We start from the raw sequence: 72,089 nt of genomic DNA, 5'->3' as shown, positions 1-72,089 counted from the left end.
TTCTCGACTTCCACACATTCTTCAAGGCCCCCAGGATTTTCGCCCCCTCCCCCACCCTATGATCCACTTCCGCTTCCATGGTTCCATCCGTTGCCAGATCCACTCCCAGATATCTAAAACACTTCACTTCCTCCATTTTTTCTCCATTCAAACTCACCTCCCAATTGACTTGACCCTCAACCCTACTGTACCTAATAACCTTGCTCTTATTCACATTTACTCTTAACTTTCTTCTTCCACACACTTTTCCAAACTCAGTCACCAGCTTCTGCAGTTTCTCACATGAATCAGCCACCAGCGCTGTATCATCAGCGAACAACAACTGACTCACTTCCCAAGCTCTCTCATCCCCAACAGACTTCATACTTGCCCCTCTTTCCAAAACTCTTGCATTTACCTCCCTAACAACCCCATCCATAAACAAATTAAACAACCATGGAGACATCACACACCCCTGCCGCAAACCTACATTCACTGAGAACCAATCACTTTCCTCTCTTCCTACACGTACACATGCCTTACATCCTCGATAAAAACTTTTCACTGCTTCTAACAACTTGCCTCCCACACCATATATTCTTAATACCTTCCACAGAGCATCTCTATCAACTCTATCATATGCCTTCTCCAGATCCATAAATGCTACATACAAATCCATTTGCTTTTCTAAGTATTTCTCACATACATTCTTCAAAGCAAACACCTGATCCACAAATCCTCTACCACTTCTGAAACCACACTGCTCTTCCCCAATCTGATGCTCTGTACATGCCTTCACCCTCTCAATCAATACCCTCCCATATAATTTACCAGGAATACTCAACAAACTTATACCTCTGTAATTTGAGCACTCACTCTTATCCCCTTTGCCTTTGTACAATGGCACTATGCACGCATTCCGCCAATCCTCAGGCACCTCACCATGAGTCATACATACATTAAATAACCTTACCAACCAGTCAACAATACAGTCACCCCCTTTTTTAATATATTCCACTGCAATACCATCCAAACCTGCTGCCTTGCCGTCTTTCATCTTCCGCAAAGCTTTCACTACCTCTTCTCTGTTTACCAAATCATTTTCCCTAACCCTCTCACTTTGCACCACCAATATATATATATATATATATATATATATATATATATATATATATATATATATATATCCTTTTTTTTTTTTTCCTTTTTCGCTGACTCCCGCGCTTGCGAAGTAGCGCAAGTAAACAGACGAAAGAAATGGCCCAAACAACCTCCATACACATGTATATACATACGTCCACACACGCAAATATACATACCTACACAGCTTTCCATGGTTTACCCCAGACGCTTCATATGCCTTGATTCAATCCACTGACAGCACGTCAACCCCGGTACACCACATCGCTCCAATTCACTCTATTCCTTGCCCTCCTTTCACCCTCCTGCATGTTCAGGCCCCGATCACACAAAATCTTCTTCACTCCATCTTTCCACCTCCAATTTGGTCTCCCTCTTCTCCTCGTTTCCTCCACCTCCGACACATATATCCTCTTGGTCAATCTTTCCTCACTCATTCTCTCCATGTGCCCAAACCATTTCAGAACACCCTCTTCTGCTATCTCAACCACGCTCTTTTTATTTCCACACATCTCTCTTACCCTTACGTTACTTACTCGATCAAACCACCTCACACCACACATTGTCCTCAAACATCTCATTTCCAGCACATCCATCCTTCTGCGCACCACTCTATCCATAGCCCACGCCTCGCAACCATACAACATTGTTGGAACCACTATTCCTTCAAACATACCCATTTTTGCTTTCCGAGATAATGTTCTCGAATTCCACACATTCTTCAAGGCCCCCAGGATTTTCGCCCCCTCCCCCACCCTATGATCCACCTCCGCTTCCATGGTTCCATCCGCTGCCAGATCCACTCCCAGATATCTAAAACACTTCACTTCCTCCAGTTTTTCTCCATTCAAACTCACCTCCCAATTGACTTGACCCTCAACCCTACTGTACCTAATAACCTTGCTCTTATTCACATTTACTCTTAACTTTCTTCTTTCACACACTTTACCAAACTCAGTCACCAGCTTCTGCAGTTTCTCACATGAATCAGCCACCAGCGCTGTATCATCAGCGAACATAAACTGACTCACTTCCCAAGCTCTCTCATCCCCAAAAGACTTCATACTCACCCCTCTTTCCAAAACTCTTCCATTCACCTCCCTAACAACCCCATCCATAAACAAATTAAACAACCATGGAGACATCACACACCCCTGCCGCAAACCTACATTCACTGAAAACCAATCACTTTCCTCTCTTCCTACACGTACACATACCTTACATCCTCCATATATATATATATATATATATATATATATATATATATATATATATATATATATATATATATATATATATATATATATATATATATATATATATATATATATATATATATATATATATATATATATATATATATATATATATATATATATATATATATATATATATATATATATATATATATATATATATAAATATAAATATATATATATATATATATATTCTTTCTTTTTTTTCATACTATTCGCCATTTCCCGCATCAGCGAGGTAGCGTTGAGAACAGAGGACTGGGCCCTTGAGGGAATATCCTCACCTGGGCCCCTTCTCTGTTCCCTCTTTTGGAAAATTAAAAAAAAAAAAAAAAGTGAGAGGGGAGGATTTCCAGCCCCCCGCTCCCTCCCCTTTTAGTCGCCTTCTACGACACGCAGGGAATACGTGGGAAGTATTCTTTCTCCCCTATCCCCAGGGATATATATATATATATATATATATATATATATATATATATATATATATATATATATATATATATATATATATATATATATATATATATATATATATATATATATATATATATATATATATATATATATATATATATATATATATATATAAATATATATATATATATTTATATATATATATATATATATATATATATATATATATATATATATATATATATATATATATATATATATATAATATCATCTGGATCGGCAAAAAATTGCATGTTTAAGAGTATAATAGTATTTACATTATTTTATGGATGCGAGGCATTAGCTATAGAAATAGCTGTGTGGAGGAGGGTGGATGTGTTGGAGATAAAATGTTTGAGGATAACATGTGCGAGGTGGCTTGATCGGGTAAGTAATGAAATGATAAGAGAGAAAGGGTGGTAATACAATGAGGATAGCTTAGAGAGCTGAAGAGGGTATCGTGAAATAGTTTGGCCATATGGAGAGAATGAGTGAGGAAATGTTGGCACACTGGATATATATGTTAGAAGTAGAGGGAACAAGGAGAATGGGGAGACCAAAATGGACATGGAAGGATGGAGTGAAAAGATTTTGATCGAATGGGGAATGAACATGCAATAGGGTCAAAGGCATACACGGGATGAAACGACTTGGAACGTCGACATGCTGTCAAAAGACTGAAGTAGGGTATGTGAATCGTCTGGGGTAATCCCTGGAATAATCTTTTGGGCCTGGGTGTAGATAGAGAGCTGCGGTTTCAGTGCATTATACGGGCCACCTATGAAATGAATGGGAGTGAATGTGGCCATCTTGCGTTTGTTTCTGACGCTATTTCGCTAACATGGAAAATGGCGATCAAGTATGAAATATGTTTTGTCAGATATCTGGACGTTGAAATGGTAGCGAATAGAACCATGGAAATGGAAGTGAGTCACAGGATGGGGAAGGGGCGATGGTTCTAGGGGCACTGAAGAATGTTTGGAAAGAGAGAACATTTGTGTGTGTGTGTGTGTGTGTGTGTGTGTGTGTGTGTGTGTGTGTGTGTGTGTGTGTGTGTGTGTGTGTGTGTGTGTGTCTTACTGAACTCCACTGCAAGTGAAACAATCACCTTTTGCGACGCTGTATCACCACGAGGACATTCTCGGCTGAGAACTCCTTACCTAAAGGAGTCCATATTTCCCCTAAGACGCGGTAACGACGATGTTATGTAAACAGTACGTGATAGATTGGCACTACTGCTCAGATAATGTCGTTCTTATTGCTACTCTGAGGCACGTTTGGCCAACCAACCCGGCTGATTACCGTGTTTGATTATATAAGAATAAAGACATCAAGAGACCATTTGGTTCTGTGTTTGTGATATTGGAATATAAGAGAAACTCCCACATTAGAATATTAAGAGCAGAAAGGCATACGGACGATTCAAAGAGAAAAATCTCGAAACTCTTCACGTGACGAAAGATGTACAAACAATGTTAGTCGTGGACATGAGGGAAACCATTTTTGCAATATGTTCTAAAACGTATCTATAGAACTGTTGTCAACCATTCTAAATGGAAAATCGTTCCATAGGTTAACAAGTCCGTTCGAGGTAAAACGTTAGGAATAAGGACGATTTTCCTGAACTTCAGTAATGTCTTATAGGTTCATACAAGCGATAACTACACACTCTGAGGTGTAGAGTGTACAGTATTGCTGGCCACACAATGTAACATTCAGAGTGGAGAGTGTACCTGGCCACACAACGTGAGGTACAGAGTGGACAGTGCTTCTGGCCACACAACGTGAGGTGCAGAGTGGACAGTGTTCCTGGCCACACAACGTGAGGTGCAGAGTGGACAGTGCTTCTGGCCACACAACGTGAGGTACAGAGTGGACAGTGTTCCTGGCCACACAATGTGAGGTACAGAGTGGACAGTGTTCCTGGCCACACAACGTGAGGTGTAGAGTGGACAGTGCTTCTGGCCACACAACGTGAGGTGCAGAGTGGAGAGTGTTCCTGGCCACACAACGTGAGGTGCAGAGTGGACAGTGCTTCTGGCCATACAACGTGAGGTGCAGAGTGGACAGTGTTCCTGGCCATACAACGTGAGTTACAGAGTGGATAGTGTTCCTGGCCACACAACGTGAGGTGCAGAGTGGACAGTGCTTCTGGCCACACAACGTGAGGAACAGAGTGGACAGTGTTCCTGGCCACACAATGTGAGGTACAGAGTGGACAGTGTTCCTGGCCACACAACGTGAGGTGCAGAGTGGACAGTGCTTCTGGCCACACAACGTGAGGTGCAGAGTGGACAGTGCTTCTGGCCACACAACGTGAGGTGCAGAGTGGACAGTGCTTCTGGCCACACAACACGTAGAGTATGTTTTCGTGGTGGCATAATTGCTGTCGTTATGGATACATGTTATGGGGATATATTACCACGATAGCTATAGTTTCAAGGTGACTATATCATTATGACACTAAGGCGATTCGTTCATTTTCCTGAACAATTTTGTAAGAAGAATAATCAATTCTGTTTGATCAAATTTCTGACTGTTTTTTAATCTAACTGCGAAGTTATCACTTTACTCAGTCTTCAGGTACTACGATCAAGTTTTACGATGCTTCACGTTACACATACATGCAACAAGCAAGCTTGTCTCTTGATGACCGCAATGCCGTTGAGTATTTATGGTCTGAGAATTATCTTCAACACAGGGACGTACAACCAGTGAAGGTGTTTATGGTCTTGGAATTATCTTGGCCACCTGAAGAAGGTGTGATACCTTTTTGATTTGGTTATAACTTGGCATCGACGCCCATAATGTCCCTGACAGTTGATAGGCTAAAAATCAAGCTATAGAACCAATAAACCTAAGCATATTTTTCTCTTGTATTATTGATATACGTTACAGGATACGATCTAGCGGATTTAGCTGTTGATAACCGCTATATGCCGTATCATATCTATAAATATTTCAAAATGGCCCATCGTTAGCCATTCATCCCTGCTAGACTTTAGTCTGGCAGGGATGAATTACCAAAAACAATTACAACAACAATATAATGTTTGAAAAGGAGAAGGTGCTGTCATATGACAAGGGCCATTGCCAAAAGTGAGTCTGGCATATGGCAAAGATCATAGTCAGGAGGTGGGTTGGCATGTGAAATGGGCTATTGCCAGCGTTAGGGTTGTGATATCAGATGAGTTTCTTAACAGCGCCACACATGATCAGTAATTGGACAGTCACTCCTGGTAGGGATGGTAACGCCACTCATGAACTGTTGCACGACGTCAGTTGAGAGAGTGTTGTACTGGGGCAGTCATGAGGAGTTGCTTGACCACGTCACTTGCAGAGGAAGATCAGAGTGATCAGACTAGGTCACTCTTGAGGAGGTTGTTGTACTGGACAAGTCTTACTTCTCCTGCTACTTCCTGACTGACTGCTGGTGTTATTGCAGCTGATGACAGATAAATCCTCCTGTGCTCGTGTGTGTTTCGTGAACTAAGTTGCCATTATTCCAGACCTCTCTTGTCAGCTCTCGTAGTGTAGATGGTTAAGCTTATAAACGTGCCATCTTCTTAAGATAAACCTTTTGCCAAAGATGAAAGCTTTCTAACGTCCCCGAGAACCTGAGAAGAATTGGTTTCCCACAACTCACAACTACGTTTGGAAAGTTTGATTGTTTATATATAAGCACATCGAAGTATGGGATTTCATTATCATTTTTTTGTTCCTGATGGTTGAATAGAGAACTTTACGTATATGTTGAATTTTTGTTCCATATGAATAGTTCTCATTCTTGATGCGAAAATATATTCTAAAATCCTTTCACATATATCATTCACTGCATTAGTATTTGTATTTTTTTCCAGGCATGTATTACATAAACACTTCAAGAGAATAATGAAACAGTCGTCTTTTTTATTATAACATTCAACAATTATATTCAAGGTCACTTCGTCAACCACCAGAGATGAGAGGTATATAAGGGAGGTGAGGCGAGCAGAGGATCAGTAGGAGAGTGAGTCTCAGGAGCAACGGTCCAAGCTAGACACATCAGGAACAAGTAAGTCAAGCACACGACTGGCCTTCATATGACAACCACTTAACTTTACTCAGTATGACAAAATTGATGAATTTGGAAATGCATTGTTGGAGAGCTGTTGAGAGGTGTGGTGAGGAGCCAGGGTTGGGCACGGACATGGTACACCAACACACACACACACACACACACACACACACACACACACACACATACACATGCATCTATGATGTATAGGTTAGGTTGACTGATCATGAATCAGTAGAGGGTAACCCGGGATCGGACCCGCACGGGTTGGAATCCTAGGCGGCAACTGGCCCACCCAGGTGCTCATCCTTCCCCTCGGGGATGGTTGATGAGTACTTGCTTGGCTTCGACTGCGGTGTGAGGCTACGTGCTTATATACATGGGAGCAGACCTGGTGTACATATATGGGACCAGACTTGGTGTACATATATAGGAGCAGACCTGGTGTACATATATGGGAGCAGACCCGGTGTACATATATATAGTAACAGACATGGTGTACATATATATAGTAGCAGAACTGAAGTACATTTATAAGAGCAGAACAGATGTATATATATATATATATATATAGGGGCAGACCTGTTGTACATATAAACAAGGTTGAGAAGACAGAGGAACTTGATTGTAAAACTTGCTCCCTGACTCACACAAACAGTAAAGACAGCATGACACACACATACAAATCATTTGAACTCTTTCTTAAATATATGTTATATTGTTATTCATTGACTTGAATGGTTTTTCTTACAGTAATCGTTACTTATTAGTCACACAAAGTATACTTTAGCTGTTCTGAATTTATGAAAATAAGGTTAATGAATTATATGTGGGAAATGTAACATTCTGATATTTCCATAACATTCATATAAAGTAACGTTCCATATCTTTTGTATTTGTTACTTGATTTCCTGAATAGCAAGAACTAAAGGCTTTTTGGCCAAGAAACGTAACACACAAGACAGGTTGGCTGGTTGGATATGTATCCTTCAACCTAACAACTAACTGCCAGGGTCGTTTAGACCATCATCATCAAGTTAGAACCACCAACCAAATATATATCTAACTACTTACATTCTCTTTCTTAACGGAGAACTTTATCAATTATTCACTGAAGTATGTCATGTAAGTACAAAATATTTTTTGGCACATAAGCACATCTAACAATATGTCTGACCTTTAACATTAAACTTGATAATAACCAATAATTGTATTGTGATCTTATTCAATATACAAATTAGGCAATCAATGCTTTAAACTTAGGGCCTGAAGGAACAGATCTGAGAAGTAACGGAATAAGAAAATGATTTACGAAAAGTGTTATTTCACTTAGCAATATTTGTATGCATACAATATATCATACATCTTAAATGTTCATTAGATATCTTGTATTAATGACGTATGATAAGAAAGAGTCATTAAGTTTATTAGAATGTATATTTACCTTGTACGAGTTCAGTAAGATGAGTTGGTTTTTCCTGGTACAGTGAGGGTGTTGCTGCTGCTGGTACTGATTGGGGTGTTGGTGACTGAGTACGCTGGCAGGACTGAGGCTAACCCATTTCTAGGTTATCCCTACCACAGTCTCTCCCATTATCCCTACCAGAATGTCTACCAGTATCCCAATTATAATCTCAACCACAATCTGTACCATCCTCACTACGGCAATCCACTCCTGTGAGTTACGTTCAAGTATTGTTGCATTATTGAAGACACAAAATCAACCGCTGTTTATATTCGACTCTCTCGCTTTATATGTTACTTTCTTTTCCGTCTTATTTCATAGTTGTCGACCGTTCCTTGTCATCTGTTGGAAGGTATCTTACGCCAACTTGTTTACAATGTTAACACTCAAGTGGCGGTGATGAACCAGTAATGTGAAGGTAGAATTAAGGAAGACGTACTTATATATAGACGTAGATTTTCTACCATATATTCTCTCTCTCTCTCTCTCTCTCTCTCTCTCTCTCTCTCTCTCTCTCTCTCTCTCTCTCTCTCTCTCTCTCTCTCTCTCTCTCTCTCTCTCTCTCTCTCTCTCTCTCTCTCTCTCTCTCTCTCTCTCTCTCTCTCTCTCTCTCTCTCTCTCTCTCTCTCTCTCTCTCTCTCTCTCTCTCTCTCTCTCTCTCTCTCTCTCTCTTTCTCTCTCTCTCTCTCTCTCTCTCTCTCTCTCTCTCTCTCTCTCTCTCTCTCTCTCTCTCTCTCTCTCTCTCTCTCTCTCTCTCTCTCTCTCTATATATATATATATATATATATATATATATATATATATATATATATATATATATGCATGTGTAAAGATAAGTACTAATTATTATTTTCACTTTCACACGGTATCACAGAGGGCTTCGAGGACCTCAAAGCAAGCCATCGTAAACTCCTGCTGTGAACCGTTTCTTCCGTCATCCTCCTCATCATCCACACATGTTCTTCCTGTGGAAAGTGTCACCACAGGGATTAGATGATGGCCTTATCTACAGAAAATGGAAGCTGGGATATTGTCATATGTGGAACACGTGGAGAACCGTGGTACTGATGTTGACAACCGAGAATGGAAGAAACTCACAGTCCCACATCACATGAAAGACCAGCATCATCACACACAACAAACAATCAGGATGACCACAGAAAACGTGTGACTGGGACCACTAAACAGAAAAGACTGAGACACAATAAACATTGACCTGTGTCTGCTGATAGTGACGTAAGGTCACTAACACTTCACGTTACAAAGGCTGGGAGAGTAGGCAAGAACTTGTTGTATTCAGTCATGTTATTTGCATATTACAAAAAACGTATTGTATAAAAAGTGATTTAGTTCTCCATATTGGTAATGTTAAAATTTAAGAAATATATTAAGCAATCATCCCAGTTTAGTTTTCCTACGGCTTCCTTGCTGCCATAGAGCAAATTTTATATCAGATATGAAGGCTGAAATGTTGAAATACATTTGATAATCGAAATGAGCTCAATGTATACATTATGATGCAAATGTTAAGCTAATGTAACACATAGATTGATCGCTGAAGTCTTTTCCCTTCTTATTTCTTTTCTTTTCTTATTTTCGTATTCGTCAATAATGTTTTAAGAAGCAAAATGTAATAAAAAGTGTAAAATAATATATTTATATGTTTATATATATATATATATATATATATATATATATATATATATATATATATATATATATATATATATATATATATATATGTTGCGAAAAAGATGCTTCTGGCATGAGAAGAGTGGGAGGTGGGTTGATTAGAAAGGGTAGTGAGTGGTGGGATGAAGAAGTAAGATTATTAGTGAAAGAGAAGAGAGAGGCATTTGGACGATTTTTCCAGGCAAAAAAGGCAATTGAGTGGGAGATGAATAAAAGAAAGAGACAGGAGGTCAAGAGAAAGGTGCAAGAGGTGAAAAAGAGGGCAAATGAGAGTTGGGGTGAGAGAGTATCTTTAAATTTTAGGGAGAATAAAAAGATGTTCTGGAAGGAGGTAAATAAAGTGCGTAAGACAAGGGTGCAAATAGGAACTTCAGTGAAGGACGCAAATGGGGAGGTGATAACAAGTAGTGGTGATGTGAGAAGGAGGAGTGAGTATTTGGAAGGTTTGTTGAATGTGTTTGATGATAGAGTGATAGATATAGGGTGTTTTGGTCGAGGTGGTGTGCAAAGTGAGAGGGTTAGGGAAAATGATTTGGTAAACAGAGAAGAGGTAGTAAAAGCTTTGCGGAAGATGAAAGCCGGCAAGGCAGCAGGTTTAGATGGTATTGCAGTGGAATTTATTTAAAAAGGGGGTGACTGTATTATTGACTGGTTGGTAAGGTTATTTAATGTATGTATGTCTCATGGTGAGGTGCCTAAGGATTGGCGGAATCCGTGCATAGTGCTATTGTACAAAGGCAAAGGGGATAAAAGTGAGTGCTCAAATTACAGAGGTATAAGTTTGTTGAGTATTCCTGGTAAATTATATGGGAGGGTATTGATTGAGAGGGTGAAGGCATGTACTGAGCATCAGATTGGGGAAGAGCAGTGTGGTTTCAGAAGTGGTAGAGGATGTGTGGATCAGGTGTTTGCTTTGAAGAATGTATGTGAGAAATACTTAGAAAAGCAAATGGATTTGTATGTAGCATTTATGGATCTGGAGAAGGCATATGATAGAGTGGATAGAGATGCTCTGTGGAAGGTATTAAGAATATATGGTGTGGGAGGCAAGTTCTTAGAAACAGTGAAAAGTTTTTATCGAGGATGTAAGGCATGTGTACGTGTAGGAAGAGAGGAAAGTGATTGGTTCTCAGTGAATGTAGGTTTGCGGCAGGGGTGTGTGATGTCTCCATGGTTGTTTAATTTGTTTATGGATTGGGTTATTGGGGAGGTGAATGCAAGAGTTTTGGAAAGAGGGGCAAGTATGAAGTCTGTTGTGGATGAAAGAGCTTAGGAAGTGAGTCAGTTGTTGTTCGCTCATGATACACCGCTGGTGGCTCATTCATGTGAGAAACTGCAGAAGCTGGTGACTGCGTTTGGTAAAGAGTTTGAAAGAAGAAAGTTAAGAGTAAATGTGAATAAGAGCAAGGTTATTAGGTACAGTAGGGTTGAGGATCAAGTCAATTGGGAGGTAAGTTTGAATGGAGAAAAACTGGAGGAAGTAAAGTGTTTTAGATATCTGGGAGTGGATCTAGCAGCGGATGGAAGCATGGAAGCGGAATTGCATCATAGGGTGGGGGAGGGGGCGAAAATCCTGGGAGCCTTGAAGAATGTTTGGAAGTCGAGAACATTATCTCGGAAAGCAAAAATGGGTATGTTTGAAGGAATAGTGGTTCCAACAATGTTGTATGGTTGCGAGGCGTGGGCTATGGATAGAGTTGTGCGCAGGAGGATGGATGTGCTGGAAATGAGATGTTTGAGGACAATGTGTGGTGTGAGGTGGTTTGATCGAGTAAGTAACGTAAGGGTAAGAGAGATGTGTGGAAATAAAAAGAGCGTGGTTGAGAGAGCAGAAGAGGGTGTTTTGAAATGGTTTGGGCACATGGAGAGAATGAGTGAGAAAAGATTGACCAAGAGGATATATGTGTCGGAGGTGGAGGGAACGAGGAGAAGAGGGAGACCAAATTGGAGGTGGAAAGATGGAGTGAAAAAGATTTTGTGTGATCGGGGCCTGAACATGCAGGAGGGTGAAAGGAAGGAAAGGAATAGAGTGAATTGGATCGATGTGGTATACCGGGGTTGACGTGCTGTCAGTAGATTAAAACAGGGCATGTGAAGCGTCTGGGGTAAACCATGGAAAGCTGTGTAGGTATGTATATTTGCGTGTGTGGACGTATGTATATACATGTGTATGGTGGTGGATTGGTCCATTTCTTTCGTTTGTTTCCTTGCGCTACCTCGCAAATGCGGGAGACAGCGACAAAGCAAAAAAAAATAAAAATATATATACATATATATATATATATATATATATATATATATATATATATATATATATATATATATATATATATATATATATATATATATCATCTGGATCGGCAAAAAATTGCATGTTTAAGAGTATAATTGTATTTACATTATTTTACGGATGCGAGGCATTAGCTATAGAAATAGCTGTGTGGAGGAGGGTGGATGTGTTGGAGATAAAATGTTTGAGGATAACATGTGCGAGGTGGCTTGATCGGGTAAGTAATGAAATGGTAAGAGAGAAAGGGTGGTAATACAATGAGGATAGCTGAGAGAGCTGAAGAGGGTATCCTGAAATAGTTTGGCCATATGGAGAGAATGAGTGAGGAAATGTTGGCACACTGGATATATATGTTAGAAGTAGAGGGAACAAGGAGAATGGGGAGACCAAAATGGACATGGAAGGATGGAGTGAAAAGATTTTGATCGAATGGGGCCTGAACATGCAATAGGGTGAAAGGCATACACGGGATGAAACGACTTGGAACGTCGACATGCTGTCAATAGACTGAAGTAGGGTATGTGAAGCGTCTGGGGTAGTCCCTGGAATAATCTTTTGGGCCTGGGTGTAGATAGAGAGCTGTGGTTTCAGTGCATTATACGGGCCACCTATGAAATTAATAGGAGTGAATGTGGCCATCTTGCGTTTGTTTCTGACGCTATTTCGCTAACATGGAAAATGGCGATCAAGTATGAAATATGTTTTGTCAGATATCTGGACGTTGAAATGGTAGCGAATAGAACCATGGAAATGGAAGTGAGTCACAGGATGGGGAAGGGGCGATGGTTCTAGGGGCACTGAAGAATGTTTGGAAAGAGAGAACATTTGTGTGTGTGTGTGTGTGTGTGTGTGTGTGTGTGTGTGTGTGTGTGTGTGTGTGTGTGTGTGTGTGTGTGTGTGTGTGTGTGTGTGTGTGTGTCTTACTGAACTCCACTGCAAGTGAAACAATCACCTTTTGCGACGCTGTATCACCACGAGGACATTCTCGGCTGAGAACTCCTTACCTAAAGGAGTCCATATTTCCCCTAAGACGCGGTAACGACGATGTTATGTAAACAGTACGTGATAGATTGGCACTACTGCTCAGATAATGTCGTTCTTATTGCTACTCTGAGGCACGTTTGGCCAACCAACCCGGCTGATTACCGTGTTTGATTATATAAGAATAAAGACATCAAGAGACCATTTGGTTCTGTGTTTGTGATATTGGAATATAAGAGAAACTCCCACATTAGAATATTAAGAGCAGAAAGGCATACGGACGATTCAAAGAGAAAAATCTCGAAACTCTTCACGTGACGAAAGATGTGCAAACAATGTTAGTCGTGGACATGAGGGAAACCATTTTTGCAATATGTTCTAAAACGTATCTATAGAACTGTTGTCAACCATTCTAAATGGAAAATCGTTCCATAGGTTAACAAGTCCGTTCGAGGTAAAACGTTAGGAATAAGGACGATTTTCCTGAACTTCAGTAATGTCTTATAGGTTCATACAAGCGATAACTACACACTCTGAGGTGTAGAGTGTACAGTATTGCTGGCCACACAATGTAACATTCAGAGTGGAGAGTGTACCTGGCCACACAAAGTGAGGTGTAATGTGGACAGTCTTCCTGGCCACACAATGTGAGCTCCATAGTGGACAGTGTTCCTGGCCACACAACGTGAGGTACAGAGTGGACAGTGTTCCTGGCCACACAACGTGAGGTACAGAGTGGATAGTGCTTCTGGCCACACAACGTGAGGTGCAGAGTGGACAGTGCTTCTGGCCACACAACGTGAGGTGCAGAGTGGACAGTGCTTCTGGCCACACAACACGTAGAGTATGTTTTCGTGGTGGCATAATTGCTGTCGTTATGGATACATGTTATGGGGATATATTACCACGATAGCTATAGTTTCAAGGTGACTATATCATTATGACACTAAGGCGATTCGTTCATTTTCCTGAACAATTTTGTAAGAAGAATAATCAATTCTGTTTGATCAAATTTCTGACTGTTTTTTAATCTAACTGCGAAGTTATCACTTTACTCAGTCTTCAGATACTACTATCAGATTTTACGATGCTTCACGTTACACATACATGCAACAAGCAAGCTTGTCTCTTGATGACCGCAATGCCGTTGAGTATTTATGGTCTGAGAATTATCTTCAACACAGGGACGTACAACCAGTGAAGGTGTTTATGGTCTTCGAATTATCTTGGCCACCTGAAGAAGGTGTGATACCTTTTTGATTTGGTTATATCTTGACATCGACGCCCATAATGTCCTTGACAGTTGATAGGCTAAAAATCAAGCTATAGTACCAATAAACCTAAGCATATTTTTCTCTTGTATTATTGATATACGTTACAGGATACGATCTAGCGGATTTAGCTGTTGATAACCGCTATATCCAGTATCATATCTATAAATATTTGAAAATGGCCCATCGTTAGCCATTCATCCCTGCTAGACTTTAGTCTGGCAGGGATGAATTACCAAAAACAATTACAACAACAATATAATGTTTGAAAAGGAGAAGGTGCTGTCATATGACAAGGGCCATTGCCAAAAGTGAGTCTGGCATATGGCAAAGATCATAGTCAGGAGGTGGGTTGTCATATGAAATGGGCTATTGCCAGCGTTAGGGTTGTGATATCAGATGAGTTTCTTAACAGCGCCACACATGATCAGTAATTGGACAGTCACTCCTGGTAGGGATGGTAACGCCACTCATGAACTGTTGCACGACGTCAGTTGAGAGAGTGTTGTACTGGGGCAGTCATGAGGAGTTGCTTGACCACGTCACTTGCAGAGGAAGATCAGAGTGATCAGACTAGGTCACTCTTGAGGAGGTTGTTGTACTGGACAAGTCTTACTTCTCCTGCTACTTCCTGACTGACTGCTGGTGTTATTGCAGCTGATGACAGATAAATCCTCCTGTGCTCGTGTGTGTTTCTTGAACTAAGTTGCCATTATTCCAGACCTCTCTTGTCAGCTCTCGTAGTGTAGATGGTTAAGCTTATAAACGTGCCATCTTCTTAAGATAAACCTTTTGCCAAAGATGAAAGCTTTCTAACGTCCCCGAGAACCTGAGAAGAATTGGTTTCCCACAACTCACAACTACGTTTGGAAAGTTTGATTGTTTATATATAAGCACATCGAAGTATGGGATTTCATTATCATTTTTTTGTTCCTGATGGTTGAATAGAGAACTTTACGTATATGTTGAATTTTTGTTCCATATGAATAGTTCTCATTCTTGATGCGAAAATATATTCTAAAATCCTTTCACATATATCATTCACTGCATTAGTATTTGTATTTTTTTCCAGGCATGTATTACATAAACACTTCAAGAGAATAATTAAACAGTCGTTTTTTTATTATAACATTCAACAATTATATTCAAGGTCACTTCGTCAACCACCAGAGATGAGAGGTATATAAGGGAGGTGAGGCGAGCAGAGGATCAGTAGGAGAGTGAGTCTCAGGAGCAACGGTCCAAGCTAGACACATCAGGAACAAGTAAGTCAAGCACACGACTGGCCTTCATATGACAACCACTTAACTTTACTCAGTATGACAAAATTGATGAATTTGGAAATGCATTGTTGGAGAGCTGTTGAGAGGTGTGGTGAGGAGCCAGGGTTGGGCACGGACATGGTACACCAACACACACACACACACACACACACACACACACACACACACACACACACACACACATGCATCTATGATGTATAGGTTAGGTTGACTGATCATGAATCAGTAGAGGGTAACCCGGGATCGGACCCGCACGGGTTGGAATCCTAGGCGGCAACTGGCCCACCCAGGTGCTCATCCTTCCCCTCGGGGATGGTTGATGAGTACTTGCTTGGCTTCGACTGCGGTGTGAGGCTACGTGCTTATATACATGGGAGCAGACCTGGTGTACATATATGGGACCAGACTTGGTGTACATATATAGGAGCAGACCTGGTGTACATATATGGGACCAGACTTGGTGTACATATATAGGAGCAGACCTGGTGTACATATATGGGAGCAGACCCGGTGTACATATATATAGTAACAGACATGGTGTACATATATATAGTAGCAGAACTGAAGTACATTTATAAGAGCAGAACAGATGTATATATATATATAGGGGCAGACCTGTTGTACATATAAACAAGGTTGAGAAGACAGAGGAACTTGATTGTAAAACTTGCTCCCTGACTCACACAAACAGTAAAGACAGCATGACACACACATACAAATCATTTGAACTCTTTCTTAAATATATGTTATATTGTTATTCATTGACTTGAATGGTTTTTCTTACAGTAATCGATACTTATTAGTCACACAAAGTATACTTTAGCTGTTCTGAATTTATGAAAATAAGGTTAATGAATTATATGTGGGAAATGTAACATTCTGATATTTCCATAACATTCATATAAAGTAACGTTCCATATCTTTTGTATTTGTTACTTGATTTCCTGAATAGCAAGAACTAAAGGCTTTTTGGCCAAGAAACGTAACACACAAGACAGGTTGGCTGGTTGGATATGTATCCTTCAACCTAACAACTAACTGCCAGGGTCGTTTAGACCATCATCATCAAGTTAGAACCACCAACCAAATATATATCTAACTACTTACATTCTCTTTCTTAACGGAGAACTTTATCAATTATTCACTGAAGTATGTCATGTAAGTACAAAATATTTTTTGGCACATAAGCACATCTAACAATATGTCTGACCTTTAACATTAAACTTGATAATAACCAATAATTGTATTGTGATCTTATTCAATATACAAATTAGGCAATCAATGCTTTAAACTTAGGGCCTGAAGGAACAGATCTGAGAAGTAACGGAATAAGAAAATGATTTACGAAAAGTGTTATTTCACTTAGCAATATTTGTATGCATACAATATATCATACATCTTAAATGTTCATTAGATATCTTGTATTAATGACGTATGATAAGAAAGAGTCATTAAGTTTATTAGAATGTATATTTACCTTGTACGAGTTCAGTAAGATGAGTTGGTTTTTCCTGGTACAGTGAGGGTGTTGCTGCTGCTGGTACTGATTGGGGTGTTGGTGACTGAGTACGCTGGCAGGACTGAGGCTAACCCACTTCTACGTTATCCCTACCACAGTCTCTCCCATTATCCCTACCAGAATGTCTACCATAATCCCAGTTGGAATCTCTACCAGTATCCCTACAGCAATCCACTCCTGTGAGTTACGTTCAAGTATTGTTGCATTATTGAAGACACAAAATTAACCGCTGTTTATATTCGACTCTCTCGCTTTATATGTTATTTTCTTTTCCGTCTTATTTCATAGTTGTCGACCGTTCCTTGTCATCTGTTGGAAGGTATCTTACGCCAACTTTTTTACAATGTTGACACTCAAGTGGCGGTGATGAACCAGTAATGTAAAGGTAGAATTAAGGAAGACGTACTTATATATAGACGTAGATTTTCTACCATATATTCTCTCTCTCTCTCTCTCTCTCTATATATATATATATATATATATATATATATATATATATATATATATATATATATATATATATATATATATATATATATATATATATATATATATATATATGCATGTGTAAAGATAAGTACTAATTATTATTTTCACTTTCACACGGTATTACAGAGGGCTTCGAGGACCTCAAAGCAATGCAAATTAAACTCCTGCTGTGAACCGTTTCTTCCGTCATCCTCCTCATCATCCACACATGTTCTTCCTGTGGAAAGTGTCACCACAGGGATTAGATGATGGCCTTATCTACAGAAAATGGAAGCTGGGATATTGTCATATGTGGAACACGTGGAGAACCGTGGTACTGATGTTGACAACCGAGAATGGAAGAAACTCACAGTCCCACATCACATGAAAGACCAGCATCATCACACACAACAAACAATCAGGATGACCACAGAAAACGTGTGACTGGGACCACTAAACAGAAAAGACTGAGACACAATAAACATTGACCTGTGTCTGCTGATAGTGACGTAAGGTCACTAACACTTCACGTTACAAAGGCTGGGAGAGTAGGCAAGAACTTGTTGTATTCAGTCATGTTATTTGCATATTACGAAAAACGTATTGTATAAAAAGTGATTTAGTTCTCCATATTGGTAATGTTAAAATTTAAGAAATATATTAAGCAATCATCCCAGTTTAGTTTTCCTACGGCTTCCTTGCTGCCATAGAGCAAATTTTATATCAGGTATGAAGGCTGAAATATGTTACCATTTTTAGATTGCATGATCCATAGACAAGGAAACAAGTTTAAGTTTAGCATATACAGAAAACCCACCAATGTATGCTCATATATCCATTGTTACTCATCTCATCATGACAGAGTTAAATCAGCATCATTTCAATCTATGTTCCTTAGGGCATTACGTATTTGCAGTCCAGACTTTATTGATGATGAGTTTGAGAAGATATATTCTATTGGATCTAAGTTAAAGTACCCTAGATCTTGCATTGATAAATCCCTTACGTTAGTAAATAAATCATTTTATAGAGTTGAGCCCAAACCTCCCATTGACACCAAGAATCTTTTAGTTCTCCCATTTAGTAAAATTTTCACTTTGCTTTCCATGTTGCGTAAATCCTTTAATGTAATACTATAAAAAATATCTTAATCATGAATTCACCAGAAAATTCTCTTGGTTGCATCTATAAAGTGCCTTGTGGAAACTGTGATAAATCTTATTTTGGTCAGACTGGTAAGGATCTTTCTATTAGACTTAAGCAACATAAATATAGTATAAGAACGGGACAAGAATCAAATGCCTTGTTTAATCATGTTAAAGACTATAATCATTGTCTTGACTGGAGTAACGCCATCTCAGTTAACTCTAACTCTATTACTAGGAGAATTATCATTGAATCTGCTATCATTAAATACACAAGGAATTATAATCTTAATATTAGTGATGGTCTATACAAATTAGAAACTTTATTGTTGATAAGATTTGTAAAATGTAAAGTTTATGAACGCTCGTTGTATGTTTTGGACAATCACATGTTTACCAAATGGCGTCCTAGCTTCGTCTCTTCGATGTATATCAACTGACCGTTATATTTCTCTCTTGTGTCTCCCATTATGATGTGATTATTACGCGAAAGTGCACTTGGGAACTTTTCGTGTTTCATTTTCCCCGTGGACTCATAGGAATATCTTGATCACGCGAAAAATTGTGACCCTTTCCAATATATATATATATATATATATATATATATATATATATATATATATATATATATATATATATATATATATATATATATATATATATATATATATTATTTTATTATTATACTTTGTCGCTGTCTCCCGCGTTTGCGAGGTAGCGCAAGGAAACAGACGAAAGAAATGGCCCAACCCCCCCCCCCCCCCATACACATGTATATACATACGCCCACACACGCAAATATACATACCTACACAGCTTTCCATGGTTTACCCCAGACGCTTCACATGCCTTGATTCAATCCACTGACAGCACGTCAACCCCGGTATACCACATCGATCCAATTCACTCTATTCCTTGCCCTCCTTTCACCCTCCTGCATGTTCAGGCCCCGATCACACAAAATCTTTTTCACTCCTTCTTTCCACCTCCAATTTGGTCTCCCTCTTCTCCTTGTTCCCTCCACCTCCGACACATATATCCTCTTGGTCAATCTTTCCTCACTCATCCTCTCCATATGCCCAAACCACTTCAAAACACCCTCTTCTGCTCTCTCAACCACGCTCTTTTTATTTCCACATATCTCCCTTACCCTTACGTTCCTCACTCGATCAAACCACCTCACACCACACATTGTCCTCAAACATCTCATTTCCAGCACATCCATCCTCCTGCGCACAACTCTATCCATAGCCCACGCCTCGCAACCATACAACATTGTTGGAACCACTATTCCTTCAAACATACCCATTTTTGCTTTCCGAGATAATGTTCTCGACTTCCACACATTCTTCAAGGCCCCCAGGATTTTCGCCCCCTCCCCCACCCTATGATCCACCTCCGCTTCCATGGTTCCATCCGCTGCCAGATCCACTCCCAGATATCTAAAACACTTCACTTCCTCCAGTTTTTCTCCATTCAAACTCACCTCCCAATTGACTTGACCCTCAACCCTACTGTACCTAATAACCTTGCTCTTATTCACATTTACTCTTAACTTTCTTCTTCCACACACTTTTCCAAACTCAGTCACCAGCTTCTGCAGTTTCTCACATGAATCAGCCACCAGCGCTGTATCATCAGCGAACAACAACTGACACACTTCCCAAGCTCTCTCATCCCCAACAGACTTCATACTTGCCCCTCTTTCCAAAACTCTTGCATTTACCTCCCTAACAACCCCATCCATAAACAAATTAAACAACCATGGAGGCATCACACACCCCTGCCGTTATATATATATATATATATATATATATATATATATATATATATATATATATATATATATATTGGAAAGGATCACAATTTTTCGCGTGATCAAGATATTCCTATGAGTCCACGGGGAAAATGAAACACGAAAAGATCCCAATTGCACTTTCGCGTAATAATCACATCATAAGGGGAGACACAAGAGAGAAATAAAACGGTCAGTTGACATACATCGAAGAGACGAAGCTAGGACGCCATTTGGTAAACATGTGATTGTCCATAGGAATATATATATATATATATATATATATATATATATATATATATATATATATATATATATATATATATATATTCTATTTATTTATTTATTTTGCTTTGTCGCTGTCTCCCGCGTTTGCGAGGTAGCGCAAGGAAACAGACGAAAGAAATGGCCCAACCCACCCCCATACACAATATATATACATACACGTCCGCACACGCAAATATACATACCGATACATCTCAATGTACACATATATATACACACACAGACACATACATATATACCCATGCACACAATTCATACTGTCTGCCTTTATTCATTCCCATCGCCACCTCGCCACACGTGGAATACCATCCCCCTCCCACCTCATTTGTGCGAGGTAGCACTAGGAAAAGACAACAAAGGCCCCATTTGTTCACACTCAGTCTCTAGCTGTCATGCAATAATGCCCGAAACCACAGCTCCCTTTCCACATCCACGCCCCACACAACTTTCCATGGTTTACCCCAGACGCTTCACAAGCCCTGATTCAATCCACTGACAGCACGTCAACCCCGGTATACCACATCGATCCAATTCACTCTATTCCTTGCCCTCCTTTCACCCTCCTGCATGTTCAGGCCCCGATCACACAAAATCTTTTTCACTCCATCTTTCCACCTCCAATTTGGTCTCCCACTTCTCCTCGTTCCCTCCACCTCCGACACATATATCCTCTTGGTCAATCTTTCCTCACTCATTCTCTCCATGTGCCCAAACCATTTCAAAACACCCTCTTCTGCTCTCTCAACCACGCTCTTTTTATTTCCACACATCTCTCTTACCCTTACATTACTTACTCGATAAAACCACCTCACACCACACATTGTCCTCAAACATCTCATTTCCAGCACATCCATCCTCCTGCGCACAACTCTATCTATAGCCCACGCCTTGCAACCATACAACATTGTTGGAACCACTATTCCTTCAAACATACATATATATATAATTTTATCTCTGGGTATAGGGGAGAAAGAATACTTCCCACGTATTCCCTGTGTGTCGTAGAAGGCGACGAAAAGGGAATATATATTTATATATATATATATATATATATATATATATATATATATATATATATATATATATATATATATATATATATATATTTTTTTTTTTTTTTTTTTTTTCATACTATTTGCCATTTCCCGCGTTAGCGAGGTAGCGTTAAGAACAGAGAACTGGGCCTTAGAGGGAATATCCTCACCTGACCCCCTTCTCTGTTGCTTCTTTTGGAAAACTAAAAAAAAACAAGAAAGGGGAGGATTTCCAGCCACCCGCTCCCTCCCCTTTTAGTCGCCTTCTACGACACGCAGGGAATACGTGGGAAGTATTCTTTCTCCCCTATCCCCAGGGATAATATATATATATGTATATATATATATATATATATATATATATATATATATATATATATATATATATATATATATGTATATATATATATATATATATATATATATATATATATATATATATATATATATATATATTGTGGTTCCAACAATGTTGTATGGTTGCGAGGCGTGGACTATGAATAGAGTTGTGCGCAGGAGGATGGATGTGCTGGAAATGAGATGTTTGACGACAATGTGTGGTGTGAGGTGGTTTGATCGAGTAAGTAACGTAAGGGTAAGAGAGATGTGTGGAAATAAAAAGAGCGTGGTTGAGAGAGCAGAAAAGGGTGTTTTGAAATGGTTTGGTCACATGGAGAGAATGAGTGAGGAAAGATTGACCAAGAGGATATATATGTGTCGGAGGTGGAGGGAACGAGGAGAAGAGGGAGACCAAATTGGAGGTGGAAAGATGGATTGAAAAAGATTTTGTGTGATCGGGGCCTGAACATGCAGGAGGGTGAAAGGAGGGCAAAGAATAGAGTGAATTGGAGCGATGTGGTATACCGGGGTTGACGTGCGGTCAGTGGATTGAATCAAGGCATGTGTATGGGGGTGGGTTGGGCCATTTCTTTCGTCTGTTTCCTTGCGCTACCTCGCAAACGCGGGAGACAGCGACAAAGCAAAAAAAAAAAATATATATATATATATAAATATATATATATATATATATATATATATATATATATATATATATATATATATATATATATATATATATATATCGAATCTATTGATCAACTCCAATGGAAAGGTGGACAGCTGGGTATACTGTAGGCTCACCGCTACACCCTTGATTGATATACCTCCGCGTTGTACAATTAGGTTCGGTAAAATGCTATATGCTGGCAGTGTGAGCCTGATGGGAAATGACCGGTGTAGACCCCGTTGCTCACCAACGTGAGACGAAGGGCATTCGAGTACATAGTATTCGAAAAGTCATTTCCCTACTAGGGGCGATCGTAGCTCAGCGGTAGCGCTCCCGCCCGTTACACAGGGGTCCCGGGTTCGATCCTGGCTGTTGGACGTTTGTACGTTCTATGAAAGTGCCCGTTCATATATATATATATATATATATATATATATATATATATATATATATATATATAATGAGGGTTTCATAGAACTGTATTGAGGAATACGAAAATAAGAAAAGAAAAGAAATAAGAAGGCAAAAGACTTCAGCGATCAATCTATGTGTTACATTAGCTTAACATTTGCATCATAATGTATACATTGAGCTCATTTCGATTATCAAATGTATTTCAGCATTTCAGGCTTCATACCTAATATAAAATTTGCTCTATGGCAGCAAGGAAGCCGTAGGAAAACTAAACTGGGATGATTGCTTAATATATTTCTTAAATTTTAACATTACCAATATGGAGAACTAAATCACTTTTTATACAATACGTTTTTCGTGATATGCAAATAACATGACTGAATACAACAAGTTCTTGCCTACTCTCCCAGCCTTTGTAACGTGAAGTGTTAGTGACCTTACGTCACTATCAGCAGACACAGGTCAATGTTTATTGTGTCTCAGTCTTTTCTGTTTAGTGGTCCCAGTCACACGTTTTCTGTGGTCATCCTGATTGTTTGTTGTGTGTGATGATGCTGGTCTTTCATGTGATGTGGGACTGTGAGTTTCTTCCATTCTCGGTTGTCAACATCAGTACCACGGTTCTCCACGTGTTCCACATATGACAATATCCCAGCTTCCATTTTCTGTAGATAAGGCCATCATCTAATCCCTGTGGTGACACTTTCCACAGGAAGAACATGTGTGGATGATGAGGAGGATGACGGAAGAAACGGTTCACAGCAGGAGTTTACGATGGCTTGCTTTGAGGTCCTCGAAGCCCTCTGTGATACCGTGTGAAAGTGAAAATAATGATTAGTACTTATCTTTACACATGCATACATATATATATATATAGAGAGAGAGAGAGAGAGAGAGAGAGAGAGAGAGAGAGAGAGAGAGAGAGAGAGAGAGAGAGAGAGAGAGAGAGAGAGAGAGAGAGAGAGAGAGAGAGAGAGAGAGAGAGAGAGAGAGAGAGAATACATGGTAGAAAATCTACGTCTAAATATAAGTACGTCTTCCTTAATTCTACCTTCACATTACTGGTTCATCACCGCCACTTGAGTGTCTACATTGTAAACAAGTTGGCGTAAGATACCTTCCAACAGATGACAAGGAACGGTCGACAACTATGAAATAAGACGGAAAAGAAAGTAACATATAAAGCGAGAGAGTCGAATATAAACAGCGGTTGATTTTGTGTCTTCAATAATGCAACAATACTTGAACGTAACTCACAGGAGTGGATAGTTGTAGGGATACTGGTAGAAATTCCAACCGGGATACTGGTAGACACTATGGTAGGGATAATGGGAGAGACTGTGGTAAGGATGACCTAGAAGTGGGTTAGCCTCAGTCCTGCCAGCGTACTCAGTCACCAACACCCCAATCAGTACCAGCAGCAGCAACACCCTCACTGTACCAGGAAAAACCAACTCATCTTACTGAACTCGTACAAGGTAAATATATATTCTAATAAACTTAATGACTCTTTCTTATCATAAGTCATTAATACAAGATATCTAATGAACATTTAAGATGTATGATATATTGTATACATACAAATATTGCTAAGTGAAATAACACTTTTCGTAAATCATTTTCTTATTCCGTTACTTCTCAGATCTGTTCCTTCAGGCCCTAAGTTTAAAGTATTGATTGCCTAATTTGTATATTAAATAAGATCACAATACAATTATTAGTTATTATCAAGTTTAATGTTAAAGGTCAGACTTATTGTTAGATGTGCTTATGTGCCAAAAATATTTTGTACTTACGTGGCATACTTCAGTGAATAATTGATAAAGTTCTCCGTTAAGAAAGAGAATGTAAGTAGTTAGATATATATTTGGTTGGTGGTTCTAACTTGATGATGATGGTATAAACGACCCTGGCAGTTAGTTGTTAGGTTGAAGGATACATATCCAACCAGCCAACCTGTATGTTTGTCTTGTGTGTTACGTTTCTTGGCCAAAAAGCCTTTAGTTTTTGCTATTCAGGAAATCAAGTAACAAATACAAAAGATATGGAACGTTACTTTATATGAATGTTATGGAAATATCAGAATGTTACATTTCCCAAACATACTTCATTAACCTTATTTATATAAATTCTTAGCAGCTAAAGTATACTATGTATGACTAATGAATAACGAATACTGTAAGAAAAACCACTCAAGTCAATGACCAACAATATAACATATATTCAGGAAAGAGTTCAAATGATTTGTGTGTGTGTGTGTCATGCTGTCTTTACTGTTTGTGTGTGTCAGGGAGCAAGTTTTACAATCAAGTTCCTCCGTCTTCTCATCCTTGTATATATGTAAAATAGGTCTGCTCCTATATGTATATATATATATATATATATATATATATATATATATATATATATATATATATATATATATATATATATATATATATATATATATATATATATATATATATATATATATATATATACATCTGATCTGCTCCTATATATGTACACCAAGTCTGCTCCTATATATGTACACCAGGTCTGCTCCTATATATGTACACCAGGTCTGCTCCTATATATGTACACCAGGTCTGCTCCTATATATGTACACCAGGTCTGCTCCCATATATGTACACCAGGTCTGCTCCTATATATGTACACCAAGTCTGCTCCTATATATGTACACCAGGTCTGCTCCCATATATGTACACCAGGTCTGCTAATATTTATGTACAACAGGTCTGCCCCTATATATATATATATACATCTGTTCTGCTCTTATAAATGTACTTCAGTTCTGCTACTATATATATGTACACCATGTCTGTTACTATATATATGTACACCGGGTCTGCTCCCATATATGTACACCAGGTCTGCTCCTATATATGTACACCAAGTCTGGTCCCATATATGTACACCAGGTCTGCTCCCATGTATATAAGCACGTAGCCTCACACCGCAGTCGAAGCCAAGCAAGTACTCATCAACCATCCCCGAGGGGAAGGATGAGCACCTGGGTGGGCCAGTTGCTGCCTAGGATTCCAACCCGTGCGGGTCCGATCCCGGGTTACCCTCTACTGATTCATGATCAGTCAACCTAACCTATACATCATAGATGCATGTGTGTGTGTGTGTGTTGTGTGTGTGTGTGTGTGTGTGTGTGTGTGTGTGTGTGTTGGTGTACCATGTCCTTGCCCAGCCCTGGCTCCTCACCACACCTCTCAACAGCTCTCCAACAATGCATTTCCAAATTCATCAATTTTGTCATACTGAGTAAAGTTAAGTGGTTGTCATATGAAGGCCAGTCGTGTGCTTGACTTACTTGTTCCTGATGTGTCTAGCTTGGACCGTTGCTCCTGAGACTCACTCTCCTACTGATCCTCTGCTCGCCTCACCTCCCTTATATACTTCTCATCTCTGGTGGTTGACGAAGTGACCTTGACTATAATTGTTGAATGTTATGATGAAAAGACGACTGTTTGATTTCTCTCTTGAAGTGTGTATGTAATATATATTCGGATAAGAAAATACAAATACTAATGCAGAGAATAATATATATGAATAGAATATATTTTTGTATCAAGAAAGAGAACTATTCATATGGAACAAAAATTCAACATATACCTAAAGTTCTCTATCAAATCATTAGAAACTAAAATTCATAAAGAAATCCATACTTCGATGTGCTTAAATACAAACAAAAAAGGTTTCCATACGTCGCTATCAGGTGTGGGGAAACCATTTCTTCCTAGGTTCTCGGGGAGGTCAGAAAGATTCCATCTTTGGTAAAAGCTTCATCATAAGAAGATGGCACGTTTATAAGCTCGACCATCTACACTACGAGAGCTGACAAGAGAGGTCTGGAATAATGGCAACTTAGTTCAAGAAACACACACGAGCACAGGAGGATTTATTTGTCATCAGCTGCAATAACACCAGCAGTCAGTCAGGAAGTAGCAGGAGAAGTAAGACTTGTCCAGTACAACAACCTCCTCAAGAGTGACCTAGTCTGATCACTCTGATCTTCCTCTGCAAGTGACGTGGTCAAGCAACTCCTCATGACTGCCCCAGTACAACACTCTCTCAACTGACGTCGTGCAACAGTTCATGAGTGGCGTTACCATCCCTACCAGGAGTGACTTTGTCCAATTACTGATCATGAGTGGCGCTGTTAAGAAACTCATCTGATATCACAACCCTAACGCTGGCAATAGCCCATTTCATATGACAACCCACCTCCTGACTATGATCTTTGCCATATGCCAGACTCACTTTTGGCATTAATGACCCCTTGTCATATGACAGCACCTTCTCCTTTTCAAACATTATATTGTTGTTGTAATTGTTTTTGGTAATTCATCCCTGCCAGTCAGAGACATTAAGGGCGTTGACGTCAAGTTATAACCAAATCAAAAAGGTATCACACCTTCTTCAGGTGGCCAAGATAATTCCAAGACCATACATACCTTCACTGGTTGTACGTCCCTGTGTTGAAGATAAGTCTCAGAACCAATGCCAGGAACACTGTCCACTCTGCACCTCACATTGTGTGGCCAGGAACACTGTCCACTCTGCACCTCACATTGTGTGGCCTGCAACACTGTCCACTCTGCACCTCACATTGTGTGGCCAGGAACACTGTCCACTCTGCACCTCACATTGTGTGGCCAGGAACACTGTCCACGGTGCAACTCACATTCCGTGGCCTGCAACACTGGCCACGCTGCAGCCTCACATTCCGTGGCCTGCAACACTATCCACGCTGCATCTCACATTCTGTGGCCTGCAACACTGTCCACGCTGCAACCTCACATCCCGTGGCCTGCAACACTATCCACGCTGCATCTCACATTCTGTGGCCTGCAACACTGTCCACGCTGCACCTCACATTCTGTGGCCTGCAACACTATCCACGCTGCATCTCACATTCTGTGGCCTGCAAAACTGTCCACGCTGCAACCTCACATTCCGTGGCCTGCAACACTGGCCACGCTCACCTCACATTCTGTGGCCTGCAACACTGGCCACGCTACACGTCACATTTCCTGGCCTGCAACACCGACCTTTCTATGCCTCACAATCTGTAATTAGCAATTTGTACAGAGTGACAAGATAATGTCACGTATATTACATCTTTTGTCGTTATCTCTGAGATACTTTACACGGTAGACAATAGTCCTGACTCTAAGGTCCTAGACAATACTTTTCCTGATTAATAAAGTAAAGGCATCACAATGGCAACCGATCACTGATGTTTGAAGACAAACGTTAACCACAAAAATATCTGAATCTAATCATGCAAAACACGACAAGTATTTGAAGTCATCATAAGAGTGGGTTTGGGTGGCAAAACGTGCCTCATATTAAGTATAAGAGTAATAAGGTGCGGGCAGCTGTGGCTTTCCCTCACGTTTTGTTGCAATAAAACCATCATTACCGTCTCTCTGGCTCACGTGAAGTAAATGTTTTTGTTCGTGTTCATGAACATGTGATGCAACAAATCGTCCAAGACACATCAAAATATTATAACGGCAGTCCCTCTCCGAGGGCCAGTGACCAACATGACGCATAGCCTCTGGTGGTGGTCAAGTGTACGAATATATCTTAGAACAGGTGAGATCGATGAGCAGTGTTAAGAACAAAAGAACATAACAAGTGAGGACACTGCTAGAGGCCTATCTATTGGTCCATGCTAGGCAGGTCGTGAGTCTGTCCACCCTACAACCAACCACCTGAACCCATAAACACATCCAACCTTCGTTTAAACCTACCTAAAGACCCACGTAGCATCCACTACTGTACTTGGCAGCCTGTTGGGTTTACAAAAGGGAAGTCATGTCTCGCTAACATTCTCTCCTTCTTTGATAAAGTATTTGAAACTGTTGATCAGGGTAAGAGTTATGATATTGTATACTTAGACTTAAGTAGGGCTTTTGACAGGGTACCTCAGGAGCGTTTGCTTGGAAAAATAGCGGCACACGACAGCGGGTATTGTGTATGTGATTGGATTAGGGCTTAGCTCACTGAGAGAAAACACAAGATATACATCAACGGAGTTACACTGAACATGGGCAATGTAGCCAATGGTGTTCCTCAGGGGTCAGTCTTGGGACCGCTTTTGTTCGTTATATTAATGTTATCGATTTGGATATGGGAATAACCGGCGACTTGAGCAAATTTGCCGATGATTACCAAAATAGGGGCTGTTAATGAATTATGTATACGTATATATATATATATATATATATATATATATATATATATATATATATATATATATATATATATATATATATATATATATATATGGTGACTGAGTTTGGAAAAGTGTGTGGAAGAAGAAAGTTAAGAGTAAATGTGAATAAGAGCAAGGTTATTAGGTACAGTCGGGTTGAGGGTCAAGTCAATTGGGAGGTGAGTTTGAATGGAGAAAAACTGGAGGAAGTAAAGTGTTTTAGATATCTGGGAGTGGATCTGGCAGCAGATGGAACTATGGAAGCGGAAGTGGATCATAGGGTGGGGGAGGGGGCGAAAATCCTGGGGGCCTTGAAGAATGTGTGGAAGTCGAGAACATTATCTCGGAAAGCAAAAATGGGTATGTTTGAAGGAATAGTGGTTCCAACAATGTTGTATGGTTGCGAGGCGTGGGCTATGGATAGAGTTGTGCGCAGGAGGATGGATGTGCTGGAAATGAGATGTTTGAGGACAATGTGTGGTGTGAGGTGGTTTGATCGAGTGAGTAACGTAAGGGTAAGAGAGATGTGTGGAAATAAAAAGAGCGTGGTTGAGAGAGCAGAAGAGGGTGTTTTGAAGTGGTTTGGGCACATGGAGAGGATGAGTGAGGAAAGATTGACCAAGAGGATATATGTGTCGGAGGTGGAGGGAACAAGGAGAAGAGGGAGACCAAATTGGAGGTGGAAAGATGGAGTGAAAAAGATTTTGTGTGATCGGGGCCTGAGCATGCAGGAGGGTGAAAGGAGGGCAAGGAATAGTGAATTGGAGCGATGTGGTATACCGGGGTTGACGTGCTGTCAGTGGATTGAAGCAGGGCATGTGAAGCGTCTGGGGTAAACCATGGAAAGCTGTGTAGGTATGTATATTTGCGTGTGTGGACGTATGTATATACATGTGTATGGGGGGGGGGGGGTTGGGCCATTTCTTTCGTCTGTTTCCTTGCGCTACCTCGCAAACGCGGGAGACAGCGACAAAGTATAATAAATATAAATAAATATATATATATATATGTATGTATCGAATTTATTAATCAACTCCAAGGGAAAGGTGGACAGCTGGGTATACTGTAGGCTCACCGCTACACCCTTGATTGATATACCTCCGCGTTGTACAATTAGGTTCGGTAAAATGCTATATGCTGGCAGTGTGAGCCTGATGGGAAATGACCGGTGTAGACCCCGTTGCTCACCAACGTGAGACGAAGGGCATTCGAGTACATAGTATTCGAAAAGTCATTTCCCTACTAGGGGCGATCGTAGCTCAGCGGTAGCGCTCCTACCTGTTGCACAGGGGTCCCGGGTTCGATCCTGGCTGTTGGATGTTTGTACGTTCTATGAAAGTGCCCGTTCATATATATATATATATATATATATATATATATATATGTATATATATATTGAGGGTTTCATAGAACTCTATTGAGGAATGCGAAAATAAGAAAAGAAAAGAAATAAAAAGGCAAAAGACTTCAGCGATCAATCTATGTGTTACATTACCTTAACATTTGTATCATAATGTATACATTGAGCTCATTTCGATTATCAATTGTATTTCAACATTTCAGCCTTCATACCTGATATAAAATTTGCTCTATGGCAGCAAGGAAGCCGTAGGAAAACTAAACTGGGATGATTGCTTAATATATTTCTTAAATTTTAACATTACCAATATGGAGAACTAAATCACTTTTTATACAATACGTTTTTCGTAATATGCAAATAACATGACTGAATACAACAAGTTCTTGCCTACTCTCCCAGCCTTTGTAACGTGAAGTGTTAGTGACCTTACGTCACTATCAGCAGACACAGGTCAATGTTTATTGTGTCTCAGTCTTTTCTGTTTAGTGGTCCCAGTCACACGTTTTCTGTGGTCATCCTGATTGTTTGTTGTGTGTGATGATGCTGGTCTTTCATGTGATGTGGGACTGTGAGTTTCTTCCATTCTCGGTTGTCAACATCAGTACCACGGTTCTCCACGTGTTCCACATATGACAATATCCCAGCTTCCATTTTCTGTAGATAAGGCCATCATCTAATCCCTGTGGTGACACTTTCCACAGGAAGAACATGTGTGGATGATGAGGAGGATGACGGAAGAAACGGTTCACAGCAGGAGTTTACGATGGCTTGCTTTGAGGTCCTCGAAGCCCTCTGTGATACCGTGTGAAAGTGAAAATAATGATTAGTACTTATCTTTACACATGCATACATATATATATATATATATATAGAGAGAGAGAGAGAGAGAGAGAGAGAGAGAGAGAGAGAGAGAGAGAGAGAGAGAGAGAGAGAGAGAGAGAGAGAGAGAGAGAGAGAGAGAGAGAGAGAGAGAGAGAGAGAGAGAGAGAGAGAGAGAGAGAGAGAGAGAATACATGGTAGAAAATCTACGTCTAAATATAAGTACGTCTTCCTTAATTCTACCTTCACATTACTGGTTCATCACCGCCACTTGAGTGTCTACATTGTAAACAAGTTGGCGTAAGATACCTTCCAACAGATGACAAGGAACGGTCGACAACTATGAAATAAGACGGAAAAGAAAGTAACATATAAAGCGAGAGAGTCGAATATAAACAGCGGTTGATTTTGTGTCTTCAATAATGCAACAATACTTGAACGTAACTCACAGGAGTGGATAGTTGTAGGGATACTGGTAGAAATTCCAACCGGGATACTGGTAGACACTATGGTAGGGATAATGGGAGAGACTGTGGTAAGGATAACCTAGAAATGGGTTAGCCTCAGTCCTGCCAGCGTACTCAGTCACCAACACCCCAATCAGTACCAGCAGCAGCAACACCCTCACTGTACCAGGAAAAACCAACTCATCTTACTGAACTCGTACAAGGTAAATATATATTCTAATAAACTTAATGACTCTTTCTTATCATAAGTCATTAATACAAGATATCTAATGAACATTTAAGATGTATGATATATTGTATACATACAAATATTGCTAAGTGAAATAACACTTTTCGTAAATCATTTTCTTATTCCGTTACTTCTCAGATCTGTTCCTTCAGTCCCTAAGTTTAAAGCATTGATTGCCTAATTTGTATATTGAATAAGATCACAATACAATTATTGGTTATTATCAAGTTTAATGTTAAAGGTCAGACTTATTGTTAGATGTGCTTATGTGCCAAAAATATTTTGTACTTACATGACATACTTCAGTGAATAATTGATAAAGTTCTCCGTTAAGAAAGAGAATGTAAGTAGTTAGATATATATTTGGTTGGTGGTTCTAACTTGATGATGATGGTCTAAACGACCCTGGCAGTTGTTAGGTTGAAGGATACATATCCAACCAGCCAACCTGTATGTTTGTCTTGTGTGTTACGTTTCTTGGCCAAAAAGCCTTTAGTTTTTGCTATTCAGGAAATCAAGTAACAAATACAAAAGATATGGAACGTTACTTTATATGAATGTTATGGAAATATCAGAATGTTACATTTCCCAAACATACTTCATTAACCTTATTTATATAAATTCTTAGCAGCTAAAGTATACTATGTATGACTAATGAATAACGAATACTGTAAGAAAAACCACTCAAGTCAATGACCAACAATATAACATATATTCAGGAAAGAGTTCAAATGATTTGTGTGTGTGTGTGTCATGCTGTCTTTACTGTTTGTGTGTGTCAGGGAGCAAGTTTTACAATCAAGTTCCTCCGTCTTCTCATCCTTGTATATATGTAAAATAGGTCTGCTCCTATATGTATATATATATATATATATATATATATATATATATATATATATATATATATATATATATATATATATATATATATATATATATAAACTGGAGGAAGTGAAGTGTTTTAGATATCTGGGAGTGGATCTGTCAGCGGATGGAACCATGGAAGCGGAAGTGGATCATAGGGTGGGGGAGGGGGCGAAAATTTTGGGAGCCTTGAAAAATGTGTGGAAGTCGAGAACATTATCTCGGAAAGCAAAAATGGGTATGTTTGAGGGAATAGTGGTTCCAACAATGCTGTATGGTTGCGAGGCGTGGGCTATGGATAGAGATGTGCGCAGGAGGATGGATGTGCTGGAAATGAGATGTTTGAGGACAATGTGTGGTGTGAGGTGGTTTGATCGAGTAAGTAACGTAAGGGTAAGAGAGATGTGTGGAAATAAAAAGAGCGTGGTCGAGAGAGCAGAAGAGGGTGTTTTGAAATGGTTTGGGCACATGGAGAGAATGAGTGAGGAGAGATTGACCAAGAGGATATATGTGTCGGAGGTGGAGGGAACGAGGAGAAGAGGGAGACCAAATTGGAGGTGGAAAGATGGAGTGAAAAAGATTTTGTGTGATCGGGGCCTGAACATGCAGGAGGGTGAAAGGAGGGCAAGAAATAGAGTGAATTGGAGTCATGTGGTATACAGGGGTTGACGTGCTGTCAGTGGATTGAAGCAAGGCATGTGAAGCGTCTGGGGTAAACCATGGAAAGCTGTGTAGGTATGTATATTTGCGTGTGTGGACGTGTGTATGTACATGTGTATGGGGGGGGGGTTGGGCCATTTCTTTCGTCTGTTCCTTGCGCTACCTCGCAAACGCGGGAGACAGCGACAAAGTATAAAAAAAAAAAAAAAAAAAAAAAAAAAAAATATATATATATATATATATATATATATATACATCTGATCTGCTCATATATATGTACATCAGGTCTGCTCCTAAATATGTACACCAGGTCTGCTCCCATATATGTACACCAGGTCTGCTAATATTTATGTACAACAGGTCTGCTCCCATATATGTACACCAGGTCTGCTAATATTTATGTACAACAGGTCTGCTCCCATATATGTACACCAGGTCTGCTCCCATATATGTACACCAGGTCTGCTAATATTTATGTACAACAGGTCTGCTCCCATATATGTACACCAGGTCTGCTCCTATATATGTACACCAAGTCTGCTCCTATATATGTACACCAGGTCTGCTCCTATATATGTACACCAGGTCTGCTCCTATATATGTACACCAAGTCTGGTCCCATATATGTACACCAGGTCTGCTCCCATGTATATAAGCACGTAGCCTCACACCGCAGTCGAAGCCAAGCAAGTACTCATCAACCATCCCCGAGGGGAAGGATGAGCACCTGGGTGGGCCAGTTGCTGCCTAGGATTCCAACCCGTGCGGGTCCGATCCCGGGTTACCCTCTACTGATTCATGATCAGTCAACCTAACCTATACATCATAGATGCATGTGTGTGTGTGTGTGTGTTTGTGTGTGTGTGTGTGTGTGTGTGTGTGTGTGGGAGTGTGTGTAGGTGCACCATGTCCGTGCCCAACCCTGGCTCCTCACCACACCTCTCAACAGCTCTCCAACAATGCATTTCCAAATTCATCAATTTTGTCATACTGAGTAAAGTTAAGTGGTTGTCATATGAAGGCCAGTCGTGTGCTTGACTTACTTGTTCCTGATGTGTCTAGCTTGGACCGTTGCTCCTGAGACTCACTCTCCTACTGATCCTCTGCTCGACTCACCTCCCTTATATACCTCTCATCTCTGGTGGTTGACGAAGTGACCTTGACTATAATTGCTGAATGTTATGATGAAAAGCTGACTGTTTGATTTCTCTCTTGAAGTGTGTATGTAATATATGTTCGGATAAGAAAATACAAATACTAATGCAGAGAATAATATATATATGAATAGAATATATTTTTGTATCAAGAAAGAGAACTATTCATATGGAACAAAAATTCAACATATACCTAAAGTTCTCTATCAAATCATTAGAAACTAAAATTCATAAAGAAATCCATACTTCGATGTGCTTTAATGCAAACAAAAAAAGTTTCCATACGTCGCTGTCAGGTGTGGGGAAACCATTTCTTCCTAGGTTCTCGGGGAGGTCAGAAAGATTCCATCTTTGGTAAAAGCTTCATCATAAGAAGATGGCACGTTTATAAGCTCGACCATCTACACTACGAGAGCTGACAAGAGAGGTCTGGAATAATGGCAACTTAGTTCAAGAAACACACACGAGCACAGGAGGATTTATCTGTCATCAGCTGCAATAACACCAGCAGTCAGTCAGGAAGTAGCAGGAGAAGTAAGACTTGTCCAGTACAACAACCTCCTCAAGAGTGACCTAGTCTGATCACTCTGATCTTCCTCTGCAAGTGACGTGGTCAAGCAACTCCTCATGACTGCCCCAGTACAACACTCTCTCAACTGACGTCGTGCAACAGTTCATGAGTGGCGTTACCATCCCTACCAGGAGTGACTTTGTCCAAATACTGTTAATGAGTGGCATTGTCTAACGAACTCATGTCGCATCACGACCCCACTTCTGGCAATAGCCCTTGTCATATGACAACCCAACACTAGGCAATAGTTTGTGTCGTATGACAGGCCCTGTTTTGGCAATGGCCCCTTGTCATACGACAGCACCTTCTCCTTTTCAAACATTATATTGCTGTTGTAGTTGTTGTTGGTATTTTCTGCAGTTCTTAGTCTTTCACGAAGCACTGGATGACGATGGACGAATCTCAAATACTTTCTAATATATTACTGGACTTACGTACTATCTACAGATGCAGTACAACTAGATCAGAATCTTTACCATATAATAAACGTGGTTCTTTTACTGGAATTTAGTCTATCAAGGCCGTCATTAAGGCAATCAACATCAAGTCATACTCAAATCAAAGATCTTGTCCACCTTTCTTAAGAAACAAGATCATTACAAGGCTATATACTTTCCTGTGTTGAAGATTATTCTCAAACCATATGTACTTAACAGGTTGCAGTCTTCAAGAGACAAGCTTGCATGTTGCAGATATACATAACCTGATGCATTATTAAGAATTTCCTCAGTATCGGAAAGGTATGTGTATAGCGAAACTCTCAGATGGAGTAGAAACTAGTCTTTGAAATTTGATAAACCAAACTTGATCATTATTTCTTAGAATTGCTGAAAAAAACGAAGAAATCGTAAAGGTCGATGACCTATGACAGACGGTGAGTCTAGTGTGACCAGGAACACTGTCCACTCTGCACCTCACATTGTGTGGCCAGGAACACTGTCCACTCTGCACCTCACATTGTGTGGCCAGGAACACTGTCCACTCTGCACCTCACATTGTGTGGCCAGGAACACTGTCCATTCTGCACCTCACATTGTGTGGCCAGGAACACTGTCCATTCTGCACCTCACATTGTGTGGCCAGGATCACTGTCCACTCTGCACCTCACATTGTGTGGCCAGGAACACTGTCCACTCTGCACCTCACATTGTGTGGCCAGGAACACTGTCAATTCTGCACCTCACATTGTGTGGCCAGGAACACTGTCCACTCTGCACCTCACATTGTGTGGCCAGGAACACTGTCCACTCTGCACCTCACATTGTGTGGCCAGGAACACTGTCCACTCTGCACCTCACATTGTGTGGCCAGGAACACCGTCAATTCTGCACCTCACATTGTGTGGCCAGGAACACTGTCCACTCTGCACCTCACATTGTGTGGCCAGGAACACTGTCCACTCTGCACCTCACATTGTGTGGCCAGGAACACTGTCCACTCTGCACCTCACATTGTGTGGCCAGGAACACCGTCAATTCTGCACCTCACATTGTGTGGCCAGGAACACTGTCCACTCTGCACCTCACATTGTGTGGCCAGGAACACTGTCCATTCTGCACCTCACATTGTGTGGCCAAACACCTCTCAGTGGTTAATGATATTCCTGGGCAATACATATATGATTAGCCTATCATCTATAGAAGTATATACATGGCAAATGATACTCATCGTACAAAATAACTACCCTGGATCTGTGTCGATGCTTCACCAACTACCTACCGAGTCAGCTTAATATATACAATAGTAAACTATTATTGACTTCTTCTTAACACAGGTCAACAAACACTGCCAGATCCCTGGAGTAGAACTTACAATACGAATCTGTTTACAAAATCAATGGTGAAATGACTATTGTGAAGTCTCAACCACACATAATCCTACGTCCTCCACACCTGGTGGGTGACTGACTGAAGACGCCAAGTTTGGCAAGTCCCTCCAGCCTAGTGTCCTCATAATATGACCAGCGCCTCAGACAAAAGACTACATCATGAATAGAGTCGATGTAACATTGCATAATTCAGAAAGTTCAAATAAGGAATGAATGCTTCTTCCTACAACAGTCTTATAAGATACAGTTGTAAGAAACATCAATATATAACACTCATACATAGAAAATGTAATGCGACCACAAGGAGATACATAGGGTGGACTCGAGTTAAACCTAACAACATATATATATATATATATATATATATATATATATATATATATATATATATATATATATATATATATATATATATTTTTTTTTTTTTTTTTTATACTTTGTCGCTGTCTCCCGCGTTTGCGAGGTAGCGCAAGGAAACAGACGAAAGAAATGGCCCAACCCCCCCCCCATACACATGTACATACACACGTCCACACACGCAAATATACATACCCACACAGCTCTCCATGGTTCACCCCAGACGCCTCACATGCCCTGATTCAATCCACTGACAGCACGTCAACCCCTGTATACCACATGACTCCAATTCACTCTATTCCTTGCCCTCCTTTCACCCTCCTGCATGTTCAGGCCCCGATCACACAAAATCTTTTTCACTCCATCTTTCCACCTCCAATTTGGTCTCCCTCTTCTCCTCGTTCCCTCCACCTCCGACACATATATCCTCTTGGTCAATCTCTCCTCACTCATTCTCTCCATGTGCCCAAACCATTTCAAAACACCCTCTTCTGCTCTTTCAACCACGCTCTTTTTATTTCCACACATCTCTCTTACCCTTACGTTACTTACTCGATCAAACCACCTCACACCACACATTGTCCTCAAACATCTCATTTCCAGCACATCCATCCTCCTGCGCACATCTCTATCCATAGCCCACGCCTCGCAACCATACAACATTGTTGGAACCACTATTCCCTCAAACATACCCATTTTTGCTTTCCGAGATAATGTTCTCGACTTCCACACATTTTTCAAGGCTCCCAAAATTTTCGCCCCCTCCCCCACCCTATGATCCACTTCCGCTTCCATGGTTCCATCCGCTGACAGATCCACTCCCAGATATCTAAAACACTTCACTTCCTCCAGTTTTTCTCCATTCAAACTCACCTCCCAATTGACTTGACCCTCACCCCTACTGTACCTAATAACCTTGCTCTTATTCACATTTACTCTCAACTTTCTTCTTCCACACACTTTACCAAACTCAGTCACCAGCTTCTGCAGTTTCTCACATGAATCAGCCACCAGCGCTGTATCATCAGCGAACAACAACTGACTCACTTCCCAAGCTCTCTCATCCCCAACAGACTTCATACTTGCCCCTCTTTCCAGGACTCTTGCATTTACCTCCCTTACAACCCCATCCATAAACAAATTAAACAACCATGGAGACATCACACACCCCTGCCGCAAACCTACATTCACTGAGAACCAATCACTTTCCTCTCTTCCTACACTTACACATGCCTTACATCCTCGATAAAAACTTTTCACTGCTTCTAACAACTTGCCTCCAACACCATATATTCTTAATACCTTCCACAGAGGTATATATATATATATATATATATATATATATATATATATATATATATATATATATATATATATATATATATATATATATATATATATACTCTCCCTGGAGATAGGAGTTTAGATAATCTTAACACGATATTTGTCTATACATATGGCACGACATGTTTCACGGAGTCAATCCGCCTCATTAGGTGCCAACCATTCACAAAGTTTTTTTTCTAAATCCCAACACCACCACATAGATTCCGTCTCCACTCTGCCATTCTCGACTGCACACTGGCCGACCGTTAAAGGGAAAGTTAGAGGTGCCTCATGGGTAAGGGGGATTGTGGGGGGGGGGGGGGGGGGGGGGGGTTGGCCTGGGTAGCAAGTTGTGTGTGTGTGTTCAACTATTTTTCTTAAGTTTTCGTATTTTTGATCATTCTGTCATAATGATTGTTTTGATAATAGGATGTGCTGTAAAGTTACCTTGGGACAAATTAAAGTTCTTAGTATCAGCAATTGAGACAGATTTGATATGTGGTCTGAGAATTATCTTTAACACCTGAAGAAGGTGTTCAAGATTTTTTGGTTTGTGGATGTAACTTACTTTGACAGTCTTAATGATCCTGGCAGCATTTCGGCCTCAAGCCCAACCAACCAACCAACCAGTCAACCAACCAACCAACCAACCACCTAACCAATCAACCAACCAGCCAACCAGCCAACCAGCCAACTCGTAGGCAATGTAAGATATGATTGCCTAACCCTTCCTCTAAAAAAAAAAAAAAAAAAAATCCAGAGTCATCAGTGGTAACCTAAGTGAATAATAACATGATAGAATTGATAGTGAATAATAACATGTCAAATTTGATTAGCTTAAATTTACGATAAAGCTGGACCGAACTGGTCCATTTAATAAGAATATATCTAACACAACATACACAGTGTCTGTGGTCAAGCCTGTTAACAATGTAGCTATGAATATCATTATAAATGGCGACTAAGAGGAGGGAACTTGGGAGGTGAGGATGTTTCTTGGAGGGTTCTCTTGGTTACTCTACGAAGAAGAGAGAAAGGTAAGAAAATGAGAAGAAATGACAAGGGCAAAGATCATACATTTAAGACCTGTTGCTACGTTATCTTAATATCTGACTAATGATGTAAAGGTAGCTCATATAAACTATCACTTGTATACCATTTTGTTTACTCTCATGCCAAATATAAGATAGGATCACAGACAACAAGAAAACAGTTGCAAAATTCTGCTAAGAATATATTTCCTTATATTCTCATAAATTCATTAAAACCAATACAGGAATATCAACTGTTTCTCACAAAGCTGATTTCCAGTAACATACACATGATATGGTAATTGACCACTACAGGTTATCAGCTACTCTCCCAGCCTTTATCGTCCGTGTTTATCATGACAACCTTTTCTGGTTGGTGGTCCCAGTCATCTGTTTTCGGTGAACATCTGGATATCCTGTTGTCTGTGATGATGCTGGTCTTCTGTGTGATCTAGGGCTGAGTTTCCTCCATTCTCGACTGCCAATACCATTTCCACGTGTTCCACACATGAAACTTTCCTGGTTTCTATGTTCCGTTGTTATGGTGATCATCCAGGTTCTGTTATGACATCTATAGCAGCTCGTAAGGACGTTGTAGATTTGGGTTGGCTGCGAGGGAAGATCATGGTTATGGCAAAGCCAACTTTGGATTGATAAGTAGTAGTTGTTGAGCTTCGTATCCTTGTTACAATGGCTGGCCGCTGAAAGAGAGAGAGAGAGAGAGAGAGAGAGAGAGAGAGAGAGAGAGAGAGAGAGAGAGAGAGAGAGAGAGAGAGTCAGACAGATTGACATACAGACAGACAGAACACGGCAGAAAATCTACGAATATATATGTTTACATCCTCCTTAAGTTTACTTCAGCATTAGTGGGTCAACACTACTGCACGGGTGTCTACATTGTACATCAGTTGACGTAGAATACGTTTCCTTCCAACACAGATCAGAAGAAACTCATGATAAAGATGGAATAAGACAAAGAAAGTGAAGTAAAGTACTAAGTAAAGCGAAATTACAAAATTTAGGCTTCATACATTGATTATTTTACTCTAACGACACAAAGATACTTGAACGCAACTTGTTGGAAGGGTAATTGAAGATGATTGTTAGCCTCAGTGCAGCGAGCCAGCTTGTTCAGTCACCAGCACCACCACAACCAGTAGCAGCAGCAGCAACACCCTCACTGTACCAGGAAAAACCAACTCATCTTACTGAACTCGTACAAGGTAAATATATATTCTAATAAACTTAATGACTCTTTCTTATCATACGTCAGTAATATAAGATATCTAATGAACATTTAAGATGTATGATATATTGCATACACAACTGTTATTGAGGGAAATAAAACTTGAACGAATTATTTTATTTTATTAGTTTTGAAACTTTTTCTTTTATGCATAATTTCAAAATACTTTATAGCCTAATCTTTGCATGTTAAATGGGATCACAATATACCATGTGTTAGTTATTATCAAGTTTAATCTTAATGGCTAGACTTACTGTTCAATGTGCTTATATGCCTAGAATATTTTGTACTTGCATGACATACTTCTGTGAATAGTTGATAAAGTCCTCTGCTTAATCAACAAAATGTACATGGTCAAAAATGTAGTGTGCTCTCGTATGGTCGAATGGTGTATACAACAATTTGACTGGTGGCTATATCTTGACCCCTGGCCGTTGATGAGACTAAAGCTCACACCTAACCTACAGTTGTTAAAAGCAAATAGACTAAATAACATTCATTATATCAAAAGCTCTCTGTAGTATGGCTCAAGACCCGACAAATAGTATGGATATATTAGCATATAAACCGACATTGTGGGTCAGGATATTAATCTAAATATACTTTATCAACTCCACGTATCTACTCTCAAAGCAAATCCAGTTTATCATGCACGTATATGTATGTCTAACTTTAATAAATTGATTTGCGTTACAACGAAAACACATCAGTCAAGAGCTATTAATAACACACCTCTCCACTCTCTCTCTCTCTCTCTCTTCTCTCTCTCTCTCTCTCTCTCTCTCTCTCTCTCTCTCTCTCTCTCTCTCTCTCTCTCTTTTTATCACCAACATTGCAGTCGACGTCTGGCTTCTGTGTATGTCAGTTTTTCCTTCCAGTTTGGCTAAATTTGTCTTCTGTTATTCCAAGTCTTTTATTCACCATCATCTTGACTTAATCATTCATAATTGAAATGATATCACCATATAAAACAGACACATGTTCTTAAAAGAGCCACTACACACACACACACACACACATACACACACAGACACATATATACCAGACCTGTGTCAGTAGTGATATCCTGGGAAAACACACCCAAACGGTGCCAGTAGCAGCACCTCGTGAACACACACACTCGACCTGGAACAGACAGTCACATAACAAGAGCCCCAGGCAGGGCTGGATCTGGCCAGTCACACATTACACATACAATGTATATAAACTTTATAACATGTGATTCTATATCAGTGTTCCCTGACTATCGAACAGGATCTGGTATGTTCCAGTTGGTTCAAGCTATTTGTTTCAATTTATGGAATCCAGTCGTGGGTTTGACTTCCTTGTTCCTGATGTGTCTAGATGCGACCGTTGCTTCTAAGACGTACTATCCTCCTGGGCCTGTGCCCACCTCACCTCTCTTATATACCTCTCGTCCCTGACATCTGACGAAGCAACCTTCACCACTGCTTGTTGGATGTTATCATAGAAAGACCACAATATTATTATCCTCATGTAGTGTCTCTCTCTATAAACATGGATGGATGCAATGAAAACATTACTTTTAAGGAAAGAAAAATGATATGGACAACATTCACAATATGTTTTTACATCAAGAAAGAGAAGGATATGTAAAGTTCTCCGTTATATCATTGGCAACCATAATCCACAATGAAAATCATATTTAGGTAAGGTTAGATACAAAGATAACGATACAGATTTTGTTGTATGCTGGAAGAAATCATTTCTTTCCTGATTTCCAGGAGTGTCAACAGCTCTGATCTTTTGATGACATCTCATATGTACTGTCCTCCAGCAGCCCAAGGTCCAGGTGGCTGGATATCAAACTTCATCCACGTGTAAGTACTGCCCTCCAACATCCCAAGGTCCATATTGCTGGAATAACCTCTCATAAGTACTGCCTTCCAGCAGCCAGGGATCCAGGTGGCTGAAGATAACCTCTCATAAGTACCGCCTTCCAGCAGCCAGGGGTCCAGGTGGCTGGAGATAACCTCTCATAAGTACCGCCTTCCAGCAGCCAGGGGTCCAGGTGGCTGAAGATAACCTCTCATAAGTACTGCCTTCCAGCAGCCAGGGGTCCAGGTGGCTGAAGATAACCTCTCATAAGTACTGCCTTCCAGCAGCCAGGGGTCCAGGTGGCTGAAGATAACCTCTCATAAGTACTGCCTTCCAGCAGCCAGGGGTTTAAGTAGATGAAGAAAACCTTTCAAAAGTACTGCCATGCAACTCCCTGCTGTCCACATGACGGGAGATATCCTTACGTTTGTATTAAGAATCTGCTTTTGAAATTAGATGATTAAATTACAGTCTAAAATCTGAAATCAAAACTTAATCTCTTTACAGGAATTGTGGTTACAAACAGGGAAATCGTTCCGAGAGAACAGACTTTGGTACTCACTGGTCTTGGATGACCTAAGACAAAATCTGAATATTGTGTGTCCAGCAACACTCACCACTCTACACCTCACACTATGTGACCAGCAACACTCACCATTCTACACCTCACACTATGTGACCAGCAACACCACCATTCTACACCTCACACTATGTGACCAGCAACACTGACCACTCTACACCTCACACTATGTGACCAGCAACACCACCATTCTACACCTCACACTATGTGACCAGCAACACTCACCACTCTACACCTCACACTATGTGACCAGCAACACTGACCACTCTACACCTCACACTATGTAACCAGCAACACTGACCACTCTACACCTCACACTATGTGACCAGCAACACTCACCACTACACCTCACACTATGTGACCAGCAACACTCACCACTCTACACCTCACACTATGTGACCAGCAACGCTCTCCATTCTACACCTCACATTGTTTAACAACAACCCTGTCCACTCTACACCCGTTGTGTAAACAGCAACACTGTTCACCCTACACCTTGCACCGTTCGATCAGCAACACTCTCTACACTACATTGTGTTATCATCAAGTGGGAAGAAATGATCAAACGTTTCTATGATGATGCTACATAATTACCAAACGTTTCTATGATGATGCTACGTAATTATCAAACGTTTCTATGATGATGCTACGTAATCATCAAACGTTTCTATGATGATGCTACGTAATTATCAAACGTTTCTATGATGATGCTACGTAATCATCAAACGTTTCTATGATGATGCTACGTAATTATCAAACGTTTCTATGATGATGCTACGTACTTATCAAACGTTTCTGTGATGATGCTGCGTAATTATCAAACGTTTCTATGATGATGCTACGTAATTATCAAACGTTTCTATGATGATGCTACGTAATTATCAAACGTTTCTATGATGATGCTACGTAATTACCAAACGTTTCTATGATGATGCTACGTAATCATTCTAAGACACCTTGCAAACTGGAGAACAGTGTTGACTAGATTATCCTCACTTACATTTTTACCTAGACGATGGTGAAAAAGGAAATGCTCTTCACAAATCCTGGTATCTAGAGACGAATGTCAACCTAGAAATGCATGATAGAGAACTAATAGCTATATTAAGGTCAACACCAAAGCAGTTTGGGTCGGAGTTCGTGACTCGAAATAGAAATAAGAACAACAGATCGCTGGTAGCAGTGCCCTTTCCTCACGTACTGTGTACATAACACCATCGTTAGTTACACTAATGCCTGCGCTGTGAATGTTTTTTTGTTGCTGATGTGGTGAAACACATCGTCCAAGATGTATCAACACGTCGAACACAGGGGATTACATGCACATTACCACCCAGACCACACACCACCAGTACTCCTCATCCACTCCTCCTGTTCTGAGGTATGTATCAGCCCACTCGACCGCCACCGGAGACCATTGTGTCCATCTTAGTCATGCTCACTGGAGATGACCTGTCATTGAAACACTTTTGATATGTCTGGGACGATTCCTTTCATCACAGCGTCAATAACAAGAAGAAAAACATTGTGGCTACGGGAACCAAACAGACGTTACCGATGGTTCTATGTCAACAGCGCGTGAGAGAAAAAGGCACTACTGCGGATACCTCGTGTTTTACATTGTTAACCTAAGGCACGTTTGTCATCCCAACCTGCTCTTGCAATGATTTCAAATATCCATCATATTTTGCATGATTAGATGTGTGTACATCTAGGGTGACTTTGGGCTTCAAACATCAGGTATATGCTGCCGTCCTTTACCAGTAGGGTTGAAGTGTTGTTTGACAACCCACTAGTCACTAGTGTTGTCCACTGTGCAAAGAATCTCAGGCGTAACGACAAAATATAATCATGAAATATGGAATGTTATTTTCTCGCCTTATAAGCAAGTTGCTCTCCAGACAGAGTGTAGTGTGGAGTGGCTAGCGGTGCTGGCCTCGGAATGTAAGGTGGAAGGTGTTCTTTGTCATGGCAAGGAGCATTAGCAGAGGAGTAGGGCTGTCATATTACCAGCAGTAGGACTAGGATATGAAAGGGACATTAACCTAGAGTGGGGTAATTGTACAAGATGGGCCATAAACAGAAATGGAGCTGTCATAAGAGAAGGAAGTGGAGTTGGTCATCTGACAACGGCCATTGCCAGGAAGTGGGCTGTCATTTGACAAGAAGGACCGTTGTCATGTGCAGGCGCTGCGATATGACAAAGGTCAGTGGCAAGCTTAATCCTGGCACTTCTAACAATTGATTAAGTATAAGTATGACTGAAGCATCATGATCCTACTTAAAGATCTTACTTTACCTCCTCTTTCCTTAACATTCGCTTCCTCACTACACCTCTGAGAACCTTGAGATGTATCTTACTCAGTCTGTACAGAGCAACTAATTATCCGCTTTGTCTAGCATTAATCGTTGTAAGGGAGAGTGATTAAAGGTGGTCATCTGGCGGGGTTTGACCTGGGTAGCTGGGTGTGTCTTGAACAACTTTTTTTTTAATGTTTTCGTCTTTTGTCATTTCTCTCATAATGATTTGAATAATGCTAGGATGGGCTTTAGAATTGCCCATGGACAAATTAACGTTATTAGTATTAGCAATAAGAGATATTTAATGACGTTGCGTGCGGCATAATCAGCAGAGGGGTATGAAATAACGGGATTTTCAATATCGATTGGGTGATCATTTTCATGACAATGTTTAGCGATCACATTTTTGTGGTCATCCCTGTGTACTGCATGACGGTGCCAATAACACCTCTCCGTTACAGTTTTCATGTAGGCCAGACAGGAAAAACTGTAACGGAACTCTCTACCTTCTCATGTCTTCCCCAGTATCTGTGACCTGCCGCACATTTCAAAAGACAGGTTTTTGACTTTCTCAAAAATTCGTAAATATTTTTCTTTTTCCGTGTAATAATTCCTTCTGTATTTCAGTTAAGGCCAAGCCTTGATGTAGACTTCTGTCTGCGACTGAAGCCTTCAACATTTCAACATAGACATAAGATCTACTGTTTACTTTCGTCATGCATGTTGATTACACTATAAGGAAATCAATGAGATTCGTCAAACATAAGCGATTTCGTCGAAAACTCTGTTGAGAATCGTTTATTGAGTAGCGGTCCTCTAAATAATTTACAATTCTATCTCTAATAATGGTTTCCATAAGGTTTCCAATCTCGAATAATGGTTTCCATAAGGTTTCCAATCTCGAATAATGGTTTCCATAAGATTTCCAATCTCGAATAATGGTTTCCATAAGGTCTCCAATCTCGAATAATGGTTTCCATAAGTTTTCCAATTACAGACATAATACAGATATGACGACATTAGCCGGGCAGTGACATATCACCCTGTTTTTTGAACATCGGTGTTACATTAGCAAACTTCCATTCATCTGGAACTTCCCCTGTTGCAAGAGACTAAGTGAAAAAAGCAGTCAAGGTCTTCATAACTATCTGATTCTTCGCCTCTTTCATTACTCTCAGATAAACATGATCAGATCCTGCCGTTTTACATATTTTCATCCAGTCTATTGCTGAGAGATCTTATCTCTTCAGCTGTTTTGTCAATTTCTTGAAGAACGTTTTCCTCTCAATGAAACTGGATTCAGGACTTGGGTTCTGTCTTCGATCGTCAATACAGACGCAAACTAATCATTTAGCATTTCTTTTTCATGGCTTCTTCGTTGCTTTAAACCAAGTCACCGTTCTCCGAAATTAATGGAGGACCAATTGACCAGGTAATGGCTCTGTTGCTTCTAGCATAAATGTAAAACTTCTGAGGGTTTCTTGTATCATTTGCAGTAGCGTACACTTCCAATTTGTATAGACCATCACAAATAATAAGATTATAATTCTTTGTGTATTTATTAATAGAAGATTCAATGATATTTCTCGTGGTAATAGAGTTAGAGTTGATAACTGAGATGGCATTACGCCAGTCAGTACAATGATCATAGTTTTTATTGCTGTTAAATAAGGCACTTGATTCTTGTCCCGTTCTTATACTATATATATGTTGCTTGAGTCTAACAGAAAGATCCTTACCAGTCTGCCCAACATAAAATTTATCACAATTTCTACATGGCACTTTATAGATGCACCCAGGAGAATTTTCTGATGAATTCCTGATTAAAAATCTTTTTATAGTATTATTGTTGCTGATGGCAACATTTACATCAGAATATTTAAGCAACATAGGAAGTAAAGTAAAATAATTTTTAAAAGGGAGAACTAAAAGATTCTTGGTGTCAATGAGAGGTTTGGGCTCAACTCTATAAAATTATTTTTTTGCTAACTTACGGGATTCATCAATGAAAGATCTAGGTTACTTTAAATTAGATTCAATAGAATATATCTTCTCAAACTCATCATCAATATGCTCTGGACTGCAAATACGTAATGCCCTAAGGCACGTAGATTGAAATGATAATATAATTTAACTCTGTCATGCTGAGATGAGTAATAATGGATATATGAGCATACATTGGTGGGTTTTCTGTATATGCTAAACTTATACTTGTTTTCTTACCTATGGATCATACAATCTAAAAATGGTAACATAACAATATTTTCATTTTCTACAGTAAATTTGATGGAAGATGCTAAATTGTTAAGTAAGGGGAGAAATATTTGTAGATTTTCATTTGTTGGCCAAACAAAAAGAACATCATCTACATACCTAAACCAAATTGCATATTCCTGGCCACACAATGTGAGGTACAGAATGGACAGTGTTCCTGGCCACACAATGTGAGGTACAGAGTGTACAGTGTTCCTGGCCACACAATGTGAGGTGCAAAGTGGACAGTGTTCCTGGCCACACAATGTGAGGTGCAGAGTGGACAGTGTTCCTGGCCACACAATGTGAGGTGCAAAGTGGACAGTGTTCCTGGCCACACAATGTGAGGTGCAGAGTGGACAGTGTTCCTGGCCACACAATGTGAGGTGCAGAGTGGACAGTGTTCCTGGCCACACAATGTGAGGTGCAGAATGGCCAGTGTTCCTGGCCACACAATGTGAGGTGCAGAATGGACAGTGTTCCTGGCATTGGTTCTGAGAATTATCTTCAACACAGGGACGTACAACCAGTGAAGGTGTTTATGGTCTTGGAATTATCTTGGCCACCTGAAGAAGGTGTGATACCTTTTTGATTTGGTTATAACTTGACGTCGACGCCCTTAATGTCCCTGACAGTTGATAGGCTAAAACTCAAACTATAGAACCAATAGACCTAAGCATATTTTTCTCTTGTATTATTGATATACGTTACAGGATACGACCTAGCGGATTTATCTGTTGATAACCGCTATATCCAGTAACACATCTATAGATATTTGAAAATGATCCATCGTTACCCTTTCATCCCTGCCAGGCCAAAGGATGCAGAAACTATCAACAACAATTACAACAGCAATATAATGTTTGAAAAGGAGAAGGTGCTGTCATATGACAAGGGCCATTGCCAAAAGTGAGTCTGGCATATGGCAAAGATCATAGTCAGGAGGTGGGTTGTCATGTGAAATGGGCTATTGCCAGCGTTAGGGTTGTGATATCAGATGAGTTTCTTAACAGCGCCACTCATGATCAGTAATTGGACAGTCACTCCTGGTAGGGATGGTAACGCCACTCATGAACTGTTGCACGACGTCAGTTGAGAGAGTGTTGTACTGGGGCAGTCATGAGGAGTTGCTTGACCACGTCACTTGCAGAGGAAGATCAGAGTGATCAGACTAGGTCACTCTTGAGGAGGTTGTTGTACTGGACAAGTCTTACTTCTCCTGCTATTTTCCTGACTGACTGCTGGTGTTATTGCAGTTGATGACAGATAAATCCTCCTGTGCTCGTGTGTGTTTCTTGAACTAAGTTTCCATTATTCCAGACCTCTCTTGTCAGCTCTCGTAGTGTAGATGGTCGAGCTTATAAACGTGCCATCTTCTTATGATGAAGCTTTTACCAAAGATGGAATCTTTCTGACATCCCCGAGAACCTAGGAAGAAATGGTTTCCTCAATGATAACGACGTATGAGATGTTTTGTTCATACTTAACTTTATCTAAGTATGGGATTTTCAGTGGGAATTTTAGTTTTGATTACTTAACAGAGAACTTAACGTATACATTGAATTTTGATACTCCATATGAGTAGTTACTTCATGATGCAAATCATACATTCTAAACTTTCTCCATATATTTCTTCTCACCAATGATGTATTTGCATTTTTCAATTCATTTATTAGATAAACACTTCAAGAAGAGTAATAAGGAAGTCATCTTCTTATTGTGACATTCAGCAATTATAGTCAAGGTCACTTCGTCAATCACCAGAGATGAGAGGTATATAAGGGAGGTGAGGCGAGCAGAGGATCAGTAGGAGAGTGAGTCTCAGGAGCAAAGGTCCAAACTAGACACATCAGGAACAAGTAAGTCAAGCACACGACTGGCCTTCATATGATAACCACTTAACTTTACGCAATATGACAAAACTGACGATGACAACTCTAGCCAACGCATCGCAACCATACAACATTGTTGGAACCACTATTCCTTCAAACATACCCATTTTTGCTTTCCGAGAATAATGTTCTCGCCTTCCACACATTTTTCAACGCTCCCAGAACTTTAGCCCCCTCCCCCACCCTATTACTCATGGTTCCATCCGCTGCCAGATCCACTCCCAGATATCTAAAACACTTCACTTCCTCCAGTGTTTCTCCGTTCAAACTTACCTCCCAATTGACGTGTCCCTCAACCCTATTGTACCTGATAACCTTGCTCTTATTCACATTTACTCTCAGCATTCTTCTTTCACACACTTTACCAAAGTCACCAAACTCAGTCACCAGCTTCTGCAGTTTCTCATCCGAATCAGCCACTAGCGCTGTATCATCAGCGAACAACAACTGACTCACTTCCCAAGCTCTCTCATCCACAACAGACTGCATACTTGCCCCTCTCTCCAAAACTCTTGCATTCACCTCCCTAACAACCCCATCCATAAACAAATTAAACAACCAAGGAGACATCATGCACCCCTGCCGCAAACCGACATTCACTGAGAACCAATCACTTTCCTCTCTTCCTACTCGTAGACATGCCTTACAACCTCGATAAAAACTTTTCACTGCTTCTAACAACTTGCCTCCCACACCATATATTCTTAATACCTTTCACAGAGCATCTCTATCAACTCTGTCATATGCCTTTTCCAGATCCATAAATGCTACATACAAATCCATTTGCTTCTCTAAGTATTTCTCACATACATTTTTCAAAGCAAACACCTGATCCACACATCCTCTACCACTTCTGAAACCACACTGCTCTTCCCCAATCTGATGCTCTGTACATGCCTTCACCCTCTCAATCAATACCCTCCCATATGATTTCCCAGGAAAAGTACAAACTGTGTGTGTGTGTGTGTGTGTGTGTGTGTAAACATACACCATGTCCATGCCCAGCACTGGCTCTTGTCATGAGAGCCCGTTTTTCAGATGCTCTTACTGGCACAGGGCAAGTACGTGTTTGTAAATGTAACGGGTTGTTACAGGGGGATGAGCGTGTTGTATAACACGTGATGATATAGTAGCTGCAGATCAAACAATGAACATATCTCGTTTATTGATTGAGGAAAAAGTTTTGTGAGTTGACGAATCTGGAAGGGGATTGTTGGAGAGCTGTTGAGGGTGTGGTGAGGAGCCAGGGCTGGGCACGGACATGGTGCACCTATACACACACACACACACACACACACAGGCCTCTGTGGTGTATTGGTCAGCGTTACAGACCATGCGTCAGCAGACGCCAGCCCGCGGTAGGACCCACATGGATTCGAATCTTGAGCAGCAGTCGGCCCCACCCAGTTGTTCATCCTTCCTTCGGTGCTGTATGAGGATCTGGCTTTGGCTGCGGTGTGAGAGTGCGTGCCTACATACATAGGAGCAGACCTGGTGTACATATATATATATACATATATATATATATATATATATATATATATATATATATATATATATATATATATATATATATATATATATACAAGGTTAAGAAGACGGGGGAACATGGGTTTAAATCTCACTTCCAGTAAGACACAAACCGTGATGACGGCATGACACACGAATATAAATCAAATAGTTTCTTGACGGATGACAGCATGTCACACGAACATTAATCATTCACAGTTTCTTGACAATATGTTGAATCTGTGGTCATTGACTGCTGACTGGTCGTTGAAACAGAACTCGATACATAAATACAGTATACTAAGCTGTTCTGAATATAGGAAAATAAAGTTAATGAAGTATATTTAGGAAAGTAACATTCTACCTTCCACCGACAGTTTATATTCTGATATTTCCATAATGTTTGATGTACCAGAATCATGAGTCATATTCCATATATTCTATATATATGTCACTTGATTTCATAACTATCAGCAACTATAGGTTATTTGACCAGGAAACGTAACACACAAGTCAAAGATACAAGTTACTTGGTTGATTCTTAGACCAGATAACTTCCAGGGTCGTTTGGAGAAGACCATAAGTGTCAAGATAGATCCATAACCGAATTATCTTGACCACCTGAAGACTATAGTCGCTCATATTGTATATCTTAATATCTTGACCACCTGAAGACTATAGTCGCTCATATTGTATATCTTAATATCTTGACCACCTGAAGACTATAGTCGCTCATATTGTATATCTTAATATCTTGACCACCTGAAGACTATACGCGCTCATATTGTATATCTTAATATATACATTTTCTTTCTTAATCGGAGGATTGTAACGACTATTTACAGAAGTATGTCATGTAAGTACAAAACAATCCGGACATATGAGAACATTTAACAAAAAAGTCTGATGATTAAAGTTCAACTTCTAATTAACAAACGATTGTACTGTAATCTCACTTAATATGCTGAGATTAGGCAATTAAGTACTATGAAATTAATGGCCTGAAAGAACACATCTGATACGTAATATAATGATTCATGACAACTTTTATTTCCCTCGATAACAGTTATATGTATACAATATATCATACATCTTAAATATTCATAAAATATGTTGTATTAATAACGTATGTTAAGAAAGAGTCATTAAGTTTATTAGAATATATATTTACCTTGTACGTACGAGTTCAATAAGATGAGTTGGTTTTCCCTGGTACAGTGAGGGTGTTGCTGCTGCTGCTACTGGTTGGGGTGCTGGTGACCGAGGCTTCCTTTGGTCTAGGACTGCGACCCTACCAGAGTCTCTACCAGTATCCCTACCAGAGTCTCTACCAGTATCCCTACCAGAGTCTCTACCAGTATCCCTACCAGGGTCTCTACCAGTATCCCTACCAGGGTCTCTACCGGTATCCCTACAAGAGTCTCTACCGGTACCCCTACCAGAGTCTCTACGGGTATCGATACCGGAGTCTCTACCGATACCCCTACCAGAGTCTCTACCAGTATCCCTACCAGACTTCTTACCATTATCCCTACCGGAATCTCTACCATTTTCCCTACCAGTGAGTTACAATCGAGTGTTTTTTGCATTATTTCTAGATAGAAAATCTACCGCAAACACTCAATATATTATTCTCTCGCTTTACATCTTACTTTACTTTCATGTCTTATTCTAGCTTTATCATGCGAATCTGGTGATCTGTTGGAGAGAAACATATTTCTCGTCAACTTATCTATATTACTGACGCTTAAGCAGCAGTGTTGAACTCTCTCTCTCTCTCTCTCTCTCTCTCTCTCTCTCTCTCTCTCTCTCTCTCTCTCTCTCTCTCTCCCTTTGTAGAATGGCAGAAGGTGAGAGCAAATGACGTGAGGGGAATGGGTGAGGCTTGGAATGTATTTAGGTAAGCGGAAATGGCATGTGCAAAGGTGCATGTAGCATGAGAAAGGTGGGAGGCGGGCAGATTAGAAAGATAGTGCGTAGAGGGATGAAGTCAAGTTGCCAGTGAAAGAGAGAAGAGAGGCATTTGGACGAAACTTAGGGAAAGAGTGCAAATAACCGGGAGATGTATAAGAGGAGAAGGCGAAAGGTCAAGAGTAAGGTGCAATGGTCGAAAAAGACGGCAAATGAGAGTTGGGGTGAGAGAGCATCATTAAATGTTAAGGAGGATGAAAAGATATTTTGGAAGGAGGTAAATAACGTGCGTAAGACAAGAGAACAAATGAGAATATCGGTGAAGGGGGCTAATGGGGAGATAGTAACAAGTAGTGGTGAAGTGAGAAGGAAATGGAATGAGTATTTTGAAGGTTTGTTGAATGCGTTTGATGATAGAGTGGCAGATGGGTGGGGGTGGTGTTAGAAGTGAGAGGGTCAGGGAGAATGATTTGGTTAAGAGAGAGGAGGTAGTAAAAGCTTTGCGAAAGATAAAATCCGGCAAGGCGGCGGGTTTGGATGGTCTTACAGTTAAATGTATTAAGAAAGGTGGTGATGTGTTGTTGATTGGTTGGCGAAGATATTCATTGTATGTATGGATCATGGTGAAGTGCCTGTGGATTGGCGGAATGCATGCATAGTGCCACTGTAAACAGGCAAAGGGGATAAAGATGATTGTTCAAACTGAAGAGGCATAAGTTTGTTGAGTATTCCTGGGAAATTGTATGGGAAAGTATTGATTGAGAGGGTGAAGGCATCAGACGAGGGAGGACCAGTGTGGTTTCAGAAATGGTAGAGGATGTATATGAGAAATACTTAGAAAAACAGGGGGATTTGTATATAGCATTTATGGATCTAGAGAAAGCATATGATGGGGTTGATAGAGATGCTTTGTGGAAGGTCTTAAGAGTATATGGTGTGGGAGGTAAGGGCTAGAAGCAGTGAAAAGTTTTTATCAGGGATGTAAGGCATGTGTACGAGTAGGAAGAAAGAGAGGAGAGTGATTCGTTCCCAGTGAAGGTTGGGCTGCGGTAGGGGTGTGTAATGTCCCAATGGTTGTTTAATTTGTTTATGAATGGGGTGGTTAGAGAGGTAAATGCAAGAGTTTTGGAGAGAGGGGCGAGTATGCAGTTTGTTGGGGATGACAGGGCCTGGTAAGTGAGTCAGTTGCTGTTCGCCGACGATACAGCACTGGTGGCTGATTCAAGTGAAAAACTGCAGAAGCTGGTGACTGAGTTTGGAAAAGTGTTTGAAAGGAGAGAGTTGAGAGTAAATGTGAATAAGAGCAAGATTATTAGGTTCACTAGGGTTGAGGGATAAGTTGATTGAGATGTAAGTTTGGATGGAGAAAAATTGGAGGAAGTGAAGTGTTTTAGATATCTGGGAGTGGATTTGGCAGCGGATGGAACCATGGAAGCGGAAGTGAGTCACAGGGCGAGGGAGGATTCGAAGGTTCTGGGAGCGTTGAAGAATGTGTGGAAGAAGAGAACGTTATCTCGGAGAGCAAAAATGAGTATGTTTGAAGGAATAGTGGTTCCAACAATATCATATGGTTGCGAGGCGTGGGCTATAGTTAGGATTGCGCGGAGGAGGGTGGATGTGTTGGAAATGACATGTTTAAGGACATTATGTGGTGTTAGGTGGTTTGATCGAATAAGTAATGAAAGGGTAAGAGAGATGTGTGGTAATAAAAAGAGTGTGATTGAGAGAGCAGAAGAGGGTGTGATGAAATGGTTTGGTCATATGGAGAGAATGAGTGAGGAAAGATTGACAAAGGGGATATATGTGTTGGAGGTGGAGGGAACGAGGAGAAGCGGCAAACCAAATCGGAGGTGGAAGGTTGGAGTGCAAAAGATTTTGAGCCATCAGGGCCTGAACATACAGGAAGGTGAGAGGCGTGCAAGGAATAGAGTGAGTTGGAAGGATATGGTATACCGGGGTCGACATACTGTCAATGGACTGAAGCAGGGCATGTGGAACGTCTGGGGTAAACCATGGATAGGTCTGTGATGCCTGGATGTGGAAAGGGAGCTGTGGTTTCGGTGCATTACACATGACAGCTAGAGACTGAGTGTGAACGAATGTGGCCATTTTTGTCTCTTTCTGGCGCTACCTCGCTGTAACAAGGGGTAGCGATGCTGTTTCCTATAGGGCGGGGTAGCGCTAGGAATGGATGAAGGTAAGCAAGTATGAATATATATATATATATATATATATATATATATATATATATATATATATATATATATATATATATATATATATATATGTGTGTGTGTGTGTGTGTGTGTGTGTGTGGATAAATATTATTCATTATTTCATCTTTCAGTCAGTATCTAAGAATGAATGAACACCTGATTCAGTATCCATATCAAGCGCCGATCCTGGGCCGTTTCCCCCGACAATACACCCAGCATCCATTCCTGCCTTTCGCTGTAAGAGTCTAACCACAGGGGGATGAGATGATGGCCTTAGATAACAGGAAGGTGGGACACTATCACGCGTGGATCACTTCGAGAACAATGGTAAATGGTGTTGGCAGCTGAGAATGGAGGAAGCCCAGACAGCCCCAGACGACGACCAGACTCGTCCTGCACATCAGCAGGGCATCGACGAGATGACCACAGACAACAGATGACTGGGATCACAACACAGGAGACACTGGGACATAATCAACATTCACTCGAAAGACTGGGGAAGTAGCCATGACCATTGTAGTTATCAATGACCTTATCATAACTTGTATGTTACTGTAGATGAACTCCGTGAGAAATAACTGATGTCCCTGTATTGGCTCTACTGTATTGATAAACCTCCCTGTATTGACTCTACTGTATTGATAAACCTCCCTGTATTGGCTCTACTGTATTAATAAACCTCCCTGTATTGACTCTACTGTATTAATAAACCTCCCTGTACTGGCTCTACTGTATTAATAAACCTATGAAAGATGAAGATAACCTTAGTAGAACTTCACATCTCTTGCCACTTTGTGTGGGATCGCTATGCAGTGTAGGACAGAGATAACATCGCTACACGGGAGTGTGTGCTGATGGTGACCTTATCTATGTCGCAGGAAAGTTAAAGAAAAAAAAAACCTGTAGTTCTCCATTACCATTTTGGCCTATCACTGAAAAGTGCCTGTGTAAGAAATTGTTGACATCCATGCATTGACTGTATCAACATTCAATAAAGATATAAAGAATTATCACGGTATAATTTTCAAACCGATTCCTTGCTGTTTGAAAGCAAATCTTACATCAGGTATGAAAGTTATGATACAAAGATATGATGATTCATAGGAGCCAAGTGCTTACTGTATAATGATGATGGGATAATATTTACCTTTCAAATTTCTTTTCTGTTTTTGGTCTTTCTCTTCCACACGTCAGACAAACCCAGAAAATAAACATCTCATAAGAAATGATTTTCGTCTCCCAAGTCCCATCCTTCCAGATATCAAAAAAGACTTTCATTGTTGTATGTCTATGGTGTAGTGGTGCGTGTTATCATCACCGATGTATCTTCTAGCAGGTATGGGTTCGAATCTTGGGCGTGGTAGTCGCAGCCACCTTGCAATACACGCTGCAGTTCATCTATCCCTCGTAGTTCATCGATAGTCGGTATCTGGCTTAGTCTAGGTATGTCAGCTGACGTAAACTGGACCTGGACAAGAGTAAAGCCATCTCCCTCTCTTGTACTCATGTCTACCATTGGCGAAGCTCCCTCTCTCCCTGGAGGCACTTTCCTTTGTCCCTGCAGGAGTATTTTCTAGAGAGTCACGTGAGAGAAATTACCATCTGAAGACTGAGGAAGATACGTAACAATATACCAGATGAAGACTGAGGAAGACACGTAACAATATACCAGGTGAAGACTGAGGAAGACACGTAACAATATACCATCTGAAGACTGAGGAAGACACGTAACAATATACCAGGTGAAGACTGAGGAAGACACGTAGCAATATACCAGATGAAGACTGAGGAAGACACGTAACAATATACCAGGTGAAGACTGAGGAAGACACGTAGCAATATACCAGGTGAAGACTGAGGAAGACACGTAACAATATACCAGGTGAAGACTGAGGAAGACACGTAACAATATACCAGGTGAAGACTGAGGAAGACACGTAACAATATACCAGGTGAAGACTGAGGAAGACACGTAGCAATATACCAGGTGAAGACTGAGGAAGACACGTAACAATATACCAGGTGAAGACTGAAGAAACGAGTAGCATAATACATATATACGAATATAGTGCATATGAACGCGCACTTTCACAGGACACTTAAAATCCTCGAGCAGCCACGATTCGAACCCAGAACCTTTTGCGTGGTAGTGGGGAACGCTAACTTCCAGGATATGGTTCTCTCTCTCTCTCTCTCTCTCTCTCTCTCTCTCTCTCTCTCTCTCTCTCTCTCTCTCTCTCTCTCTCTCTCTCTCTCTCTCCAAATAGGTAAAGAGTCAAAGTATAAAATGTAGACTTCTTGTGAGTGATCATTTTTCTGTATTAACTTGGCCAGTGTGCTCGGTCACCACCAGCAGCCAGACAACCAGCAGCAGCAACACCCTCACTGTACCAGGGAAAACCAACTCATCTTACTGAACTCGTACGTACAAGGTAAATATATATTCTAATAAACTTAATGACTCTTTCTTATCATACGTCATTAATACAACATATTCAATGAACAATTAAGATGTATGATATATTGCATACATAATTGTTATTTAGGGAAATAAAACTTCGATGAATTATGTTACTATATTCTTTATTCTGACATTTATTCATTCAGACCGAATTTTGACAGATATATTTGATAGACTAATGTTTGTATATCAAATATTACAAATAAGTATTTATATGTCAGCGACTGACGGTCAGTCGTACGTCCGCAACAGTCTCAGTCGTACGTCTGGAGGTGGAAGATGAAAAATTTAGCGTCTTCGTTGTATGTCAGAGTATCTTACTTTTACCTGTAGATCCTTTATGATACAAAGAGAAGACGGTGTCTGTGTGTGTGTGTGTGTGTGTGTGTGTGTGTGTGTGTGTAACAGCTGATAGATTATAGAGAATGATGGATTGTCTTCGCTTATCCTCCTTGAAAAGAAAAAAGAAAAGAAAAAGACTTACTACATAGTTCATTGTTTTTTTAAGAAAAAAACCTGTAAACCTGCTGGGAAGGAGGTTTAATGACGTATATGTGTATGATGACGTATATGTGTATGATGACGTATATGTGTATGATGAGGTATATGTGTATGATGACGTATATGTGTATGATGAGGTATATGTGTATGATGACGTATATGTGTATGATGACGTATACGTGCATGATGACGTATATGTGTATGATGACGTATATGTGTATGATGAGGTATATGTGTATGATGACGTATATGTGCATGATGACGTATATGTGTATGATGCATGTGACGTGTCTCAAGTCGACCAGGTACGTGATGTAAGCCGTGAGGGTGGTGGCCGTGCGAAACTGGATGATTCTGAGAAGCTAATTAGCTCGCCCCTGCGACGCCAACATCTACTACGCTCAGGTACAGATCACGGAGGTGAGGGACACCAGCCAGGACGCAAGTGTGGCCGACTCCCGAGACAATCGCCTCCCCTGGCCAGACTCACCTCCTCCGAAAGGTGGTTCCAACAATGTTGTATGGTTGCGAGACGTGGGCTATGGATAGAGTTGTGCGGAGGATGGATGGATGTGCTGGAAATGAGATGTTTGAGGACAATGTGTGGTGTGAGGTGGTTTGATCGAGTAAGTAATGTAAGGGTAAGAGAGATGTGTGGAAATAAGAAGAGCGTGGTTGAGAGAGCAGAAGAGGGTGTTTTGAAATGGTTTGGGCACATGGAGAGAATGAGTGAGGAAAGATTGACCAAGAGGATATATGTGCCAGAGGTGGAGGGAACGAGGAGAAGTGGGAGACCAAATTGGAGGTGGAAAGATGGAGTGAAAAAGATTTTGAGTGATCGGGGCCTGAACATGCAGGAGGGTGAAAGGCGGGCAAGGAATAGAGTGAATTGGATCGATGTGGTATACCGGGGTCGACGTGCTGTCAATGGATTGAATCAGGGCATGTGAAGCGTCTGAGGTGGGCCATGGAAAGTTCTGTGGGACCTGGATGTGGAGAGGGAGCTGTGGTTTCGGGCATTATTACATGACAGCTAGAGACTGGGTGTGAACGAATGGGGCCTTTGTTGTCTTTTCCTAGCGCTACCTCGCACACATGAGGGGGGAGGGGGATGGTATTCCATGTGTGGCGAGGTGGCGATGGGAATAAATAAAGGCAGACAGTATGAATTATGTACATGTGTATATATGTATATGTCTGTGTGTATATATATATGTGTACATTGAGATGTATAGGTATGTATATTTGCATGTGTGGACGTGTATGTAAATACATGTGTATGGGGGTAGGTTGGGCCATTTCTTTCGTCTGTTTCCTTGCGCTACCTCACAAACGCGGGAGACAGCGACAAAGCAAAATAAATATATAAATATATATATATATATATATATATATATATATATATATATATATATATATATATATATATATATCTTTTTTCTTTTTTTCATACTATTCGCCATTTCCCGCGCTAGCGAGGTAGCGTTAAGAACAGAGGACTGGGCCTTTGAGAAAAAATCCTCACTTGGCCTCCTTCACTGTTCCTTCTTTCGGAAAATCAAAAATGAGAGGGGAGGATTTCCAGTCCCCCGCTCTCTCCCATTTTAGTCGCCTTCTACGACACGCAGGGAATACGTGGGAAGTATTCTTTCTCCCTTATATGTGTGTATATGAGTGGATGGGCCATTCTTCGTCTGTATCCTGGTGCTACCTCGCTGACGCGGGAAGCAGCGATTAAGTATAATATTATTATTATATATATATTATACTTTGTTGCTGTCTAACGCGTTAGCGCGGTAGCGCAAGGAAACAGACGAAAGAATATATATATATATATATATATATATATATATATATATATATATATATATATATTCCCTGGGGATAGGGGAGAAAGAATACTTCCCACGTATTCCCTGCATGTCGTAGAAGGCGACTAAAAGGGGAGGGAGCGGGGGGCTGGAAATCCTCCCCTCTCGTTTTTTTTAAATTTTCCAAAAGAAGGAACAGAGAATTGGGCCAGGTGAGGGTATTCCCTCAAAGGCCCAGTCCTCTGTTCTTAACGCTACCTCGCTAATGCGGGAAATGGCGAATAGTTTGAAAGAAAAGTTTGAAAGATATATATATATATATATATATATATATATATATATATATATATATATATATATATATATATATATATATTTTTTTTTTTTTTTTTTGTCGCTGTCTCCCGCGTTTGCGAGGTAGCGCAAGGAAACAGACGAAAGAAATGGCCCAACCCACCCCCGTACACATGCCTTGATTCAATCCACTGACAGCACGTCAACCCCGGTATACCACATCGCTCCAATTCACTCTATTCTTTGCCCTCCTTTCACCCTCCTGCATGTTCAGGCCCCGATCACACAAAATCTTTTTCACTCCATCTTTCCACCTCCAATTTGGTCTCCCTCTTCTCCTCGTTCCCTCCACCTCCGACACATATATCCTCTTGGTCAATCTTTCCTCACTCATTCTCTCCATGTGACCAAACCATTTCAAAACACCCTCTTCTGCTCTCTCAACCACGCTCTTTTTATTTCCACACATCTCTCTTACCCTTACGTTACTTACTCGATCAAACCACCTCACACCACACATTGTCCTCAAACATCTTTTATTGGTGATTCTCGTCTTCTATGAGAGAACTGACGATGGTGAACAATACCTTACACATCATCTGCGTATCGAAAGCGTCCAGTAGGAAAGGGATTCGGGTGCTGGATAACCAAACCCCCGCATCTCCTCCTGTATTACCAATTTGTAAACGTAATAGCAGAAGGAGGGAACCACTTGTAGGACTTGTCTATGAAGACCAGACATGAGTAACGAGTTACACAGTTGGTGGTGTAACGTGAATGCTGATCAGAACTGGTGGAGACAGAGGTCTGTCCGAGCTGATGTGGTTTTAGTGGTGTCGAAGTGCAACAACGGGACGAGGGATCTCCGAAGTTGACGGTGGCGAGGTTGTGGTAGTCTCTTAATGTTGGAATATCACAATACCCAATGGACTTCCCTGAGATTAAAGGTATTGTCTGGTCTGGGTCTTGAGCTGTTATCATCTGGTTAACACGGTTGCGTTTTGGATGGATGGGGGAGGGTGTATGAAGACAGGGTACCTGGGGAGTACACAGAGCCATCTGTTGGCTGGTGGCGTTACATGGGTGTGGTGGTCGGTACTGCGGCTTCTGCTCCTCATCTTTCTCCTTACCTCCTCTCTTCACCCCTTCTTCCTCACCTCCTCTTCCTCACGTTCTCCTCCTCCTGTTTTTGTTGCTGGAGGTGGCGACATTGGCATGCTAAATGAACACACTCACGGCTCCACCATAACATTATGAACACACACACACACACACACACACACACACACACTTCGTTGTAAGGCATAAAGTTGCGTCACCTCATAAACTCTTGCCGATGCCCCGACTGCCAGGGAGCGCCAGGTGTCGTCAAACGGCCAGTAAGGAAAAAGACAGCGACATGTGCACCTAAAACTACCATCAGTCCCCGGCGATCCTAAGGTCTGACATTGGTAATAGGTTTGGATAATAGACTTCAACAGCTGAACAACAATCTCTTACATAATAAGTTCCAGTATATTTGTGAATTATGAAATACAAACGTTTTCTCAACTATAGTGTGGTAATCTTTGTTCTTCTTCTTGTTTTAAATTCATTTATTCCATTTAATAACATATTGTACAGTGTTTGGAAAACAGGTTGCCGGATTGGTAAAGTCTTTACGTTGGTGCCCAAGGCCATCTTCGTCCACATATTGCCTCTTAGTTTCGATATATATGTATATGTATATATATATATATACATATATAATATATATATATATATATATATATATATATATATATATATATATATATATACATACATTATATATTCTTATGAGTCCACGGGGAAAATGAAACACGATAAGTTCCCAAGTGCACTTTCGTGTAATTATCACATCATCAGGGGAGACACAAGAGAGAAATATAAGTCAGTTGATATTCATCGAAGAGTTATATTTCTCTCTTGTGTCTCCCCTGATGATGTGATTATTACACGAAAGTGCACTTGGGTCGTGTTTCATTTTCCCCGTGGACTCATAGGAATATCTTGATCACGCGCAAAATTGTGATCCTTTCCAATATAATATATATATATATATATATATATATATATATATATATATATATATATATATATATATATATATATGTGTGTGTGTGTGTGTGTGTGTGTGTGTGTGTGTGTGTGGTGTGAGGTGGTTTGATCGAGTGAGTAACGTAAGGGTAAGAGAAATGTGTGGAAATAAAAAGAGCGTGGTTGAGAGAGCAGAAGAGGGTGTTTTGAAGTGGTTTGGGCACATGGAGAGAATGAGTGAGGAAAGATTGACCAAGAGGATATATGTGTCGGAGGTGGAGGGAACGAGGAGAAGAGGGAGACCAAATTGGAGGTGGAAAGATGGAGTGAAAAAGATTTTGTGTGATCGGGGCCTGAACATGCAGGAGGGTGAAAGGAGGGCAAGGAATAGAGTGAATTGGAGCGATGTGGTATACCGGGGTTGACGTGCTGTCAGTGGATTGAATCAAGGCATGTGAAGCGTCTGGGGTAAACCATGGAAAGCAGTGTAGGTATGTATATTTGCGTGTGTGGACGTATGTATATACATGTGTATGGGGGGGGGGGTTGGGCCATTTCTTTCGTCTGTTTCCTTGCGCTACCTCGCAAACGCGGGAGACAGCGACAAAGTATAATAAATAAATAAAAAAAAAATATATGTATATATATATATATATATATATATATATATATATATATATATATATATATATATATATATATATATTCCTAAAAGTCCACGTGGAAAATGACACACGATAAGTTCCCAAATGCACTTTCGTGTAATAATCACATCATCAGGGGAGACACGAGAGAGAAATATAAGTCAGTTGATATACAACGAGGAGACGAAGCTAGGACGCTATTGGTAAACATGCGATTGTCCAAGACAGATAACGTGCGTTCATAAACTAAGATGGCATTACTCCAGTCAATACAATGATCATAGTTTTTAACGTGATTAAACATGGCATTTGATTATTGTCCCGTTTTTATACTATATCTATGTTGCCTAAGTCTAACAAAGATCCTTCCCAGACTGCCCAACATAAAACTTATCACAGTTTCTACATGGCACTTTATAGATGCACCCGGGAGAATTTTCTGGTAAATTCCTGATTAAGATATTCTTTATAGTATTATTGTTGCTAAAGGCAACATTTACATCAAAGGACTTAAGCAACATGGAAAGTAAAGTAAAATCATTATCAAAAGGGAGAACTAAAAGATTCTTGGTGTCAATGGGAAGTTTGGGCTCAACTCTATATAATGATTTCTTTGCTAACTTAAGGGATTTGTCAATGAAAGATCTAGGGTTTTTTAACTTAGATCTAATAGAATACATCTTCTCAAACTCATCATCAATAAACTCTGGACTGCAAATACGTAATGCCCTAAGGAACATAGATTGAAATGATGATAATAAAACTCTGTCATGTTGAGAGGAGTAATAATGGATATATGAGCATACATTGTTGGTTTTCTGTATATGCTAAACTTTAAACTTGTTTCCTTGCCTATGGATCATGCAATCTAAAAATGGCAACATACCATTATTTTCATTTTCTACAGTAAATTTGATGGAAGGTACTAGATTATTAAGTAAGGGGAGAAATATTTGTAAATTTTCATCTGTTGGCCAAACACAAAGAACATCTACATACCTAAACCAAATTGCATTAGAAGGTAAGATATCCTTTAGTAATTTTGTTTCAAAAAATTCCATATAAAGGTTACTTAGTACAGGTCAAAGAGGGTTACCCATTGCCATACCAAATTTTTGAGCATAATGATCTCCATTGAATTGGAATACACAGTCTTTTATACACAATTTTATCAGTTCAATGCAATTAGACTTTGAAAGAGGTAAATCCAAGACATCAGACAAATATTCTAAAAGGTCATCAACTGGAACTTTTGTGAAAAGTGATGAAACATGAAAGCTAACTAGAATGAGATCAAAATGAATATTGATATTGTTGAGCTTGTTTACTAAATCTACATTATTCATGATATTAGAATTTTATATCTTACCCACTAAAAGGCTTAATAAAGAAACTATCCGTTTTGACAATTTATATGTGATGGAGCCTACTGAACTCACTAAAGGTCTTGCCGGAAAATTTTGTTTATGTGTTCTGATAAGTCCATACATATATGGCAATGAAGGGGACAAATATGACAAACTTTTGATAAGAGAACCATTACCTTCAACAACATCATCATTTCTTTATTGAAATGGGAATTAACTGCTCCTAGGGGATTCTTACTGAGGTTGGATCTCATTAGTTAAGGAGAGCGAGTGAGAGGACATGGGAAATACTGCTGGATGACGGGGATCAATTCCAATTCAGAGTTCTCGTGCCTGATCACAAGGTTAGGAATGTATTTCTTTATTGTTGACTGGAGGGACGAACTCTGGCAATCAGAGGATTTGGGAGGGATTTGTTGGAGGATTCTTTGGAGAGCAGAGCTGTAAGGACTTGGAATTCTATAAATATACATGTAAAAGTCTCGAATTTCTCACTCAGATTTTCATTGTGGCATCAGTCTGTTTGATTACAGAATATCAATGATATCTTTATAATCAATATGTCAGCTTCGCTGAAATGATTTTTAGAATGCACATAATATTTCATTTACATTTATTTACAGACCCAAACATGTCCTCAAAATATGAACATTTAACCTTGATATATATATATATAATTAGCATATGAAACTCAGAATATTAAGGATAACTCAGATTTCCATTCACTCATCTAGCCAAAACAAAACAATACTTCCACAGGAAAGGTAAATACCAGTGGCTTCGTTTCTATACTAGTTATACATAAGATATCATTTTCTATATACTTTTAGTGTCACAGAAAATAAAGAACCAAATAGCCTTATGGGTAACCTATAGTAGACTTTTTTACTAAGTTGTATAACGGCAAGTTTATTGATAGCATCAGACACTTTACTGAATATGGTAATAGATACCAAAAATGAAGTCGATTTTGATTCCCTGGAAGTTAACAGAATAGGAACTAATTTACTGGCGATAAGGAAACGAACTTCAGAATAATTTCGATATGCTGGTGTACTTCATCCACTCATTGGTGTGTATTATCTAAGTAAACAGTTCTAAAGTGTCCCATACATTTAGAGTAACTTAGTCTTTAAAAGTGGTTTTCGTGTGAGATTTAGTTACCTTTAGCAATATACATACGCAAGGTACACAGATACATATTTCACCGAAGATAGTGCATTAAGTATATACATTTTTTTTTTATTTCCAGTGCACTGTAACGGTGGTCCGAAACAACACCTACAGAAAAGTGAGGAGCAGCTGAGAATGTTGGAAACACGATACTATGAAAGTGAAAGGAAACGAAAGGCACAGTATAGTGGAAAATGAAGAAATAGGAAAGACAACAGAGGAAGTGTGGACACAGAAAAGATTAGATTGCTCAAAGCAAATGCAAATCTCACGTTGTCAGGATAAGATAGAAGACTTGAAACAAAATGAAGAGAATATAGTGTTTGTGTTTGTTTTTTCACTCTGGCTATACACGTAGATAGAGATGGCTGGCGCGCGTCAGTGCACGCCAGGGAGACGTGGCAGACGCTACAGAAGCAGGTCGGAGAAACGCGATCTTGATTCAACGGAGGAGAGAGAGAGAGAGAGATCGCAAGGAGGGACGTAGAAGGAGATCCCTAGCGTCAGGAGGAGGAGGAGGAGGTATGGCGACGGCCTGGATGCGTGGAAGTCAATACAAGGAAGTGATTATTGACCTCGGAATCCATGGTGACGCGAGACTGCCAGAGGGAAGGAGGCGTGTGGCCCAGGGCTCAGCCAGGTTCACCTGACCACATCAAGAAGGCCAGCATTAAGGCCACATACCAGGTACTGAGGCCACACAACAGGTACTGAGGCCACAAAACAGGTACTGAGGCCACACAACAGGTACTGAGGCCACCCACCAGGTACTGAGGCCACCCACCAGGTACTGAGGCCACACAGCAGGCAATGAGGCCACATAACAAGTCAGGCTGTTAAGACACTTAGCTGTAATAAGAGACAGGCAGACAGACAAACAGACAGACAGACAGACAGATAAAGACAGAGAAGACAGGGCTGTGGGTGTAAGGAATGGTGTGTGGGTGTGTGTGTGTGTGAGAGAGAGAGAGAGGGAGGGAGAAGCAACTATATATAGCCAATAGGCTGTTCTGTAGCTCTCTCTCTCTCTCTCTCTCTCTCTCTCTCTCTCTCTCTCTCTCTCTCTCTCTCTCTCTCTCTCTCCTCCTCCTCCTCCTCCTCTCGCCGTCTGCTGGCACATGGGAGCAGCACAAGGTTGTCGCTAGAGGGAACCAGACACACACACACACTGGACTCTCCCTCGACGTGTCATTACCATGTACCATCACCGTCTCCCCTCTCGGTCCCTGACTTAATTGCCTCCTCTTTTCATCGCCATCGATTGAGTTGGCGTTTGGTGAAGCTGTTGAGATGTAGGATAACATATAGTCCGTGTGTAAGTAACTAAGTAACTTAGGTATGTAGCGAAGGTATTGATATTTCGTGACTTTACTTAAATTGGTTATTTCCTGATGCACTAAATAAACGTACAGTTTTTTTCAGTAAATGAACCCAAGTATACCAGAAAATAGTCTACGTAGGGTAAAGAGGTACTCCCACTTCTTTCCTAACCACCTCAGGTGAATGGTAGGTGTATCGTGTGTGGAGAGGGTGATGATGATAATGTAGGAGGGAGGTGGGTGTAGGTCTGTGTCGTGACGAAGGTCTGGACCTGCTCCACACAGTCTTATCCAAAGAGGGATCAGACCTTGTCGTCAGGGATGTGTTCATCACGAGGAAATTATTTCAGGGTTCCATTCGAGACTAACAGGTATCAAGTACATACGAAGCCAAAAATTATAAGAAAGAGTTATCTCTTTACAATATAATTATCTAAATAATTACAGAACTTGATAACCCCAGAAAAACAATATTCTAACTCTGGATTCAACATGAAATATAGTTTACATTCTCGGGTTTTTAAGCAGATCTATTACCCTAAGATAGATTCCAAAATTTGCAGAAAATCGCTTTTTTTCAAAGAAAAAAAATACCTTTTTTACTATAAGAATATTAGACACTTCTATACCTGATAATAATCATGAATATATCTCATAATCCCTGACCGACAAATATCAAATAGATTCGAAGAGAATAATCAAAAAAAAATATGATTCAATAATGTAATCATCTAAATGTATCTTTCCAGACATGTTCTTGTAATATTCATAAAAAGTATGTTATAATCTAACCTCCTGACCATCAGGTATCAAATCAATGCAAAACGAATCATAACAAAAGTGTTTTACAGATAGATCATTTAGATACTTAATTACACGAATGATTATTAATCCATAAACAATATTTTTTACCCCGGAACCACATTTAGCAGGAAAAATGTTCTTTATCCTTGTGTTTTCAAGCAAATCTTTTACCTTCAAAGAATTACCAAAAATTGCAGGTCATAGTTCAAGGTAATTTCTTACTTCCAAAATCTCTATGTTATTAAACCATAAAATAACATAATGAAATGTTACTATACTTGAAATAATCCTGGAAAAAAATCTCATATAACTCTCTCTCTCTCTCTCTCTCTCTCTCTCTCTCTCTCTCTCTCTCTCTCTCTCTCTCTCTCTCTCTATTCCCCCCTCCCTCCCCTCCCAACCACCCACCGTTAACCTCCCACCCTCCCCCACACCACCACAAACACCCCAAGCCTCCGTGTCTCCCAGTCCCACTGACGTTCTCCCCTGCCGTCGTAGCTGGCTGGCTTGCCCTCACTCACCCCCCGACCACCGCCATCTCAGAGATCTTCCCTCAGTGCGACCCGGCCCGCTTATCTACGACATTACAACTGCCCTGATGATGAACGCTCCATGACCTGACCTGATGATGAACGCTCCCTGATCTGACCTGATGATGAACACTCCATGACCTGACCTGATGATGAACGCTCCATGACCTGACCTGATGATGAACGCTCCATGACCTGACCTGATGATGAACGCTCCATGACCTGACCTGATGATGAACGCTCCATGACCTGACCTGATGATGAACGCTCCATGACCTGCCCTGATGATGAACGCTCCATGACCTGACCTGATGATGAACGCTCCCTGACCTGACCTGATGATGAACGCTCCATGACCTGACCTGATCTCTTATATATCAGACTTGGCCCTTACCCCCCACATATGTGCCTCGTCATTCCTGGCCCTTTGCCCTTATTCACGACGTCGGGCACGTCACAAGTTAGTATCAGGTACGACGTCGGGCACAAGTTAGTATCATGTACGACGTCGGGCACAAGTTAGTATCATGTACGACGTCGGATTCATTTCTCTCGCTCGCCGTCGGACCTGGTGGCCAGCAGGGGTAAACACGAACGTGACCTTTAAAGAGTGCCAGCAGATGACGTACATTGTGATCCCTAAATATCGCCAGCCTCAGCCCTGAGCGGGAAAAGCCTGAGACCTAAATATTTCCAGCAACATGGTCGACAACTGTGACCATGACGCTTAGGATTTTAGATTTTGCTTTCCCTGGAGACTATACCAGAGGGGGTTGGCTCTATCATGCCTGGTACACTCGCAAGTACACACACATATATATATATATATATATATATATATATATATATATATATTCCTGGTAAATTATATGGGAGGGTATTGATTGAGAGGGTGAAGGCATGTACAGAGCATCAGATTGGGGAAGAGCAGTGCGGTTTCAGAAGTGGTAGAGGATGTGTGGATCAGGTGTTTGCTTTGAAGAATGTATGTGAGAAATACTTAGAAAAGCAAATGGATTTGTATGTAGCATTTATGGATCTGGAGAAGGCATATGATAGAGTTGATAGAGATGCTCTGTGGAAGGTATTAAGAATATATGGTGTGGGAGGCAAGTTGTTAGAAGCAGTGAAAAGTTTTTATCGAGGATGTAAGGCATGTGTACGTGTAGGAAGAGAGGAAAGTGATTGGTTCTCAGTGAATGTAGGTTTGCGGCAGGGATGTGTGATGTCTCCATGGTTGTTTAATTTGTTTATGGATGGGGTTGTAAGGGAGGTAAAAGCAAGAGTCCTGGAAAGAGGGGCAAGTATGAAGTCTGTTGGGGATGAGAGAGCTTGGGAAGTGAGTCAGTTGTTGTTCGCTGATGATACAGCGCTGGTGGCTGATTCATGTGAGAAACTGCAGAAGCTGGTGACTGAGTTTGGTAAAGTGTGTGGAAGAAGAAAGTTGAGAGTAAATGTGAATAAGAGCAAGGTTATTAGGTACAGTAGGGGTGAGGGTCAAGTCAATTGGGAGGTGAGTTTGAATGGAGAAAAACTGGAGGAAGTGAAGTGTTTTAGATATCTGGGAGTGGATCTGTCAGCGGATGGAACCATGGAAGCGGAAGTGGATCATAGGGTGGGGGAGGGGGCGAAAATTTTGGGAGCCTTGAAAAATGTGTGGAAGTCGAGAACATTATCTCGGAAAGCAAAAATGGGTATGTTTGAGGGAATAGTGGTTCCAACAATGTTGTATGGTTGCGAGGCGTGGGCTATGGATAGAGATGTGCGCAGGAGGATGGATGTGCTGGAAATGAGATGTTTGAGGACAATGTGTGGTGTGAGGTGGTTTGATCGAGTAAGTAACGTAATGGTGAGAGAGATGTGTGGAAATAAAAAGAGCGTGGTTGAGAGAGCAGAAGAGGGTGTTTTGAAATGGTTTGGGCACATGGAGAGAATGAGTGAGGAGAGATTGACCAAGAGGATATATGTGTCGGAGGTGGAGGGAACGAGGAGAAGAGGGAGACCAAATTGGAGGTGGAAAGATGGAGTGAAAAAGATTTTGTGTGATCGGGGCCTGAACATGCAGGAGGGTGAAAGGAGGGCAAGAAATAGAGTGAATTGGAGTCATGTGGTATACAGGGGTTGACGTGCTGTCAGTGGATTGAAGCAAGGCATGTGAAGCGTCTGGGGTAAACCATGGAAAGCTGTGTAGGTATGTATATTTGCGTGTGTGGACGTGTATATGTACATGTGTATGGGGGGGGGGGGTTGGGCCATTTCTTTCGTCTGTTTCCTTGCGCTACCTCGCAAACGCGGGAGACAGCGACAAAGTATAAAAAAAAAAAAAAAAAAAAAAAAAAAAAAAAAAAAAAAATATATATATATATATATATATATATATATATATATTCCTGAGTCCACGGGGAAAATGAAACACGAAAAGTTCACAAGTGCACTTTCGTGTAATAATCACATCATCAGGGGAGACACAAGAGAGAAATATAATAGTCAGTTGATATACGTCGAAGAGACGAAGCTAAGACGCCATTTAGTAAACATGTGATTGTCCAAAACATATATATATATATATATATATATATATATATATTATCCCTGGGGATAGGGGAGAAAGAATACTTCCCACGTATTCCCTGCGTGTCGTAGAAGGCGACTAAAAGGGGAGGGAGCGGGTGGCTGGAAATCCTCCCCTCTCGTTTTTTTTTTTTTTTTTTTTTTTTTTTTTTTTTTTTTTTTTTCCAAAAGAAGGAACAGAGAAGGGGGCCAGGTGAGGATTTTCCCTCTAAGGCCCAGTCCTCTGTTCTTAACGCTACCTCGCAAACGCGGGAAATGGCGAATCGTATAAAAAAAAAAAAAAAAAAAATATATATATATATATATATATATATATATATGTGTGTGTGTGTGTGTGTGGAAAAAGGATCACAATTTTGGGTGTGATCAAGATAT

General features: G+C 40.4%; 5 long non-coding RNA genes across 5 annotated transcripts; 3 read left to right on the top strand and 2 right to left on the bottom strand.

Annotated features, from left to right (window-relative positions):
- The first annotated feature begins 6,736 nt into the window (after positions 1-6,736).
- LOC139755129 (uncharacterized) lies at positions 6,737-9,750 on the top strand. Its single transcript, XR_011714036.1, has 3 exons — positions 6,737-6,882; positions 8,373-8,562; positions 9,225-9,750. It is a non-coding gene; the product is annotated as an uncharacterized lncRNA (long non-coding RNA).
- Positions 9,751-15,699: 5,949 nt separating this feature from the next.
- LOC139755128 (uncharacterized) lies at positions 15,700-18,527 on the top strand. Its single transcript, XR_011714035.1, has 3 exons — positions 15,700-15,849; positions 17,388-17,565; positions 18,002-18,527. It is a non-coding gene; the product is annotated as an uncharacterized lncRNA (long non-coding RNA).
- A 5,283-nt stretch (positions 18,528-23,810) lies between these two features.
- LOC139755127 (uncharacterized) lies at positions 23,811-27,008 on the bottom strand. The gene is made up of 3 exons (XR_011714034.1): positions 26,856-27,008; positions 24,791-24,968; positions 23,811-24,336 (listed from the first exon to the last, which is right to left on the bottom strand). It is a non-coding gene; the product is annotated as an uncharacterized lncRNA (long non-coding RNA).
- Positions 27,009-31,394: 4,386 nt separating this feature from the next.
- LOC139755126 (uncharacterized) lies at positions 31,395-35,355 on the bottom strand. The gene is made up of 3 exons (XR_011714033.1): positions 35,211-35,355; positions 32,397-32,574; positions 31,395-31,920 (listed from the first exon to the last, which is right to left on the bottom strand). It is a non-coding gene; the product is annotated as an uncharacterized lncRNA (long non-coding RNA).
- Positions 35,356-50,434: 15,079 nt separating this feature from the next.
- On the top strand, positions 50,435-56,906 carry LOC139755130 (uncharacterized). Its single transcript, XR_011714037.1, has 3 exons — positions 50,435-50,512; positions 53,273-53,615; positions 56,313-56,906. It is a non-coding gene; the product is annotated as an uncharacterized lncRNA (long non-coding RNA).
- The last annotated feature ends 15,183 nt before the right edge of the window (positions 56,907-72,089 follow it).

This window comes from Panulirus ornatus, chromosome 18, assembly GCF_036320965.1.
Source record: "Panulirus ornatus isolate Po-2019 chromosome 18, ASM3632096v1, whole genome shotgun sequence".
Taxonomy (NCBI): Eukaryota; Metazoa; Arthropoda; class Malacostraca; order Decapoda; family Palinuridae; genus Panulirus; species Panulirus ornatus.
The sequence above is the reverse complement of the archived record's forward strand: the minus strand, read 5'-3'. Positions and strand labels throughout refer to the sequence as shown.